The sequence below is a fragment of the Notamacropus eugenii genome, chromosome 1 (genome assembly GCF_028372415.1).
Source record: "Notamacropus eugenii isolate mMacEug1 chromosome 1, mMacEug1.pri_v2, whole genome shotgun sequence".
In the NCBI taxonomy this organism is placed as follows: Eukaryota; Metazoa; Chordata; class Mammalia; order Diprotodontia; family Macropodidae; genus Notamacropus; species Notamacropus eugenii.
In genome coordinates, this window is record NC_092872.1 from 280,336,774 (window position 1) to 280,404,303 (window position 67,530).

The 67,530-nt window shown below is 46.0% G+C and overlaps 2 protein-coding genes across 2 annotated transcripts in view; one reads left to right on the forward strand and one right to left on the reverse strand.

Moving 5' to 3' along the window:
• Positions 1 to 12,330: 12,330 nt before the first annotated feature.
• On the forward strand, positions 12,331 to 52,103 carry STAMBPL1 (STAM binding protein like 1). Its single transcript, XM_072628979.1, has 11 exons — positions 12,331 to 12,622; positions 31,889 to 31,974; positions 35,293 to 35,510; positions 37,108 to 37,183; positions 39,656 to 39,751; positions 42,756 to 43,113; positions 44,202 to 44,326; positions 45,821 to 45,958; positions 48,596 to 48,708; positions 50,167 to 50,266; positions 51,812 to 52,103. The coding sequence occupies exons 2-11, from the start codon at positions 31,945 to 31,947 to the stop codon at positions 51,866 to 51,868; spliced, it is 1,311 nt and encodes a 436-aa protein (XP_072485080.1). The 5' UTR covers positions 12,331 to 12,622; positions 31,889 to 31,944; the 3' UTR covers positions 51,869 to 52,103.
• An 11,115-nt stretch (positions 52,104 to 63,218) lies between these two features.
• The window catches only part of ACTA2 (actin alpha 2, smooth muscle), a 14,264-nt gene continuing 9,952 nt past the window's right edge, over positions 63,219 to 67,530 (reverse strand). The window contains exons 4-9 of the mRNA XM_072628980.1: positions 67,141 to 67,251; positions 66,140 to 66,224; positions 65,460 to 65,621; positions 64,810 to 65,001; positions 64,229 to 64,410; positions 63,219 to 63,472 (exon numbers count right to left, since the gene is read on the reverse strand). Coding sequence (XP_072485081.1) covers positions 63,329 to 63,472; positions 64,229 to 64,410; positions 64,810 to 65,001; positions 65,460 to 65,621; positions 66,140 to 66,224; positions 67,141 to 67,251 — 876 coding nt within the window. The 3' untranslated portion in view covers positions 63,219 to 63,328. The remainder of the gene's footprint in view (positions 63,473 to 64,228; positions 64,411 to 64,809; positions 65,002 to 65,459; positions 65,622 to 66,139; positions 66,225 to 67,140; positions 67,252 to 67,530) is intronic.

The window sequence follows — 67,530 nt, forward strand, 5'->3', positions numbered from 1 at the left end:
CTGACTAAAAAGAGTCATCTTCCAGAAAGCACTTTTGTTTGGTTCAGTTGTTTTCAGTTGTGTCTGACTCTCTGTGACCCCATCTGGGGTTTTCTTGGCAAAGATACTGGAACGGTTTGCCAGTTCATTCTCTGCTTCATTTTACAGATGAGGAAACCAAGGCAAAGAGGGTTAAGTGACTTGCCCAGGATCACTCAGTGTCTGAGTTTGGATTTGAACTTAGGAAGATGAGTCTTCCTGACACCAGGTCAGCACTCTACCCGCTGTCCCACCTAGCTGCCCAGAAAGCACTTTACAATTCCCCTCACAAATGCATGGCCTCATTGACTCCTCTCAATATCCCATGAAGTTGGGATTCCAGGCCTTATGATACCCATCTGACAGTTGAAGTAACTGAGATTTAAAGGATCTAGGCAACTGCTAAGCAATAAGCCACCAAGGCTGGATTCAAAGGCAGGTGAATCCTGGTTGGCGGTCAGCATTCCACCACTGCCCCATCTGAAGCTGTGCAGCGGCTGCTCTGTTCTGGGTAGGCCCAATGGCTTCAGATGTCTTTACCCTCCCTCTGCCCCAAACCCCACCCTGTGCCCCTAAATAATCTATCCTCATTGACACATTGATGGAATGCCTGTGAATCACTGGGAGTGGTCAGACAAAGTAGTGGCAGCAATAGCAGATTGGCTTCAGCTAAAGGAACAGGCCTGTGGAACAGGATGAGTGAAATGTGGTGCCTAGGGCCTGTATTGGATGCAACTGGGTCAACAAGCCTTTGCAAAGTACCTACTAAGTGCAAGACACTATGCTAAGCTCTGAAGAGACAAAGAAAGGCAAAATCTTCGAACCCTCAGTCTAAGCCTGAGGCAGCATCACATGAACAGGCAAATACAAGACACTAATTACACAGTAAATAAGGATTATCAGGGGTGAAGAGAATTGGAAGGTGGGCTGATGGGTGCTTGGAAGAGGGCTGGGGAGCCCCGGAGACAAAGGCAGGGAGGGCGAGGAGTCCGGTGATACACATCTCCAATGATCTTGCGTTGAGTCGCTGCTGATTATTTCACACAACATGGCCCAGAACAGTGTCAGTGAAGAAAATATTTGGAGGATGGAAATAGGACAAGAAAGAGAGGAGATGAGCATGAATCACTAAAAATGAAAGGACTGGGTTTTCCACAGCCATGTCAGGTCTCCCATCTCCAGCTGGGTCTCGTTCGCGATGAGAAATTATTCAACAATTTTTAAAAATCAGAGAATGACATTTCCAGGCAAACCATAGGATGTTTTCAGGAGGCCTCACACCAAGCATGGCAATAGAATTCTGTTTATTTAATTAGATAAACTCACCAGGTTTTTCTAATCCCAGCAAATAATGAACACAGCCAGTGCAGGAAAAGAAACAAAAACAAATACTAAAACAAAGCCGAATGCTGCATAATTGTGATGGCCATACTCTTCTGGAGAGAAGATTAGGAAATAGGCCTCTTTTTCTTGGAGAGGTGAGGCACTAGGGGTGTGGAATGGAGCATACTCTCCCAGCCATGGTTGGTATAGATTTGTTGTTTTCACTGTTACAAAGGAAGAAGGCTCATTGCGTGAGGGAGTGGGTTGACAGAGATGGGAGCAGGGATGGAGATGGAAGTATATCTGGGAATGATTGAGGGTTTAAAGCTTCCATAAAAATCTAATTTCAAAAATTATACTGATTCAATATAGTCCAACAAACATTTATTTAGCACCTTGTACAAGGCGCATGACACTATGTTAGATGTTGGGAATACCAATTGAGGGGAGGGGAAATTGAGAGTAAGATATAGTGCCTACTACAGTATTGTGCCAAGCATTTTTATAGATATCATCTCATTCGATCCTTACAACCACTCTAGAGGTAGGTGCTGCTATTGTCCCCTTTTTACAGTCGAGGAAACCAAGGCAAGTAGAGGCTAAGTCACTTGTCCGAGGTCACACAACTAATAAGTTTCTAAATTCGAACTCAGATCTTCCTGACTCCTGGCCCAGCACTCTCTCTACTGTGCCACCTAGTGGCCCCCAATGAAAGAACCCTTGCCCCCAATAAGCTCAATAATATACTAGTTGGGCAAAATGAAATGTGTAGTAATTCACATCTATTTTTACATAATAATTAGGGAAAGTCCTAATTTAGGGGAATCGAGAAAGTTTCCCTGTGGAAGGAAGCCCAAAATCTGGGCTTTGAAGGAAGTCTGGAATTCTCAGAGACAGAGGTGAGGGATGCACATGCCAGGTCAATGGATGAGACGGAACTCAGAGTTCAGAGACAGCCAGGTGGCTAGCGTGGCTGGCCCAGACGGTGCTGGAGTCAGGGGCAAGGTGCTCGGTCAGCTGGAGCCCAACAGGGATAGGTTTAAATGCCAAACCGAAGACTTGGTGTTTTAACCCGGAGGCAGAGGGGAGCCACTGGTGGTGCTTTTTTAAATGAATTTGCAGATATCTTTTATTTTCTCATCACGTAGATTTCCCACTCTAGCCCTTCCCGTACCCAGTCACATCAACACTTGTAAAACTCCTTACATAGAGAATCTTCTTGGCTCCTCACCACAACTCTGAGAGGTCGATGGTTCAAGTATTATTACTCCCAGTTCAGTATGTATAAGGTGGGGCCCAGAGAGCTTAAATGGCTTACCCAGAGTTAAATAGTTATTAAAATAAAAATGTAAAGAGTTAAATTGGGTCTGAAGTTCTCTCTCCTTTCTCTTAGTCAGAGCAGGTTGGGAGTCAGGAGATGAGGCAAGTCACAGGAGCTCAGATTTAGGGCTGGAAGGAACCTTAAAGGCCATCTATCAGGGGTGAGGAACCTGCAGCCTTCGACTGAGTGCAAGTTGTACAGACCAAATCCTTTTATTGAAGGGATTTGTTCTGTGAAGTTTGTATTCCAAGGGCTACCCTTGAGAACCTGGAGGGCCACACATGGCCTGGAGGCCACAGGTTCCCCACCCCTGATTCTCAGGGAAATCCCCCATTAGACAGGTGAGGAAACAAGAGTCTAAGGAAGGGAAAGGAGCTTTCCTAATCAATGCCTGCTGATTCAATATTTAAATTTCCAAAGTCTCATAGTTCATTTGATCCCAAATCTAGTGGGTGGTTACTTCTGACTGTCAGGCTGTCTCAGTCAATGGCAAAGTTCTTGAGCAGAAAAAAAAATCCTGGTGCCAATTCACTTCCCATAAATAGGGAAGACTCTGCAGTCTTTTACACTGAGGAGGGAGGGAGACCCTTCTTCTAGTCTTTGCAATGAGCTCTTTTGCTCCTAGTGCCATCAATCCATTCAGCACCTGATTCTTCCATATGGGAAGTGACCATGGGTCGCCACTCCATGGTAGAGGGTTCCTCATGCCCTCCTAAGCTAGAGCATCTCTCTGGTTCTTGAAGCCCCATTTGCTGAGATGGTGGCAATGTGCTACCTTCACCAGTCCAGAAATAGGGAACCAATGTGCAACCTCCCAAGAGAGACACCCCTACCCCTAACCCCTTCCTTTCCTCATTCTCCTTTCACAGTCAGAGAGAAAGGATGCGGATTTGGAGAGGCTTCTAGAGAGATAGCTTATTAGAAGGACCTGTGTCCATAAAGAAGCAAGCAATATTTGGGACTAATCTATCCATTAATCAACAAGCACTGATTAAGCACCCATGATGTACCCCACATTGTACTAGGCACTGTGAAGACAAAGAAGTGAATAGTTCCTGCCCTCAGGGAGCTTATAGTCTGGCAGGGGAGACATCATGCAGATATATGTGTATTCACAATAGAAATCAGTCAATTAACAAGCATTCATGAGGCACCCACTCCATTCCAGGCACTGTTCTAGCTTCTGGGAAGACAGGGACAGAAGTTGTAATCCCTGACCTGGAAAAGCTTTCTTCAGCCCACACCTACAGGGTCACCTCCCACACGGCCACAATCAAGGCACTGAAGTAATCCGTGGAGCCCAAGAATTCGCCATGTTTTTGGCCTTTCCTATTATCCTGTCAACTCTTACTGTGTCTGAGGTTTATTACAAGCCTGACTTCTTCACAGGAACCAGCCAGGGCATTCTCAGTCTGCATGTGGGCCCCTGATTTCTTAAACCTATGCGTAAGACTTTATATTTATAGCTATTAAATGCCATTTGATTACATTCACTCATTATTTACACAATCAAGCTCCTTGGGAATCCTGATTCTATTATTAAACATGTTAGCCACCCCTCCCAGCCTTGCATCATCTGCAAATTTAAGAAGCATGACAATGTTCCCTGCATCCAGGTCACCAATATAAGTGTTAAAGGACCTCCAGCCAAGCCCAGACTCCTGGGTCCTTCACCCAAGGCTGGTGTCTTGAACTCATTGACAGCATCTAGCAATCCTCTGCTTATCTTGTCACTTAATTTGCCTTTTGGTTCCCCATTTTTATTCTGACCTTCTTACTCAGTCATCTTTCAGGGCAGTAATTCTCTTTTTTTAAGTAAGTTAATGTATTTATTTTTAGTTTTCAACATTCATTTCCATAAGCTTTAAATTTCCTCCCCCCTTACTCCTCTTCCCCCTCCCCAACACAACATGCAATCCAATATAGGCTCTACAATACCTTCCTATTAAACATATTTTCACATTAGTCATGTTACATAGAAGAATTAGAATGAATGGGAGTAACCATGAGAAAGAAAAACAAAACAAAACAAAAAGAAGAAAATAGTCAGCTTTGATCTGCATTCAGACTCCATAGTTCTTTCTCTGTATGTGGATGGAATTGTCCCTCATGAGTCTTTTGGAATTGTTTTAGGTACCTGCATTGCTGAGAAGGGCTAAGTCTATCAAAATCAGTCACTGCATACTGTGGCTGTTACTGTGTACAATGTTCTCCTGGTTCTGCTCACTTCACTCAGCGTCAATTCATACAAGTCTTTCCAGGTTTTTCTGAGGTCTACCTGTTCATCATTTCTTATAGCACAATAGTATTCCATTACATTCATCTACCACAACTTGTTAGCCATTCCCCAAATGATGGGCATCCTCTCAATTTCCAGTTCTTATCCACCACAAAAAGAGCTGCTATAAATGTTTTTGTGGGTCCTTTTCCCATTTTTATCATCTCTTTGAAATACAGCCCTAGAAGTGGTATTGCTGGGCCAAAGGTTATGCACATTTTGATAACCCTTTGGGCATAGTTCCAAATAGCTCTCCAGCTCACAGCTCCACCAATAATGAATTAATGTTCCAATTTTCCCACATCTTCTCCAACATTTATCGTTTTCCTATTTTGTGATGTTAGTCAATCTGATAGTTTGTGTGGTGTGGTACCTCAGAGTTGTTTCAATTCGCATTCTTCTAATCAGAAGTGATTTAAAGCATTTTTTCATATGATTATAGATAGCTTTAATTTTTTCCTCTGAAAACAGCCTATTCATATCCTTTGAGCATTTGTCAATTGATAAAGGACTTGTATTCTTATAAATTTGGCTCAGTTCTCTATGTATTTTAGAAATTAGGCCTTTATCAGAGACACTGGTTGTAAAGATTTTTTCCCAGTTTTCTACTTCCCTCCTAATCTTGGTTGCAATGGCTTTGTGAAAAAAACTTTTCAATTTAATGTAATCAAAGTGATCCATTTAGCATTTCATAACGTTTTCTATCTCTTATTTGGTCATAAACTTCTCCATTCTCCATAAATTTGACTGATAAACTACTCCTTGCTCCCCTAATTTGCTTATAGTGTTAGCTTTTATATCTAAATTGTGTACCCATTTAGACTTCATTTTGGTATACAGTGTCAGATGTTGGTTTATGCCCAGTTTCTGCCATACTATTTTCCAGTTTTCCCAGCAGTTTTTGTCAAATAGTGAACTCTTATCTAGGGGAGCAATTCTTGTGGGAATGCAACCTGTAAATGGTCTCTGAAGGTGTAGCAGCCCACCCACTCCCCTACTCACTGTCCCCACCCCGGCAGTCACAGCTCCTGAAGACTCAGAAAACAGAAAGCTCCAGCCACCAAAGTCTGCCAAATGGCTCAACATCAGAAACCTCTAATATTTTATCAATAGAAATACCATGAAGGAAGAGGTCTGACATTCCACTTTGCTGCTGTTCCTAAAGGACCATGAGGACTTTCCCTCTGATAGGTAGCTGAAAAATCCCTTATATATGGAGTCTTTCTTTCCTTATTGGAATATGAGCTTCTTCAGAGCAGGGACTGTCTCCTGTTTGTATTTTTAGTTCCAGGGTTTAGAATGTTCCCTGGCATACAGTAATAAATACTTTTTCTTCCATTCATTCATTCATTCATTCATTCCCATCTGGAAGTTCCCTGTGCCATATCTCCACTTCTTTTCCCTATCCCTTCCCAGTCATTTTCCTTGATAGAGAATGTTAACTTGGACCAGGCCATCTTTCTGCCATCTCACTGCAGTCACTGATCTATTCCCTCATCCCCCACCCCCATTAGGATCCAACCATGAGCAGGCAGAGGTATTGTTGGGCAGGCCACAGTGCTCTGCCCTGGCGATGAACACTGGTTTGACATTCTCGGAGGGACATTCAGCTGTTAAGCCCCTCCCCCCCAGGATTGGTTGCTTGATTGAAACTAAATTAAAACTATGGAACAGATCAGGAATTTGGTGAAAGTAAGTATTATTTCAGGTTTTCTATTTGTTTTTGTTGTTGGGTTTTTTTGTTATTTTTATTTTTTTTTTAATTTATTCCCCCAGTGCTTGGCATGGTGACTATTCAATAAATGACTTTCCATTCTCTTCCCCAGGCCCCAGTTTCCTCCTCAGCAAAATAAAGGAATCGCCCTCTGAGGCCTCCTCTAGCTCTAGTCCTGATAGGAGAAATGGTGAGGCCTCCCCCCTATAAATCTCTGGTCTAGTGAAATGATTGGGGGAGAGGAGGAGTGGCTCTAGTGAAATGTTCCTGCTTAATTACTGGAGCTGATGGTAAATATGTCGAAAAGCCTGTGGGGCCAGGCCATTTTTGTTATTGTAAATGTCGAGAGAAAATGGGGATTTGAGGATTCAGCTTTCCTGCCATGGACTCCCCATTGAAGAATACTAAAAGAATGGCCATGTACCATTGGCCATAGGCATTGTCCATTAGGGCCACTTTGCCAATAGGAGCCAGAGCTCCCAGACAATTCAGAGAAACCATGTGATGAGGAGAAAGGAAAACCAAAATCTGGAGAGCAGCTTGTTTGGGCCAGGTGGTAAAAGCCATGGAGCCATGAACTGGTAATGGTCTTTCCCCCTCAGAACTAAAGGAGTACTCAGCTCTCACTTTTTGAATGCAACTATATAAAAAAAAACTTGCATTGTTATTGTGTGTGTGTGTGTGTGTGTCTGTGTGTGAGACCTCTCCCTAGCAGACTACAAGCACCGTGAGGTCAGAAATATTGTCTTAAATGTTGTGCTGCTCTAGGTGCTAAGCACTGGAAGGAAGAGGGGGGAGAGAAAGGATAGGAAGTCAATGAAAGGGCAATCTTTAAGCACTTACTATGTTCCAGGTACAATGCTGAAGAGGCCACAGAAGGCAAAAACCCACTCTCAAACACCTCTTGGTCTAGCAGGGAGGGAGTGGTCTCATCAGAGCAGAGGATTCTCAATGTGGAAAGTCCCTCTTCTGATGCACATGCAAATCAGCAACTCCACTGTGACCATCTTAGAAAGTGGCCTGTGCACTGAGACATGATGACGTACCCAGGGTCACAGAGCTGGTGTGTGCCATAGGCAGGTCTTCCTGACTCCAAAGACATCCCAGAAGCCCCTGGCAACAGCCAGATACCATCTGTGTTATTTGGAAGCCCCCTCAATTCTGGGTCTTCCTGACACTTTCAGGCCCGGGGGTTTAAGAGGAGAGAAGCCCATAGCTCTGGAGGGGGAAACAGAGGCCTGAAGGCAAGGTCAACTAGACTGGATGCTTATATCACTGGCTCAGTGGCTAGGACTCCAAGAAACTGTGGCCAGTCTCCACCTGAACAAGTAAGCATTATTAGTGAGTGGCTATCTGATTCTTCTGGCAGACTTCCATCGAGGAAGACCCCACTTCCTCCCAGAGCAGCCCATTTATCCTTATTAGGAGGTTTTCCCTGACATCCAACATAAGGCAGCTTGCTTGTAGCTTCCACCCTCTACTCGTAATTCCAAGCAGGGCAATCTCCCTTTCTTGTGGAATCCTTTGGAGTTTGCTGGTGTTTATCAGGTCTTATGATGATTTATCAGTCTTCTCTGATTTGCTATCTCCTTCACTGCAGCCCAGTCCAGCTGGCTGGTGGCTGAGCATGAGCAAACTGGCCTACTTTAGCCACTCTATCCACTGGCTGGTCCTGGACATCATGCCCACCTTCCCTCTATCTTCTCCACTACTCAATCATCCACTCAGGCCCTCTCACCATTTTGTGACATGGTACAAGTGCAGTGACTTCACTATCACTGATGGAGAAAATCATTTATTATAGAAACATAGATGGATCTTGTCCTTTTTTGTCTCTTTCTTCCAGCTTCATCCCACAAGATGACCTGGCTCCATTAACTGAGCTCCAAGCCAATCTTTCTGTAATGTCACTTTTCACTCACTCCTCTCCCTCGCTGTCTTGTGAGTCAAGATTTTTCCTAATTTTCCAATTGTTCCTCTGTAAGATTTTGCAAATCAATTTATACTCTAAATTGGTGTGGCCCTTTGCTGCTGTATCTCTCCACTTGGCAAGGGGATAAATTGTTGTGGTTTCTAGGTTCTTTTGGCCTCCTTGTTCTTGTAGTTACTCTACAATAATTAAACTTACTTAGTTTGGTGGTGGTCTCTATTATTATCTGTTGCTTTATCCATTTCCCATGTTTAGGATCAAAATCTCATTTGGGTCGGGACTGAGCTATTTTATAGGCTCCTACTTAGAGCCAGAGGAGAACTTAGAGGCCATCTGGGCCAGGTCCTTTATTTTACAAATGAGGAAACTGAGGTGTAAAGTTACTTAGTGACTTACTCAGTGTCATATGGATAGTAAAATGGCAAAGCTAAGATGAAAACCCAGACTTCTGACTCAAATCCACTATTTCCTCCATACTCTGCTACCTTCTTCTTCAAGATTATGCCAAATCTTAGCTTTATTCTTTTTCTACTGCAATGTTGATTTTGATTATTTTTTTCTCTAACGAATCAGTGGTCTAAGAGCTCACAACTACTGATCTCCAATTCATGAACTTGTTTCCTATTTCTTAAGATGTCATCAGTTTCTTTTTTTTCTGGGAGACAGGAGGTGCTGCCTTGTCCAAAACCTTCCAATTCCAATTTATTCTGGATGGCCTTTTTGAATTTTTTGTAGAATTTCTTTGCCCTTCAGCCTTGGCAGTAGATTTTGAGGCCTGAGCTACAATTATCTTCATTTAGAACATTCCACCTCCTATCTCAGTAACTTTACATAGACTACCCCCCTTCCCTGGTCAATGTCCAGGTTCAGAATGCATATACTCACCTCTGCCTCTTAGAATCCATCCCTATCTTTCTTCAGTGCTTAGACGCTGCCTCCTACATGCAGCCTTTTCTGATTCCCCCTGCTGCTAGCTCCAATCCCAAAATTACTTGGGATTTATTTTGTGGATAGTTCATACTCACATTTACTCACACATCTTTTTCCTCTTCCAAAGAACGTTGTAGGCAGGATCCATTTTGTTCTTATCTTTGCTTCTCTGGTGTCTAGATTTTTTTCTGGAAGGGAGAAAGTCACTTAATTGGGGCTGAGTGACTTGCCCAAAGTCACACTGTTAGTTTCAAATGTCTGAGGCCAGATTTGAACTCAGGGTCTCCTGACTCGAGGGCCACTGCTCTGTTCACTGCACCACCTAACTGCCCCTTAGAATTTCTGATAAATGAAACTTGATTTATCTTTTTAAATGATTCATTCAAAATTTAGTATTGGACATCAATACAAGTAATCCACCATCCTTAGTAAAGATTTACATTTATCTACATCCACGGAAAGAAATACAGAGTCTGAATACAGATCAAGGCATACTATTTGCTCTCTTTTTTGTCTTGCCTTTTTTCTTTCTCATGGTTCCTCCCATTCCTTCTAATTCTTCTATACAACATGACTAATTTGAAAATATGTTTAATAAGAATGCATAGGTACAGCCTTGCATGCTATCTTGCAGAGGGGGAGATCGGAGAGGCAGAAAAAATGTTAAACTTATAGCAGTGAATGTTGAAAACTGAAAATAAATAAATCTTCCTTTAAAGATTTATATTAATTTATTGTATTATGTGTTTATTATATTATATATTATATTATTATATTATATTAATTAATTTATATTACTTGCAATGAATTAAAAAGTAAACAAATCTTTCCCCTTAATCCCTCTAAGTCTATGGAAGGATTCTTTGTCTATTCATTCTCATTCACTTTTCCTGTCACCTCTGCGAGGCAGCTAGCTGCACATAGATAAATGGACTTCAATCAGGAAGAAAGACCTGAGTTCAAATTTGACCTCAGATACTTACTGGCTGTGTGACTCTGGATAGGTCTTCTAGCTTTTCTCAACAATTTCTTCATCTGTAAAATGTGAATAGCACCTCCTTCCCAGGGCTGCAGTGAGGATTAAATGAGTTGTGCAGCTCTTTACGAATCTTAAAGTATGATATAAGGGTACTGTATAAACAGTACTATATAATTGGCCTCCAATTTGCTACTACTACTACTCCTACTCCTACTCCTACTCCTACCACTACCACTACCACTACCACTACCACTACTTGGCTCAGTGCTTAGAGCCCTGGGCCTGGGCCTGGAGTCAGGAAGATGAATTTAAATCCAGCCTCCAACACCAACTAGCTTTGTGACCCTGGGCAACCCCCTTAACTCCTCTAAGCCTCAGTTCCCCCATCTGAAAAATGGAGATATCCTACTTCTCAAGTTTTTGTGAGATTCAAATGAGATGAAGTGACCATAGTAATATAAAAATATTATTATTATTGATGTCCCCCCCAAAAGATAAAAGAAAGAGGAAAAGAACCCATAAGAACAAAAATATTTTAGGAGCTCTTTTTGTGGCGCCAAAAGATTGCCAACTAAGAGAGGTGTCCATCACTTGGGAAATGGGTGGACAAATTATGTTCTAAGAATATAATGGGATACTATTTTGCTATATGCAACAGGACTAAGGTGAAAATGTGTTTAATGGGCATGCATGTATAGAGCCCATACAAGATTGCATGTAGACTTGGGGAGGGAGGGGGAAGGGAAGGGGAGAAAATTTAAAACTGATGGAGGTGAATGTTGAAAACTGAAAACAAATAAATTAATAAATTGGGAGGGGAATGAGAAAAGGGATGGTTTCAGAGAAGCACTGCAAGACTTGTATGAACCCATGCAAAGTGAAAAGAGGGGAACCAGGAGAACAATTAAGTATACAAGGACAAACATGGTGCAAAAATAAACTGTGAACTGCTTAAGGTCTCTTCTCGTGGCAGTGACCACTGGAGCATCCCCAAGGCCTCAGGAAGGAACCTGCTCTGCAGCTGCTGAGAGGGGAAGGAGCCCAGATGCAGAATGGACAGGGTGGGATTTTGTGTTTCCTTGGTTGTTTTACGTGTTACCTGGGTTGTGGTTTTGTTTTCTTCTTTTAAATTGGGGGGGGGGGGGGGCGGTGAATAGGGAGTGGGAATTAACTAAGGAGCGTGTATTAAGCACTAGTTGATCTCTTGCACGCTGGGGCCAAGACTGGGCAGGGAACAGGGACTGGCCCTGAGTTCACAAACGCAGGAAGCTGGCAGATCTCTCCCCCTATGCCCGCTAGCGCTCTTCTCTCTGCGGTGGGCAGTCTTGGAGAGTTGCCAGGAGCCCCGAGACATTAAGTCACTAGCCTAGGGTCACACGGTCAGTAAGCGTCGGAAGCAGGGCCAGGAACAGGGCAGGTCTCTGTGGCTGGGAAGCCAGCTCTCCAGCCCCGGCCACAAACGAGCTCGCATCCTCTGACAGCCAGCGAGATCGCTTCCTGTTTTCTGCCAGCACCGAGCTTTAATGCTTGGGAGCAGCCCTGGCGCTCACCTGGCTCTCACCTGGCTCTCGGAGCTCACCTCGGAGCCCATCTCAGGTGAGGCATCGTTTCGTAGAGGGGATCTTTCTCAGCTCCTCCACCCCGGCGGACGCCGCGGACCCTGACCCCTGTGCTCTTGGGAACAGGACTCCCTTTACCTGTCCGCGGCCTCTGGATGCTGCGGTGGCAGCGGCGGGAGGAGGAGGAAGAAGAGAGGCGGGGCGGGGGCGGGCCGAGGCGGCTCCGGGGCGGGGCCGGGCCGGGGGCCATTGAGTCCCGAGATCCTGGCCGGGAGGACGCTTCTGGCCGCGTTCTGCAGCAGGTAGCCTGGCCAGCGGCTGCCCGGGAGTGCCTGGGAGGGATACGGGAGCCACAGCAGCCTCGGGAGGAGCAGGAGGGGGCTGCGATCGGGGAGAGCCAGGGAGGAGGGAGCAGCAGCCCCTGGGGACCCTGCGGCTGGCTGCGGGCAGCGCCAGGCGGCCCGGCTCTTCCTGGGCTCTGCTTGCCCTCGGCTTGTCAGATGCCCGGCCGGGCGGCGGGACACTGGCTCACTGACCCAGACGAGGGATCCTGCGCATCCCAGGCTGCCGGTGAGCAGACGTGTGTGCGTGCCCGCGCTTGCGCGTGATTGTGTGTGCGTGTGTACGTGTGTCTGGGGGGCGCTTGTCTGCACTTGGGCACATGTGTCTTTGTCCTTGGGGGGAAGGGGTCGCTTGGCCCTCCGTGTCTCTGCGTGGCTGCGTCTGGATGCCTTTGTGCCCGCGGGGGCTGGTGCCGCCGTGCGCACCTGCCGGGGTCTCCTGTCCCGGACTTGGGGGGAAGGGGAGGGGGTGGCGGAAGTGTGCGCAATGCTGACAGCTCGCTCACTCCCTCTCTGTAACTGTGAGGTGCCCAGGTGCCCGGGGAGGACGCCCCTCCCGAGCCCCATATCCTCAGCACGCAGGAGCAACCTAGGGGACTTCCCCGGCCCACCACCTCCACTCACTTATGGGACAGGGGAGGAGGGCCAGGCAGTCAGAGGAAGGGAAAGGGACTTGCTCAAGGTCATCCACGCACGGAGTGAGGAACGTGGAAGCCAGGCCCTCGGACTCCCAAGGCCTCGCACAGCCGTGATCTGCCCCACCTGGGGATGGAAGGGAGCGAGCTTTGGCCCTTGGGGAAGTAGGGCGGAATTGACAGTGAGCTAGGAGTAGTAAACCAGCAGCTGTTTGTGGTGAAACTTCCTCTGTGTATGTGTGTGAGAGATCGAGTGTGTGTGTGTGTGTGTGTGTGTGTGTGTGTGTGTGTGTGTGTGTGAGAGAGAGAGAGAGAGAGACAGAGACAGAGACAGAGAGACAGACAGAGACAGAGAGACAGAGACAGAGAGAGACAGAGAGAGAGAGACAGAGAGACAGACAGAGAGAGAGAGACAGAGACAGAGACAGAGAGACAGACAGAGACAGAGAGACAGACAGAGACAGAGAGACAGACAGAGACAGAGAGAGAGAGACAGAGACAGAGAGACAGACAGAGACAGAGAGACAGACAGAGACAGAGAGACAGAGACAGAGAGAGACAGAGAGAGAGAGACAGAGAGAGAGAGACAGAGAGAGACAGAGAGACAGAGACAGAGAGACAGAGAGACAGAGAGAGAGAGAGAGAGAGAGAATGTTTGGTGGGGGAGTGATGAAAGAGGGAAGAAGAAATCCCTGGGCTCAGCTGTCCAAGCTGTTTCTGAGCCATTCTCCAAGGCTCCTCCTGCTCATGATAAATAATTTACACAATAAATGGGCGCCATCAGGGTTGGTCTACTCAGAAGCGCTGAAAGAGTTTTCACTCTGGGAGTTTCTAGAGGCACAGAAATTACCCTGACTGTTGTTGCCTTACATTCAAATTCCTCAACCCTAGGGGATTAAAAACCCAACTCTATGCTATTAATATTTTATTAGTACAGAATAACGGGGTGAGACTGCCTGACCTCCTAGGGTCATCATAGTTAAGAGCTGGAAGTACTGAAGTCCAAACTTTACAAATGGGCAAACAGAATTCCATAGAGGCTTGTGACTTGCCTAAGGTCACACAATCCAACATTCTGGGGAAATGTTGCAAGTTCCAGAGAAAGAAGGCAATGTGGAGAATGAGCTTATGTAGTCAACAAAACTGTTGTTTTGAAAAGTGAGCATTCTGATTGCCAAAGCCTGTCACTGACAGTGGAACTGAATGATGTCAGGGCAGGAGGGTTTTTTTCTAGATCTAACCCATCACTGATTGTTCCTGGTCACACTGGTCATAGTCCTGGGTCCAGGGCCTTCCTATTATGGGAGGAGAGTTCCCAGAAGAGCAAATAGATGGCCAGGAGTTTTGCTGTGCGTTTCTTCACAAAGTTTTGTGGGAAGTTTTTTGTTTTTTTTAAATACAACCTTTCTGCCTCCTTTACTTGTCTCTTTTTCTTGAATTTCTATTTCTTGTGCTCAAGTATATCTGCTTCTCTCTTGCTCTCATACTCCATTTCCTTTTTCCATCTTTCTCTTCTCCTCCCCTCCCTCCTCCTCCCTATCTGCTTTTTCCTTCACTCTCATGGTCCTGTTCTCTCCTCCTTCCCTCTTTTCTTCTCTCCTCTCCTTTTCTTTCTCCATCCTTTCTTATCTTTTCTTGGTCCTTGGAGTCACTTACCAATTGAATGTTCCCAGCCAGGATGCTAAATTTAGCTCCCACAGTTACACCCTGGGACCGTGGCATCATAGAATCTTGGAGTTGGCATTGACCTTAGCCATCATAGCCATCATTTAGCAAGTGAGAAACCCAAAGCCCAGAGATGGTGAAGGGGCTGAGAATCCAGGTCTCCTACCTCCTGGCGCAGGCCTTTATCCTCAGGATGATGGTGCCCATTCAAGGAAATCTTGTTTTCAGGTTTTGGGTCTTATTTTTCTTGGCATCCCCTCCTCTCCCTCCTTTATCCTCACAAGCTGGGGCATTAAAGCAATGACTTCAGACAGATTCTTTTCCAGACACGTCCCAGATTGAATGGGGAAATCTAAGTCACATACCTTTGCCCAGCAGATCATTTAACAGACAAGGTCACTGAGGTTCAGAGAGAAGGGGTGACCTACCTAAGGTCACACAGCCACAATGAAAGACCTGAAGGTCTGGAGCTAGAACACACCTTAGAGGTCTCCCAGTCCAAATGCCTTACACTGAGCCAACTGCTGGCCAGAGGTGAATCGGGGGTGGGGGTGGGGGTTGGGAGAGGGGTTCAGTGGCAGAATTGGAATTCAGCCCCAGAGCCTCTGCCTCCAAAATCAGTGCTCCTTCCTTCTAGTAGATGTCAGGACCAACACTAAACTAAGCCTTCTGAGATCTGCCCCAGATGCCTTTGCCATAGGCATTGCCATACAGTGCCTGGAACGTCATAGATGCCTGATTGACTGACTGTGCAATCCCAGGGATTAGGAATGGAGATTCTGGTGCATCTCTAGACCTGCCACAGGGAAGGGAGTGTGACTTTGGCCCTTGGGCTAGGTGCTGGCCTGGCTCTCTCCTTCCCAGGATACTGTAAGGAAGTCCACAGGAGGAGAGAGAAAGGCCTCGCTTTACAGATGAGGAAACTAAGGTCCAGGGAATTTAGGTGACTTGCCCAAGGTGATGGTGCGCTCACCAAGGCATGGGTCACCTAACACCAGAGTTGGCCCTCTCCACCGGAATGCACAGCTTTCTTTGTCCAAAGGAATTCTCCTTGGGGAGGGCAGCAAGATGAGCCTGGAACAGGCTCCATCCTCAGCTCCACCCCACCCACCTTGGTCCAGCCTCTTATCTGAGAGCCTATAGGCCAAGATGCAGATTGCCATTAACATTCTCTGCATAATTATTTCTAAAGTTAAAAATAACCAACTGAGCATCACTTTGGCCCATTGGTACAGGTTGCTTAGAGTCATGGGTTCAGGGTGAGTCTTGTGCTTCCCTAGTAACCTCTGTGTTTCTTGAGGAGCCCCTTGTGCTGGGCAGAAGCATCCTCGCCCCCCCAGGCTTCTGTGAGCCCCCCCCCAACTGTCACAAGACTCTGATAATACATGGAAAGAAGATGACCTGGGAATCCGGAGAGACGCAGGTTCAAATCCCGACTCTGAAGCTTCCTAGTTATATGACCTCTAAAGCCTCAGTTTCTTTATAGGGGAATATAATACTTTTAGACATAGTTGGAGAATCCTGGGCTTGCCATTGGCAAGGACCTCAGAGACCTTGGGGTCTGACCCCATCAGGTTAGAAAGCCGAGGCCCAGAGAAGGCCAGCAGCTTACCCAGGGCTGCTGTTCTAGTGAGGGGTAGATTGGAACTCAAGTCCTCTCCCTTCAAATCCAGCACACTTCCTGATGTAAGCTGCTTCCCCAAGATTCTTCAAAGAAGAGGAATTTGTCAAATTAAAAAGGCTGTAGAAAAGTGAGAAATTCACACTCAGCCCATTCCTTTGAAAAGTAGGGCATTGCTTGCTTGGAAACAGAGGCCATGGGCATATTCCTTCCTTTCCCCTCTGCCATTGCTGGCATCGACATGGAGCATTTGAGCTCCCCAAGATCCCTGCTTCCATTACCTCCTTGCTCAGATTTTTTTCTAACTAAATTTTTAAATTTATCCTTTGTTTCTCTATTCCCTTTATTTCTAAATACACCCTTTCTGCTCCCTTCCCGGGGGAGTCATCTCTTAAAACAAAGAATAAAAAGGAAAAGGCACAAATGATTCAGCCAACTAAACCAGTGTGCCAAACACATGTGCCATACCCATGATCCTCCAGTATTGCCAAGAAGAGATCCTCTTCAGATCTGAGATTTTAGCCAAGCATTTGACCAGATCTCTCATGCTCTTCTCATGGCAAGATGGTGGGGCATGCTGTCCATGTAGGTGGCTTTGGAACTGGTTGGATAACTGTAACCAAGGGGAATTTAACTAAGGGTTTACTGTCAGCTTGCAAAGAGGTCTCCAGGGGAGTGCTGCAGGGGTCTCTGCTTAACTCCCCAGTCATCAAAGGCATAAACATGGCAGGCTTGTTGAGTTTGCAGGTGTTGAAAAGGCAGTTAGGGGATGGGTGATATCTTGGGTAATAGAGTCAGTATCCAAAAAGACAAGTCACAATAATACTCAGAATCTAGGATGATGAAATTTAATAGAGATAAATGAGTTTTATACTGGGGTCCAAAAAAAATCAACTTACAAATCCCAGGATGGAGAAGGTGTGGTTTCACAGAGTTGGTCTGCAAAATAGCTGAGCATTGAAGCATAGGAAAATACGGAGTTAGGTTGTCCTCTGGTGAGTTGTTGTGGCAAGGAGGTAGTCAAGGGTTCTCAGAAGCTCTCCCAGGAGAGCTCACACAAACTGGCTGCTCCTGATGTTTCAGAGTATTTTAGAACAAGGGAGGTGACCATGCTGATGGCCTCTGGCCTGATCAGAACACATCTGACATGTTGTATTGAATTCTGGATGCCAACTTTTGGGAAAGGCATTGATAACCTGGTGTCCTCCAGAAGAATTCAGCCCTGACAGTGCCAAGATGGTGAAAAGCCCTGAGAGGTTGGCATGAAGTGCCTGGGCTGTTGCAGAGTGAAGGAAAGCTCTGCCCTGAAGTCTTTAGCCTGAATGTCCACATGTGATCTCCCTTCTCATTATACTGGCCTACTTCCTGTTCTATGTGTGGAAACTTTCAAAAACCTCTGGTTTTTAGGTTCTCTAGAATTAGAAAGATATTTCTTTGCTCCAAAATCCTTGGAAAAACCCCCAAGCAGGGTCTGTGGTAGGTGGAGGACCAGAAGGTCTTCCTTAGGGACATGGATTAAGAGTAAAAACCAAACCCTGAAGCAATTAGAACCTGGGCCACTCAAAAAAGTGCTCCTCTTCCATTGAAATGGAGGTAACTTCCTGCCTTTGTACTGCTCTTCCATTGATCCCTCTGAAGGAGGAACCAAATGGGGATGAAATGGTATCCTGGTTATTTAATTACTCTGGAATGTTAACCCAAACTATTTTTTACATTTTGTGATTTTTTTTCTTCTTCTTCAGAGTCCCTATAGATGTTACCTGAAAGAGGCATGTTTTAGGGAATTGGGCTCTATGCCAGTTTGAGCCTCTCTCTCTCTCTCTCTCTCTCTCTCTCTCTCTCTCTCTCTCTCTCTCTCTCTCTCTCTCTCTCTCTTCTCTCTCTCTCTCTCCTAGAAATACTTGGATGTTTGATTAATGTTAAATAAAGTCTGCCAGACTTGAGCCTAAAATGCAGTATGCAGTATTGTATCAATATCGGTATTAACATTTTTCTTCACCACCTGAATGCCACATTCCATCTCTGGGCTTGTGCCCAGGCTGTACCCCATACCAGATGCACACCTTCTTTTCCTCTGGCTCTTGGAATCCCAGCTGTCTTCAAACACGGCCCAGGAGCCTTATGGTAGGTAGAGCCTTTCTGGATCTTCTCAGGCATCATTATTTTCTCCCTCCTGAAAGCACTTTATTTGCATTTTTTATTTTTCTGTGTCCATATTTTAAAACCCCAGTAGGATGTAAGCATGTTGAGGACAAAGATGGCTTTGTTTTGGTTTTTGTATCTCCAGCACCAAGCATGCCTCACTTTGTGCATAGTAGGTGCTTAATAATGTATTTTGAATAAATGGAAGTAGTAGAGGAGGTTTCTGTTCTGGGACAGGTCAGAGTAGCAACCCTCTCAATCCTGAGGCAGGGGGGGTGACCTTGAGCAGAGCAACATCCAAAGCTGGGACTCCTCTGGAGCACTATTCTCATCTGTGCCTACTGTCCCTAGACAGGGAGGGAATATAGGGCCTCATGAGCCCCCTCACACTGCAACTCCCTGCATCCCTGATCAGACTGCTAAGAGGATGGATGGTGTGTGACAAGCATTGCTCACTGATATGGGTAGGAAGGAAGAGATGATAGGGAGAGTGACTGCTGGGAGCTGCCTCTCATTGAAGTGAGAGAGTGTGGGCAAGGAAAACCTCCAGTGAAAAGCATGACCTTTCAAGGCAGGGATGGTTTGATTTTTTTGTCTTTGGACCCTGAGCACCTGCCAATGTGCCTGCAATGTGGTAGGCACCTAAAACTTTTGCTGAATCGATTTGATTGGTTTGGGAGAAGACGGAGAGAGAAGAGAGCAGAGGGATAAATGGGTTTGAGTTTGAACATAGGGTCAGAGATTTGGAACTAGAAGAAACATCAAAGCTCATCTCATTTGACCCTTGAAGATCAAGTTGGGTCCCTCCTCACCGCAGCCCCTGAAAGGTTTCGAGCCAGTCAGCAGCCCCTTCCTGCCTTCTCTTCTTCAGCTAAGTTCCCCAGGCCCTGCCTTGGGCCTTCCCAGTGAAAGTGAAGAAACCATGTCCTTTGTAAGCTTAGACCCCCGGAGGGCCCCTACCTCACACACACTGCCTCCCAGCCAGCCCACAGGGAGTCAGTCGCACGCGCTTTCCATTAGCCCTGCTGGTTAATGTGCTAGACACCAGGCCCTCCTCGTTGTTTGATTGGACCATCTCCACTAATTCTGAAACAGGAAATCTGCCATTAGTCATTTTTCATTAACCTTTCTTAAGACTAGGCAGAGTGAGGCGGGGGAACTTCCTGTTTGTTCTGTCACCACGAGGGTCTGGAGAGAACCAGCACCCACTTTCTCTTGGGTCTCCAACTATCTGTCTCTCTTTTTCCTTTCCTTTTCTCTCTCTCCATCTCTCTCTCTCTCTCTCTCTCTCTCTCTCTCTCTCTCTCTCTCTCTCTCTCTCTCTCTCTCTCTCTCTCTCTCTCTCTCTTCTCTCTCTCTCCCTCCCTCCCTCTCCCTCTCCCTCTCCTTCTCCCTCCCTCCCTCTCCCTTTCCCTCTCCCTCTCCCCTCCTCCCTTTTTCTCTCCCCTTCCCCATCTCTCTATCTCTCCTCTTCCCCCATCTCTCCTCCATCCTGCCTCCCATCTCTGTCTCTCCCCCACCTCTCTTTCTTTCTCTCTCTCCCTCTCTATCTCTTTTCTCTTTCCCCCACCTTTCTTCCTCTCATCTCTATCTCTCCTCCTACCTCCCTTTTTCTTCTCTCCCCTTCATCTCTGTCTGCTTCTGTCTCCGCTCTCTCTCTCCTTCCCTCCCTCCTTCCTTCCCTTCCTCCCTCTATCTCTATCTCTCCCTCCTCCTCCATTGTGAGGGCTGTCATTCAGATGGCACAGAGCATCAATCCCTCCAGCTCACATGAAGGACCAAAGAAAGGAGGGACGGGCTTCTGGGTGGGATGGGCCAAACACATAGACTTGGATGGTTTCTGTGGTTTGATTCATCTTGCTAGAACGACCATTTCCTGTAACATTTCATCATCTTGTTGTTTTTGATGAGTGGGGAGTCAGGAGGCTTTCTCCTCAGCAGTGTGAGGGCCTAGAATCAGAAATGATCATGCTGTGACTAGCTCCTGTTGATGGGGGGCATGAGACTGACAAGATCCTACCTGTCCAATATCATTTAATCCCCTCGTTGGCCCTCTGAGGTAGGTGCTATGATTATTTCCCATTTTGCCAGTGGGGAAGCAGAGGGGAAGATCTTTTCCCAAGGTCATGCAGCCAGTGTCCAAAGTGAGATTTGAACCTGGGTCTTCCTGAGCCAGGGTGCTATACTGTAACTGTCATTTTTCTCAGGCACACACCTCTCTACTGGCATCCTTTAGGCTGTTTCTGCTGTACCCTGCTCATGCCCACCATGGTCCTCTCCATTGTCCTTTGGGTAACCCTCAATTCCCAGGCTGCCAGGTCTGGGGTGAGGGTGTTCTGTGACTGACAGTCACACATCCCAAGGTGGGCCTTTGCTTCAGAGAGAACTTGGATTTGTCGGGTTATGTATGTGCTAACCCAAACTTCCAGCGCCCGGAAGCTACACCCAGGAACACACATGCCAAGTGACTGAGGCTCAGTCTTCTGTCCTCCTTCTCCTCACACAGTATCTGCCACCTTGGCTACTCAGCGACACGTTTTGTTATGGGGTTTTCCTCCTACCTCTCATCCCTGGTTCCCCTCTTTTCCATTGTTCCTCACTTATCAGATCCTGCGGGGAGGGGGAAAGGGGCAAAGAGATCACCTTGTCCTCCCTCATTTTGTGTAGAAACTGAAGTTCAGTGTCCGAAGGGTCTTGTTCAAGGTCATTTGGAGGGTGAGAGGCCTGGACGTGAATGCAGGGCTCCAGGCTCTTCCTCTCTGGTGCGTCCTGCTCTCTCCCAGAGATGCATCGATTTAGAGCTGGAGGGGACCTCCATGGTTTTCTGGTCCAGCCTGCCCATTCTACAGATGGGGAACTGAGGCCCCACAAGTCACTCTAACCCTCGCCTTCCTTCCCACTATCAGACGTTTGTATGGAGAGGGCTGTTTGCATGTTGCCTCCTCCATGAGAAGGTGAGCTCCTCAAGGGCAGTCGCTGTGTTTTTGCCTCTCTTTGTATCTTTGAGGGCTTATCACAGTGCCTCACACAGAATAGGTGCTTAAAAAGGCTTGTTGATGGACTGGCTACAAATCCAGCTCTTCACTCATTTGGAAAGAACTTGGAAATAAAGTGAAAGGGGTAAAATGGGGCTTGATCCTGGGACTCTGGGGAAGTTTGATGGATGTGGGATGGCATCCGCAGGGCCCTTTGTTTATGACCCAGCTACATTTTCTCATGCCAGCCCTATTCTCATCCAGGACATTCCTAAATCACTCATAGAGATCAACTGAGATAACATTTTGTAAAGTGCTTCACAAATCTTAAAGTGCTATATGAATGCTAGCTGTTTTTTTGTTGCTCATGGAGGTGAAAGAGAATAAGCATTTACTAAGCTCCTACTATATGCTGGGTCCTAGGCTAAGTGCTTCACAAATATTATCTCATTTGATCCTCACAACAACCCTGAGAGGTAGGTGCTGTTGTCATAAAACCATTTTACTTTTGAGGAAACTAAGGCAAGCAGAGGTTAAGTGACTTGCCCAGGGTCACACATTCAGTAAGTGTCTGAGGCTGGATTTGAATTCAGGTCTTCCTGACTAAAAGACCCCCTGTCACTGGTGGTCTGGCAGGGGCTGGCTGGAACCTAACCCTGCTTGTCAGTTTTGATGTAATAAGTTCTTGCTAAGGTAGGGATTGAACTAGGTGGTCTCTGAGATCCCTTCCGCCCCTGGCAGTCTGAGATTAAAGGACCTTTAGTAAATCACAACAGGTCCCAGCTACACCCTCTTTATTCTCAGCCTAGTACCTGGCACTTAGTAAATGTTAGGTGAATCACTGTTCTGCTAAGGCAAATGGTTCAGAACTGAAAGCTTAAATTCCATTCCCCACTATTCAAAGTGCAACAGCTGAATTTCCAAAACGTGGGCACATTGTAGGCATTAGTACTTGGAGTAGGGTAGCTGAGGCTTGCTGTGATTGTAATAGAGATTCATCTTCACTATCTCAGACATACTCATTTCTTTTAATTTTGTAAGATATTCTTATTCCAGATTGTGGAGAGTAGTTGAAAGATAAATAAAATACATTTAATTTTTCCTAAAGCCTCAAGATTGATTATGCACATATTAGAACTCTGTGGGACTGGCAGCTGAAAGGTATTACTTTTTACTTAATTCAGGTCTCTCTGCTTCACTCAATCACATTTTGAATGTATTTCTAGCATTCCCTTATATTGAAAAACAATCAGTACATCAAAACATGTTGGTTTCTATAAAGTCTTTGAGCCACATTTTAAAATGGTGAGCCCTAACTGCCTTTTGGAGGTCCGCATGACTCAAAATACCAGCTAAGAGATAGGTTCAGTGAGCTGCCTTTTAGAATGGCAATTTCTCCTTTGGAATGAACCCCTGAAAGCCCAACATACCATTTTTAGTATCAAGAAAAAGAACTAGCTAGTGATCCTATGTGTCTACATGTGTGATTTACACAATTTGTACATCGTATGAGATCTTTCCTGACTTTCAAAGACTAAGTCCCCAAATGCAGCTTTTCTTATGAAAAGTTCAATTCTTGGAAAGGACTTTATAGACCACTGATTGGTCCTCCTTATTTTATAAAGGAGAAAACTGATGATACCCCCAAGAGGTGACTTGCCTCATGTCACACCGCTAAATAGAGCAAGAGAAGGTACTGGAAACTAGGTCTCCTGAGGACTCCTTAGGAAGGATGGATCCCAGAATCTCACATTTCTCAGGGACCTTGGAAGTCATTTCATCCATATTCAGACTGATAATTGCTCCTATAACACCCCCAACAAGTGAACATCCAACCTTAACACTATACTTATACTTAGCACTATATATATATATATATATATATATATATATATATATATATATATATATATATATATATATATATATACACATATGTATATGTTTGTATGTATGTTTGTATGTATATGGAGTACTTTTATATTTAGTTATAGAAATTATTTGTAATTAAAAGGATTGCCATAATCAAAAAAATTGATCCCCAGTGGTCAATGTCCTGGTGATAAGGGTGTCCATTCACAGTCTTGATCTGTTATCGGGACCCTACTTTAATCCTTTCCTTTTCAAGGCCTTAGAACATCACCTTCACTATGGGATGCCATGAGCCCAAGGGGCAAAAATAGAGAGATGTGTGGTAGACACCATGAAGCCACAACCTGTTTTCAGTGAAGAATGATTTTAAAGGAATGAGGCAGGGACAGTTTTTCATTCTTTTTTTTTTAATCCTCTAGAGCCAGCTCTGCCACAAAGGCCTTGAACATTGCAGGCACCAAGCGAATGCTTGTTGAATGAATTTTGAATTCTTGATGTAGTTCAAATCTAGGAATCACATGATTCTATAAGAAGGGTGACTGATTACATGGTAAGAGTGGAAAATCAAGGGCTGAGGTACCCCAGAAAGCACCCTCACCATGGTTGGGTGGGAGATCGATGGTGGAACGTGGGCTGGACTCACATACGGTGGAAGGGCCCAGATGGGTGGGGATATGCCCTTATGGGGAGAGGGCATCCACCCTGACAATGTGATGTAAGGACAGAGACCTTCAGATCTGAACCAAAGCCATGATTCAGTGCAGCCATCTTTCCCCTCCTCCTCAAAGCCTCTGGATCCCGTCTCAGGCTCCTATGTGACCTTGGCCAGGTCTCTAGCCTTCATTTTCCCCTTCTAGAAAATTGAAGCGGTTGAATGGGATTATTCCTGAGATCCCTTCCTGCTTCAAGTCCTGTGATCCTCATGACCCTGAGTCATCAGGCAGAGCTTAAATTGTGCTTGGCACATTCTGCCGGAGTAGGCAAGAACACGTGTGATGCTTTAGAAAGAGTTCTAGCTAAGCTGCTTAGAATGGAAGGTAGAAAGAAGAAGGTTCAGCACTTAAAACCTTCTAGAAAAGTTCTTTTGGAGTAACCAGTGTTCTGCTGAATTTTGCCAAGGGACCGCCAGTTTCCAAGAAGTGCTTCTCTGACTTCCTGGGAAGGATTTGTCCTTCCAGTTACATCAATCCCTCAGTCTGGCTCTGGTCAGTCTCTCTCCAGGTTGAAGGTGATCTGCTTCTTTCAGCTAGGGGATGAACTTGTAGTTGGAGGAACCATCAACCCTGTCCATTCAACCCAAGTCACAGGAGCCTTGACTCTAGAGCTCAAAGGGACATGACACATCCCCAAGTGCATCCCCTCCCTCCCCACCCACATTTTGTTATTGACAAAAAAAGCTGAGTCTCAGAGTGGGGCAGTGACTTGGCTGGGCTCACCCAGCTAGCTGGTGGCCACGCTGGGATTCCAACCCCAAACCTCTGACACTCCTTCAGGGCTCATTCCTCTGACCCAGAGGGCTCCTCTAGGTCTCTGCTCAGGTTTGTCTGCTTCCAGTAACCCACGGTGCACTACATGATGGAAATTTGGCATTTTGGGTGGCACCTCCATTGGTCCAGTCCTTTGAGTGGCCTCAAAGGATCTTGTATATGGATGAACAATGGGTCTGGCATCATGAGGATGGGGGGGCCATCTCTGGTGCACAGTATAGACTTGAGTTGGGCTCTTTCTAAGGATTCCCACTGGACAATCTTCTGTACAGCATGGTGATGGGACCAGCCCACCAAAGGAATGTGAATTGAGGGGAGAGATGTGGGGCCCCGTCCCTCATATCCCCCTTCCTTCCACAGCATGAAAGGGAGAAAGTGAACATTTCACAACTGTCTCCTTATCAATCATCAGCTCCACTCTCCACAATCTGACACATGTCAGATGGCAAGTGGTAAGAGATCTAGATTGGAATCAGAGTACTGCAGTTCCATGGTGTGTTGTAGCGGCACTGTCTCAAAGAATTCAGAGTCAGATCAGCTCTAAGCCAAGAATAGGCATTTAGTGAAGATTGACACCCCACAGAAGCAGGCTAGGTTCCAAGAAGAACCAGCAATTTAGTAAGACAACACAGGCAAATTTACAGGATAATGATGCTGATTACACAACAGAAATTATGAATATTAAAAAGACAAGAGGGGTTTGTTAAGGGAATTGGTCCTTTCTATGGTTCAGTGGTCAAACATTCTGGTCTTGCTGCTTCCTGACTGGCTAGTTATTGTAGTCCTGTGTGGTGGAGATGGACAGTTAGGTATTTTGGTCCTCTCTTGGGCTAAGTGGAGATGATGGGATTGAGTACAAGGACACACCTGTTCAAATATGCGAATTGAATCTGGGGGCAGGAGATGTATTGTGTCTGGAGGCAGCTTCATTAGGAGTCCATCAACAGGACCTAGATTCGAATCTCAACTTGGCCACTTCCTTGCTGTGTGATCCTGAGAAGATCATTTTAACTCTCAAGGATTCCATTTTCTCATCTGTAAAATCAGATACTGGACTGGGTGACCTCTCAATTCCCTCCTGGCTCTAAAAGTGGGATCCCATGACTCGACTCCCCTTGGCTTTTGTACCTCAGATCAGTATTTCCAAGTGAGTCATTTCCCAGAAGCATTCACAGAGTGTAGAATGACTTCCTGAGGAAGTAACAAGCCCCATTCTTCAGGCAGGAATGAAACTCTGCTGGCAGTCCTGGGAAGTGAGCTTTCTGATTAGCACTCTCCTTGTTCTGTGTCCATCTGCCTTTTCTTGTTTTAACTTTTAAGTGTTAAATCTTCTAATTCTGACCTATTTTCTTGTTAAAGAAACTCTATTTTCCTATAATCAGGATGCTAATGAGAAGGAACCTGGAGCTTTTAATTAGTGATAATAATACCTCCTTCCATTTCTATGGGGCTGTAATCAGAAAGTCTTCTTTGGGGCTCTGACACTTCCCAGCTTCATGACATTGGGCAAGCCATTGTGCTTCAGTTTCCCAATCTGTAAAATAAGGAGGTTGAACTCAATGGCCTTGAAAATTCCTTCCCCCTCAAAGTCCATGACAAAGTGAATGGTAGGATGGGACAGTGAAGACAGTACTGATGTAGGAGTCAAAAGACCTGGATTCAAATGCTGGCTCTAGGATTCACCAGTTGAGCAATTGGTTTAATGCTCCCTGAGTCTCAATTTTCTCATCGAAACCTGAGAGATTGGATTGAAAGGCTTCTCCCCTTCTAGTTTTCTATTAATGATCCCATGAATCCTGTCTCCTTCCCTGCCTCCATCACACATACACACACACACACACACACACACACACACACACACACGGAAATCAGGAAATCATTTAATTAACTAATTGTGAAATTGAGGAAAGACAAGTGACTATCTTGCTCCCCTTCTTCTCCATACCATTTATACCATTTTACTTTGGAAATGCTCGGATAGCAGGTAATATTGCCTCCCTGCAATCTCTAAATCCTCCAGGGTCAAAACCTGTGACAACTTTTTCCAGCCCTGATGGCTCAGCCTTTGGAGAAGTCTGCTAGCACTCAGGTTTGCCACCCCAATCTCTGCATTTGCCCCCAGAAACCCATCCCCATGATGGGGTACAGAGCTGGGGAATCTGAGGCTAGGTGCACTGGTGTGACAAGGTGGGCAGGTGAGGTCACCCACACCTCTCCCTTTCCCAGAAGCCACATCTCCAGGGCACCCTGGCCACTAGAGCTCAAGCCCTCTCTCCAGGCAGCAAACCCAGAATGTGACCAGCTCAGGACCCACAGAAGCCTAATAGGCTGCTGGATACCCTGGTTATTCAGGTTGCTAGAGATACAGGCGAGTACAGGTGAACCCCAGGAAGGTGGGAGCAGGAAAAACCTTGAACTCATAACTCACAAAGCCAGAAGTAAGGCCGTCACTCTCCAACTCCTGAAGATTTAGGAGAAGCTGCAAGAAGAGAAATCTGTGTCTAAGCTGATGATTGAGCTGGGACTGAGAGAGTGTGAGCAGATGTGGATCAGGGAGGAGCTTTGCAGACCAAGTCTAACTCCCTCATTTTACAAAGGAGGAAATGGAGAGCCACAGATGTTTTTATTATAATTAATTATTAATACCAGTACATATTTAGATAGTGTTTTCAAGCTTGCAAAGCACTTTACAATTATTATCTCATTTTATGCTCCCAACAGTCCTGTGAGGTAGGTGCCATTTTAGCTTTATTTTACAGATGAGGAAACTGAGGCAGGCAACGGTGAAATGATTTATCTGAGTCACACAGCTAGTAAGTGTCTGGTGCCAGATTTGGGCTCAACTATTCCTGAACCCATGCCTGATACTCTAGCCACATTACCTCCTCCCTGTTCTGTGTCCAAGTGGCAGGAAGTAACAAAGGTAAGATTTGAACCCAACTTCCTGTGCAGCCTCTTTCTGCTTGACATATTGCTAGTTTTATTTTGTTTGTGATTTTTGTTTTATACAAATCAGGAAGCTCCTACTTGTACTAATTACTTAGAGCTCTCTGATGTAGCTGTTAGAGCTTGGGATTAGAGACGGTAAGAGCTGAGTTCAAATTTTGCCTTAGATTCCTACCAACTCTATGACCCTGCACAAGTGACTTAACCTCTCTCCACCCATTCATGAAGTGGGGAGGATGATGATATTAACACCTGGACCCCTAGGTGCTCACGGTTAAAGGATAACTCCTGGAAAGGGTTTTGCAAATCTTACAGTTCCAAGGAAATACTAGCTTTTGTCATGGGAGCAGCTAGGTGGTGCAGTGGATAGAGCACCAGTACAGGAGTCAGGAGGACTCAAATCTCACCTCAGACCCTTGACACTCAGTAGCTGTGTGACCTTGGGCAATCACTTAACCCCAATTGCCTTATCCTGGGTCATCTCCAGTCATCCTGATGAATATCTGGTCACTGGATTCAAATGGCTCTGGAGGAGAAGGGAGGCTGGTGAACTTGCACAGCACTTCCTCACTCAAAGCAACGTCAAGTGCAAGTCATGTCATTATTTCTCTGATGGTATGGTGTTCTTTGGCAATGAAGGATGAACATACAACTTTCATCATCATAAAATCTTTTGCAAAACTTAAAATACTATTGCTTTCCCCCTCGTTCTTCTCATCTTAAATTTGGAGGTGATTTGACCACCAACCCTACAGAAATGAGATGGGAAATGTGCTGGGAGGAAAGCCTGGAGAAAATCTTTTCTCTCCATTACTTTACTTGCAATAAGCATTTCTTGGGATGTTTCCGAAGCTTCCGCAGACTCAGCCTCTGGCCTGAACTTGCCAATGAGCCCTTGAGCATCATCTTTTTTCCATGAAATCATGACCTAACTCCAGAGCAGAAAGTTTTCTTTGCCCAAGATCCGGACCTTGGAGCTTGGGGTTTTATTCCTGTAGAAGTGTGGGAAATATCCAAGTTCCTGCACCATTGTCTTGGCATCTTGCTTGTGGGGGTTTCTGAACCACAGCCATGTAGCATGTATCTTCATGCGAGTATTTGGCAAAGTCTTCAACCAGTAATCCTTGAGTATTTGGTGGAGTGTAAAGAATTGGTGTAGACACCCCTCCCCGGCTCAGCGCTGGCATTCCAGCAAGAGGATGGCTTGCATGGGTCACTTCCTCTCAAGGGTTCTCTTTTATGGGGAGCAGGGTACCTCAAAGCATTAGCCTTTGTCCCTGTTGGACATTGACTCCATGGGAACAGATACCTTTAATGGGCTGGATGCCCACAGCAGGTGCCAGAAGGTGGACTGAGAGGATCACTGGTGAAATATACCTAGAAACCTGTCTCTGTCTTTTGTAGGTACCTATACATGGAGGGTTTTCCTCCTTATTAGGACATATATTCATTGAGGGCAAGGAATATTTCACTTTTTTCTTGATGTTTCCAGGCACAATATGCTTTGACTCATAATCAGTGCTTAATATTGATCAATAAGCATTCATTGAGCACCTGATATATGCCAGGCACTGTGCTAGGCACTGGGGGTACCAATACAAAAATCTAAACAATCTTGACTCTCAGAGAGCTTATCAAGGACAATAACCCATTCATTTATAAGTTTGTAGGAGTAACCACATACAGAATCATTACTAGTTAAATGCAGAGGAAGGCATGGGCATCACCCAGAAAAAAAGAGAAGAGGCCTAGGGTGGAGGCTACAGGAACATGAAGACCCGCAATTCAAAACAAGGAGTAATCAGTGGTGTCAGAGTCATGGAGAAACAGGGGCCACTCTTCTAGAAGAGTCCTTATGGGCTGCATATTGACTTAGTTCTAAAATGCTATATTATCTATGTTTTGTTCATTTTTATTTATTTCGTTGTCTATGGTATTTCCCACTTACATTTTAATCTGGTTTGGCTCACACTTGGTAGTGTTGGGGACCACCAGAGGCTCATGGTCACCTGTTTGATGTGTCTGATGTGGATGATGAACCCACAAAGGAGACTGAGAAGGAATGATCCCACAGGGAGGAAGAGAACTGAGAGAGAATGTGGTGTCATGAATGCACAGAGAGAAGAGAGCATTCAGGAGGAAAGAGTGGTCAATGGTGTCAGCCACTGCAGACAGACAGAAATGAGAATGAGAGATGAGAAAAGAATGTCCAGTTTGGCAAGGGAGAGATTGTTGGTAGCCTTGGCAAGAGCTCTGAGTGATGAGGTCAACAGACAGATTGCAAAGGGTTGACAAGTGGGAAGGAAGGAGGGAAAGAAGGAAGGAAGGAAGAAGAGAGAGAAGGAAGGAAGGAGGGAGAGAGGGAAGGAAGGAGGGAGAGAAGAAGGAGGGAAGGAAGGAGGGAGAGAAGAAGGAGGGAGAGAAGGCAGTGCAGGAGGGGAGGAGAGAGGAGAGAGAAGGTAACTCCACTTATGCTTTTCCCATAGAGTGCCCATGTGCATCCACTCCCAGGGACTTGCCTGCTGGGTCTCCTGCTATTTAACCTTTTCCCTCTTTCTTTCCTTCCTCTCTCTGAGAAGTCTTACTTCCCCAAACCTGTCTGTCTGCATTCAGTGAGACTGGACAGATTAGCAGTTTTTCAGCTACAGAGGCCTCTCCATGGTCAGGTTTCCTGGGCTTGAAGACCTGAGTCAGCTTTGCTTGAGGCCCAAAGGTTATTTTTAGTTTGCACAAGCCAGTTGAGCTGAAGGGTACAGATAGGAATCCCTCACACTGGCAGTTCCAGCCTCCCAGCCCTTTCTCAGACTGTACCTCTCTCCTGTAGTGACATCCCTCCTCCTGTCCTTCCCTATGTCAAGCCATGTCTCCCCTTCCTTTGAGGCCTAGCTCAAATCCAGCCCTCCTGCTCCCCACCTTCAAGAAATCTTCTCAGACTAGCCCAGGCTGAGGTGGTCGGTCTCTCCTTCCAGTAAGCATCCACTGTTGTTTGACCTCATCAGAAAGAATATTCAAATTCTATTCTGTTGTCTGTTACCTTTGAACCCAGCATTGACCTCTCCTGGCTTCTGTGTCCTTATCTGTAAGAAAAGGAGAAGATGGACTCAAAATGAGGAGGAAAGATGAATAAGCTGGAGATTGGTCAGGGGAGAGCATCTAGGAAAGTGAAAAGCCTCTTCTGGGTGTAATCGGAGAACTGAATGAAGGAACTGGGAGTGTTTCATCTGGAAAAGCCTCAGGAAGTATTGGATACTGTCATGGAAAGGAGAGATCTGACTTGTTGGCTTGGTCCCAGAGTGCACCGCCCCTGACACATATGCAACCCTTTTCAAATGCTTATAGACTGACTAACTAACTAACTGGGGACAATTGTGGCGGGGGGGGGGGGGGGAGGGAGTTACAGACATAAAATGAGACTGTATGTAAGGAAAACCACAATGTGGTGGGCTGACATGGAGGGAGAGAGTTCCTTGCTCCCTGGAAGGATCTCCAGGCAGAAACCTTTATTGATGGTCTGAGCTAGTGGGCTTCCACAGTCTGGTTCATTCCAAATCAGACATTCTGTGAGCATCATTATGATAACCAGTCTCTCCAGTCCCTTCCACTGCTGACATGCCACTATTCTCTAGTGATGCCATTGTAAATACAGTACATGGAATCCGCATGCATTTTTCAGGATTTTTTAAAGATCAGATCCATCATTTAATTGATGGAGGAAACTCCCTTTCCCAGTGAAAGGCTGGCGCCTGATCTGCCCCTAACAGTTTTAGAGAGTTCTCTAGGATAGAGAGAAGTTAAATGACTTGGCTAGGGACACACAGCCAGTGTGTTTCAGGCAGAACATGAGGCTCAGGATTCTTGACTCTCAGACCTGTTCTCTGTCCATTGTACCAGACTGCATCAGATGATTGCTCACATTAATTTATAAATGTCAGGGAAGTCCATGGGAATAGAAATAAATTGACTGACAACATAACTTCATACTAACTGATCACTGTTCTAGATGAGAATGAAGCTCACTGAAGCCAGGGGCTGGTTCGTTTTGCCTTTTCTGTCCCCAGGACACAGCATGGAGCAGACCTTTCCTTTGGAAATGTCAGCTGAGTTCAGTTCACGCCAAATCTTGGACTGATTTCCTCCTGCTTTTGTCAACAGATGCAGAGACTGAAGAGGAACATTGAAGATCTTCATTTGCAAACAGCCAGACCACCATGGATCAGCCTTTGACTGTGAATTCTCTGGTATGTCACCAGCTGGTCGCTGTTATGTCCTTTTAAAAAAGTTGACCATGCACACACTCATAAACACATTCACATACATATACTCACATACTGTCACACATACACATATATGCACTCACATGCTCACAAACACACTTATACACACACACACTCTCTCTCTGTCTCTGTCTCTGTCTTTCTCTCTCTCTCTCTCTCTCTCTCTCACACACACACACACACACACACACACACACACACACACACACACACACACGCACACACACCATACAAAAGCCCAGACTGTGGCCATGGACCACACTTGTTTTGGGGCTGCCTAACAGAGGACCCTCTGCAGCCAACAGCACCCTCCTCATCTCCTTTAAGGAAGTGATGAATAGCACTGCCATCTCACCAGTCTAAAAATAACTGGGCTGCTCTGCATGAGCACACACTCTGCATGAGTCTGGCTCATCATGGGAGGATGGCCTTTTGGGGACACTTTGGGCAGAATAGGCTTCCCTCTGACAGAGAGTGAGTGTTGGGCATTCATGTCATTGGGTCCAATGGGACAAGGTGATTCAGGTGTAGAAAGTTAGGACTGCCTGGAGGCATCCCCCCAAATGGTCCAGTCATCCCAGGACCATTTTGGCTGTTCCTCAGTCCACAATGGGGCCTGGAACCGTTCAGTTCAAAGCACCATATCAGAAACGTAACAAAGCATCATCATGGTGCCTGCCCAAGACAAACCTGTGTTCACTCAGTTTTGTTTCTCCTCTTATAAAATGCCCCAGTTTTCACTGAATTTCCAGTTTCTCTTTAAAGGATGGCTGACTTCCTGTCATTCCCAGCCTGCAAGCTTAGATGGGGATGTTGTGGGGAGGGAAAGCTTTTTAATTTAGAGCTTGTCAAGAGACAGAGCTGCTTAACAGGAAGATTGAGCCATTTGGAGTCAGGAGAAACCTGGGTTTGAATCTCACCTCTGGTTCTTGATAGCTGTATATCCCTAGGTAAGCCACCTTCACCATGAACCTCAATTTCCTCTTCTGTAAAATGGGAATCGTAATATCTGCATTACTTTTTTGTCAGGGTTACGGCAATGCTCAAATGATAACGAATTTCTACTTAGGACTTTGATTCCACTCAAAAATAACCTTTTTGAGGACAGGGGCTAGTGGGTCTTTTAAATTTAATTTTATTCTTTTCAATGATCAAAAATCTATGTTCTATCACTTCCTCTTCTCCTTGACCCACTAGATAAAGAAAAACTTAAACTTGCAACAAATATGCCTAGTCAAGCAAAATGCCACATGGCCCACGTCCAAAAAGCCAATGGCGCCTTCTGCCCCCTGAGTCCGTCCCCCGTCTGCCAGGAGGTAGACAGCAGACACACCTTCACTTTTGTTTCTGCATCTTCTGGCACATAGTAGGCATTTAGTAAATGCTCATTGACCTCAATTAAATTGGGTTTTATATTTGGAAACCAATGTGGGAGAAAAGAGGATGAAAAAGCAGACTACAAAAGTGTTTTTCTCTTAATGTCCCATATAAATATGAGGGAAAGGTTCTGGTGCAATAGGAAGGCTTGTTTCAGCAGGGTTTACAACTCCTTAAGCAGGAAGGATGGTGGGATGCTGACAGCTAAGGTTGGAGGTCACAGAGAACAGAGAGAAAGGAAGGAAACTGCACTTATCACATACTGGCTACCTCTGCTCTAAGCATTATAGAAATAACTTCACAACAACTTGTGATGTAGATGCTCTTATTATCCCCATTTTATAGATGAAAAAACTGAGGCAGACAGAAGTAAAGTGACTTGCCCAGGGTCACACAGCTCTAGGAAATGCCTGAGGCTAGATTTTATCTCAGAGCTTCCTAATTGTAGGTCCAGTGCTCTCTCCACTGAGCCATCTGGGTGCCCAGGTAAGGGCAATAGGGTTTCTAGAAAAAGCAATAAGTTTGGGGACAGAGGACGCATGTTCAAATCCTGGCTCAACCAGTCACTAGGACTTTGGGCAAGTCCCAACCTCTCTGGGACAGTTACCTAATCTCTGAACAGGGAGAATTTCTGAGGCCCCTCCCTTCTCTCTTTAGCTCTCTGGTCCCAGGATCCTCTGCCAAGGCTCATGTGGGTGTGTAGACAGCAACACTCCCAGGAATAACAAGCACCTAGAACAACTGGCTTTGGTCCCTGAAAGCTTAGAGAGTGTTTTACACATATGTCTTAATCTCATTTTAGCCTCACAACACCCCATGAGATAAGTGCCCCATTTTGTAGATAAGGAAACTGATCCTCAGAGAGATTAAATACCTTGACCTTGGTCACACAGAATTAGGAAATAACAGAAGTGAGATTTGAACCCAGGACTTTCTAGTTCCATGTCACAATACTTGGTGACTCAGTAAGCTGAGGGATTTAGGTCAAAGGAATGGTTCCAAGTAAAGAGCCCTCCCTGGATCCCCACTTAGTAAGACTCCTAAGAAGTATTTCATAATTATTGGGTGAATCCTCTGAAGTTCTTAGGAATTGTGTTTACCTTCTACTGGGATAGATTTTTGGACGAGCCAGTCAGGTTTAACCAGGGTTGGCCACTGGGGCTTTGTAACAGAGAATTAACATTGAGGAATGGCACTTCCTCCCCACACTACCTACTCCTTATCTCTCATCTGGCCCCTGGCTACCAGTCCCTAGGTCCTTTGCCACAGAGCTCCCTCGTCCAGTAATTACCTTTTCACACTTCTGGAATCCCCCACCTACCTCTCCCTCCTGCTGAGGATTGAAAGGTTGGGGACTGTTGGCTGGGCTAGACAGTGGAGGAATGCCCAGAGCCCTGCAGTTTTATTGTGATAATTCCTGGTTATGATTTTGATTCCATTGGAAAGGAAGCTTCCTGAGAACAGGGGCTGTCTCACTTTTGTCTTTGAATCTTTGGGGCCAGACAATGTCTTTCTTATTCAAAGTGAGTTCTTAGTAAAGGCTTATTGGATTGGACTGGGTTGGGTCATGCATCTGAACACCTAGCTGTCACATAGAAAGCAACGGGATTTTTAAAATAGGGCACATACATTTTTCCCTTTAGCCATCACCATCAGCGCTCCTTTGGTAGAGATATTGGCCCAGTGCAAAGTTCGCTAGGTTTGGAGTCAGAGAACCAGGGTTCAGATCCTGGCTTTCTACTTCATACCTGCATGATGTTGAGCTGGGGATCTCTGGTCCTTTGTTGGAGCCCAGTAAGCTGACCTCCAAGTCCCTCATCCTGCCAATCCTGCCTCACCAGGGAAAAGGCCCAGAGGGCGTCATTCCTGTAATGCTTCTGATAAGGGATCTCTGTTGCTTTGTAGAAAAAGTTAGCTGCCGAGCCAGACCACACAGATGTGTCCCTGAGTCCCGAGGAACGTGTTCGGGCATTGAGTAAGCTAGGGTGCAACATCACCATCAGTGAAGACATCACTCCCCGCCGCTATTTCCGATCTGGGGTGGAGATGGAGCGGATGGCATCTGTGTACCTGGAGGAAGGAAACTTGGAAAATGCCTTTGTCCTCTATAACAAATTTATCACGTAAGTCTTTTGTGCTTATCCCTTAACACAATGGGCTGCGAGTCGGGACACAGAGGAGGTGGGTGGGGTCTAGCCCTGCATCTGGCCCCAGCTAACTGTATAATGTTGAGAAGACCCCTGAATGGGTCTGGGACCTCCATCCATCCTTTCATGGTTAAGAGTGGCCGGGGTGCCATGGGACAGCAGGTGGATTAAATGATTAGATGATTTCTTCCCTGGATTAAATTCCAGGGAAGGAACAGCTTCATTTTGTCTGTGTCTCTGGTACACATCAAAGCTTCATAAATGTTGGTTGATGGATTTGTTGATATCCCGGAGGCCAGTCCTGCCTCTGATCCTCACTAGCTCTGTGACAAATGACTTATGCTGTCTGAGATCATAGATAAAAATGAACATCAGCATGTTGATGATAATGATAATAGCTAACATTGCTACTGCACTTTGAGGTTTATAAAGTGCCTTTCATATCATCTCCTTACAACAGCCCTGGGAGGTAGGTGCAATTATTATCTCCATTTTACTGATGAGGAAACTGAGGCAAACAAGGGACAAGTGACTTGCTCAGAGTCACACAGCTAGTAGACGAGATTTTAGAAGGCTGGGTGATGTAGCCAGGGGATGGGAGCTAGTGGGTGGCATAGCAGATGGGCTTGTGTCCAGGAAGGTGAGTGCAGAACCTGCCTCCGCCATTGCTATGTGACTGGGGGCAAATCCCTCAACATCTCTGAGTCTGTTTCCCCTGGATACATGTCTCCGTTGCCCAAGTTATGTTGATGATAATATGTTCTGTTGATATATTGGGCTAACATGTCGTCTTGGGGACATTCCAAGGACCGCCTGGGTCCCTACCATTGCTGGGAGGAAGCCTCCTTACAGGCTGTGACTTTTCCACTGTCTCTGGAGCCTGGGCTCATCTGCTGCTTCAGAGTTCTATTTTCTGCCAGTCTTCTGGGAGCCCACAGCCTAGGAAGGAGACTGGAGAAAGGGGCTAGGTGAATCAGGTAGCAACAGCAAGAAAGCAAGCAGCCTCATTCCCAGCTCCTGCCAAGGGGGAAATTAGAGGGGCTAGTTCCCCTCTTGCTCCCCTCCAGCCTCAGCTACTAAAGGAGTTTTTCTGAGAGTTAGGCTGCCTGTGTTCCTTCACTGAGGTTGGGTTTTTTACTTTCACATTCTAAATGTGAAAAGAGAAGGCATTCCCACCCCCTGCCTCAGCATGACCCCTTTTCCAACCCTGTAGGGTTTCTGAGGCAGAAATCACACATTGATAAAATCTTGTTGACTTCTCAATTCTATGAATTCCTGAGGAAGTGGGAAAGATAGAGCCTCGGCCTAGGGGTGAGAGTAACTATGGAAAGCCCCCCAGACTTGAGCTCTATCCACTGAACTACACCACCTCTGGCTTGTGCCAGAGCCCAGTCCCTGACCTCAGCCTGGAGCTGACTAGTCTAATGCCTCAGCAAACCCAGTAGAGGAAAACCAGGTGGGAGCAGGCATGAATTAAGCAATTCATGTATGAAAAGCACACTTCCTTTCTTCACTGATACCATCCATCTTCCATTGCCACTTAGAGCAAAAGATCTTTTCTTTCCTCTTCCAGCCTGTTTGTAGAGAAACTGCCCAACCACCGAGACTATCAGCAGTGTTCGATCCCAGAGAAGCAGGACATCATGAAGGTAACTCCGGGAGGCTGCTCCTGCCAGGCATCAGGCTCCCCTTCCCCCACCCTCACCCTCACCTCCCAGCCTTTTAGTCATTTAGATTTCTACTTGACCACTTAATCACCATCACCTGGTCACTGGTGGGGAGGGGACTTCCCTGACACTAACCACACCAGGGCAGTGGGCAGGGGGGCCACCTAGTCAGTCACTTGATGGTGGGAAAGCCATCCTTCCGCTCATTTCTTCTCAGAGAGAATGAGCCTGAGGCACACTCCATAAGCAAGGGACCGAGCCCGGTCCTCTTGGATCACAGCTGTGGCTCCATCCCTTGTGAGGGTGGGGTGGGTGCCATTCGAATTGTTAAGACAGCAGTAAAAATTCAGCATATGTGCCCAAGTCAAGTCATTTTCACTCCTGTGAACCTGACTTTAGAGATGGAAAGAGAAGGGGGAAAGAGGGATCTTCAGATGGAGAGGAAGAGGAGGGCAGTGGGTCTAGAAATTTACTTCTTCTAATGGCTCATCATGGTGCATGGCTGACCCCATATAAGGGCCCTGCCTGGGAACCCAAGCTCTGGAGGGTCTCTGGGGGACTTTGAGGGTGAGCTCAGTGATGGACCTTACCCGGAATGCACTTAGGAGCAGATCTCTAGGCCCCTAGAGGCTCATCACCACAACAGTGGCCACCAGGGGATCCATGTTTTTCAGCAACAATTCAAAAAGCCTGACTTGGAAGGTTTGGAGGATTTGTGGTATGGGTTCCAAGGGATGAAGTCCTTGTTCATTTTATTGTGAAAATCACTGGATACCTTACAATCCCTTTAGTACATAGGTCAGCATGTCAAGCACATGTGATCCCATCAGTGTCCCAACTTCCTCCACCATGCCTGCAAGGCCAGGAAATAAGTCTCCATGTGCTGTCCCAGGCTCAGGTGTGCACTGATCTGCTCAGGGCCATAAAAGGGTCCGAGGTGGGATTGGACCCAGGTCTTCTTGACTCCAGGTCCAGTGCTCTATTTATTAGGCCTTGCTCACACTAGAAGAACCAGAAAGGAAACATTTATTAATTAAACCCAGACTTACTATGTGCTAAGCACTGGGTTAAGTACTGGGGATACAGACACAAAGAAGAAAAATAGTCCCATGTGTCAATCACAAAGTGCAGACAAGAAGTAGACAGGGCATATCTGAGGGAAGAATCTGGGGGTGGTGGCTGGGAACAGACCTGGAAAGGCCTCCTGCAGAAGTGGGAGTGAATCTGATGAGAGCGGGTGGGAGGACAGGGACAGACCTGGAAACAGCTTCTGCAGAAGGCCAGAGTGGAGTCTTCAAGGAATCCAGAAGCCAGTTAAGGAAGGTAGAGCCTGGGCTTGTCATTGGTATTCAGAGCACCCAAAAGAGGAAACTCTTCTAACTTTTCGTGCAGTTTATAGTCTTAGAGAGTGACTCTGGGACACTGAGATGTGGGCTGACTTGCCCGGTACCACACGGCCCGTGTGTGTCAGATGCAGGACTCGAACCCAAGACTTCTACGTTCCTGGCCAGATCTAACCAGTCTGGTCCTAAATGTAAATATTAAATAGCTTTGCCTGGTTTATTTTTGCTCTTCCCTTAAATTCTTTCTAGGTTGTTTCTTTTTGAAAGAAGTGGAAGTCCTATATCTGAGCCAGGTGCTAAAACTTTACTTAGAATAAGTGTCATGTTTTCCTTCCATATCAGAAAGTCCAACTGATGGCTGCTCCTCAGTTCAGCCCTGCTGGTCTTTCTCCAGAAGCCATTGGAAATTATCTACTCTGGAGAGAAGCAGTGTGGCCTAGTGGGTAAAGAGCTGGCCTGGGTTTTGAGTCCTGCCTTCAACACGGCTTATAGGCTTTGTGACCCCGGACAGCACATTTCAGTATACCCAGGAATTTGCTGACCTCCATCAGTGAAAGGAGTTTCCTCATCAGTTCCTGAAAACAATGAAAACTTGAGTTGAGACACTTCAACCCCCCACCCCCAAGTTCCCTTGTCTGAACATTTTCAGATAGAGTCAAGAGTCTTATATTCAGAACCAAACACCCCAGGCCTGAATCTTTTCTCTGCCATTCACTACCTGTTGGAGGCTGAGTAGTGCTATGGAGAGCACCTGTCAAACTTGGAGTGCAAGGTCCTGTGTTCAGATCCTAACTCTGACACATAATTGACTTGTGACCTTGCAGACATCTCTCAATCCTTCTGAAACTTTAAAATGATCTCTGTGATCCTTCTGTAAATCTGCGATGCTAGGTCATCTGAACTGCTGGGCCTCCATTTCCTCCTCTGTACAATACGGGATTTGGACTCAGGGCTCTCTTCTAGCTCTCAGTTTATGATCCTTAAGAAAGACGGATTTATTTTGCATTTTTCCATTGTTTTGCTATTCCTTGACTCACTATGCTTCCCAGCTGTTGATCTGAAAGTGTCTTCCTGACATCCCACTAATCAATATGTATATATGTTTTTAAAGAAACTGAAGGAGATTGCCTTTCCGAGGACAGATGAACTGAAAAAGGATCTTTTAAAGAAATATAACATAGAATACCAAGAATGCTTGCAAAGCAAAGTAAGTCAGACAACTCTGTCGTTCATTGTCTTTTTCTGTGCTGAACACTTCTGTCAATCTCATTTCTGTGTGATACATCTCCCAAATGTCCTAGGCATTCCAATGAAAAATTAACACCATGATGATGTCAAAAGTCAATGAAAAATTCATGCCACCTAATTCTCAAGGCAGAGCATTTCCACTAGGCTGTGGTCTCCACTTCTCTGCTGCAGCTAATAAAACAAAGTGTTAGAAAATGGATTTCTGGCCATGGTTTAAAGTGGGCTCTTTGCCTTGAATCTGCTCACTTGGCAGTGGGCACAGATGAAAGCTCTTGGCCAGTTAAGTAGAGACAGTTCAAGAGTCAATGAAGAGGAGGGAACAGTTCCTGGGGCCACAGTATATTGTGTCAGAGGATGAGTTTCAGAATCTTGGCTTGGGTCATTCGTGGGTCAGGACTCAACGAGGGAGGCCCCAAAGGTTGGGCATTGTGCCAGCATCTCTTTTATCACTTTGAATCTGGGGTCTTGTGGCTGTGCTCCAAGTCCTGCTGAAAATCATCCCTTCCAGCAGGGAGGTGAGACCTCTTGCAACGTCTCTAGGAAGAAGCTTGGCCCTAAACAGAGAAGGAAAGTCCATACCCCAAACCCCAGACTTCAGAGCATGAATCCACCTCGCTTCCTCTCCCATTTTTTCCAAAGGCATGTTCTGTTTAGTCTTTTTGGCTTTATCATGGCTCCTGAATGCCATTAGTGCATGGTAGCCCATTGGTATTGACTTGGAAATGGTTGTCCAACCCTTCCTGGACACAGTTAACCAATTAACAAACATTTATTAAGCACCTACTATGTGCAATGTGGTTTACTTAAAAGTACAAAAGCAAAATAATCCCTGACTTCAGAGGGCTTACATTCTGTCAGGAAGGCAAATATATACATATGCATCCACACATAAAATTGAATATATAAGCTAGGGGAGGGGGAGGGGAGAAGGCACTAGTAATAGGCAAGACTTCATGAAGTGGCCCTAGAGTGGAGTACTGAAGGAAGCTGGGATTCTGAGAGGTGGAGAAAGGAAAAACTACATTCCAGGAGAGATCCTAAACAAAGATATGGAGGTGAAGGTGAAGATGAAATGTCACATGGTGATCAGCAAAGTAGGCCAGTATGGCAGGACCAGAGTGTGTGTGAGTCATGGGTAGCATGGTTGGGAAGGTCAAGCTAGGCTTTGAATGGTACTGCAGAGTTTTGAATGCCATAAGGACAAGTTTAAATCTGATCCTGTAGGTAATGGGGAGCCATGGGAGTTTATTGAGGTGGAGGGGATGGAAGAAATGGCATGATCAGACCTGCACTTGGACAATCATTTTGGTAGGTGTGGGGAGGAGAAGCAGGGGTGAGGAAGAACCAGAGATATGAGACCAATTAGGAGACTAATGGTCCAAGAAAAGAATGATGGGGCCTGAACTGTGGAGGGGAGAGAAGCCAGAAGTGGAGGAGAGGGCATGGGGCAGCCCCAAGAGACACCAGCAGGAAGATCACTGAGGTCACAGAGGATATTGAGAGAAGGCTTGGCTTTGAGTCAGAGGGTCCAGGTGCATTTCCTGCCCTTGTCTGAGCAAGTCCCCTCTCGAGGCTCCTCAGGCTCTCATCTGGAAAAGGAGAAGGTCAAGCCAGATGTCCTCCAGGGCCATTCTAGCTCAAAAGTTAAAGGCAATTTTAAAAATTGGTTATTGTGTGCCAGGCACTGTGCTAAGCACCTTAGCAATAATACCTCACCTGATGTTCAGAACAACCCTGGAAGACAGGTGTTATAATTTCTTCCCATTTTGCAGTTGAGGAAACTGAGACAGGCTAAGTGCCTTGCCCCAAGTTATGAAGTATTTGAGGCAGTATTTGAACCCAGACCTTCTTGATCCCAAAGCCAGTGTCTCCTGGCTGTTCCACAAACAAGATACCATCTCTAGGCTCTGGACATTTTTTTTCTGGCTGTCCCCCATGTCTAGAATACTATCTCTTCCACTCTGACTACTAACTTTCCTGGCTTCCTTTAAGCCCCAACTAAAATCCCTCCTCCTACAGAAGGTAGAAGCCTTCCCTGATCCCTCTTGCCTTCTTTCTGTTAACTTTTTCCTATTTATTTTATATGTCACTTGATATGTATATATTATATATATATATGTGTGTGTGTATGTATGTATGTTTGCATGTTTTCTCCCCCGTTAAGTTGTAAGCTTCTTGAAGGTAGAGAATGTCTTTTGCCTCTTTTTGCATCCCTGTCACTTAGCACAGTGCCTGGCAGGTAGTAGGCACTCCACAAATCTTTATTAATTCATTGACTTCAAGGTCATATTCACTGTGCCATCAAGCTGTCTCTAAATCTCTGCTCTAGTGCTTCCTCATATGACTTCCATTATGCTTGGGAGAGTAATAAAGCCAAGAAAAGTCAATCAATCAAAAAACATTTATTAAATGCTTACTGCATGCCTGCCTCTGTTCTGAGTGCCAAGCATACAAAGAAAAGTCAGTAACAATCCCTGCCCTCCAGGGAGCTTGTATTGTAAAGGGTGACATGTACCTGACTGAGTCCCTACCAGATCCATAGAGTCAACCCAAGATGGCCTTAGAGGAGAAGTCTGGCAAAGGGATGTGCTGGGAAGAGGGAGAGCCCTATGTCCTCAAACCTCACTGTCCAAGCGACCCTCCCCAGATTGGTCCTTTTGTGGAGAAATCTGCATCGAACTCAGGGCCTGGCTACTCAAGTCCTTTGTGAATCTGGGCAGAGCACTTTCCCATTCTCTCCCTCAGTTTCCTCATCTGTAAAATGAAGCAGAGTTAGACTTGTGCCTTTCAGATCTAGACGCATATTACTGATAACATGAGGGTTTGAAGATGCTTTGCCGCCTGTTTCTGCGGAGGTCTGTGGCCACTCGGAAGGGCCAGCTTTGCCCACCTTGCACCAAAGAACTTTGAGTGCCCCGGGACACTTTCTCGAGAAAGCGTTCTCTTACATGCTTTTGTTTCAGAATAAATACAAAGCGGACGTCCTCAGGAAGCTGGAGCACCAGCGCTTGATAGAGGCCGAGAAGCAGCGGATCGCGCAGATGAGGCGGCAGCAGCTGGAGACGGAGCAATTCCAGTTCTTTGAAGATCAGCTCAGGAAGCAGGAGCTGGCCAGAGACCAGCTGCGCAGCCAGGAGGCCCCGGCGCTGTGCGAGCAGATCGATGGTAGTGCCCTGTGTCGCTTCTCCCCTCCCCAGAACAGCCCCTCCCTCGGTGTCTTCTCCAATCAAGCTCCTAGAGGTGACGCTCCCGCCTATACTGGCCAGTCTCCACCGGTGACTAGGGCGCTTAAGCCAGCCGCCACTCTGAGCGCTGTCCAGAGTAAGTAATGGGACATCCCTGGCCTGACATCAAGCTTGGCCATTGGTGCCATATTTATGAGTCTTTGTGCGAGGGAGAGGGTGACTGGCAGATAAACTCAGCCAAACTCTTCTGGCAGAGTTTGCTGGAGCTTTCAAATGTAATCTTACCTTCCATGGTGTACACTGAGGTGTCAAACAACGTCCTGATTCAAATGTGATGGAGAGGTGTTTAACAAAAGAAATAAAAATAAGATAGGACACAAATAATGTTAATATGTGGTTTTCTAAGTTGCTATGTGATGGCAGGGATCCTTACATATGGTTTAATAGCTCCCATGTTTATTTGAGTTTGACACCATCGGGATAAGCTGACCGTTTAATAAGAAGCAGTTATTCTATATGGTAGTGATGCTTCAAGGATTATTATTTATCACATTATGGATTGAAATATCCATAATTTGGTTGGCATTTTAAATTTAAATACTTTTAAATTAAATACTTTTTACTTGAACCTTGTCCTGGGCACCTTTTTAGTCTTGTTTTCCCTTATTTCTCTCCAAATTCTAGCCCAAGGGGCCCATTTTCTGGTCCCTAAACTGGGAATTCTATTCCCCTCTGAGTATCTCAAATGCACCCTCTCTTCATCTCTGTCCTTAGAACCCTTCACTCTCTTTAAGACTCAGCTCATGGACCACTTGCTACAGGAAGACTTTCCTGATGCCCCAACCCATCAGTACCCACTCCCTCTCCAAATGACCTCAGTTTCTTAGCTACTTAACTGTTGCATCCCCCTCCAGTAGAAAATAAATTCCTTGAGGGAAGGGACTGTTTTTCAGCTTTTCAGTGCTTGGCATCATGAGCTAGAGACAGTGAATACTCATGTGCTTCTTTGAATCAGAATGATCTGAGTACCAGCAAGGCTCTTGCTTTAACAGCATCCTTGGTCTTAACTCTTAGTTCTTAACTCTTAACACAAAGTGAGCTCCAGCAGGAGAGGGGATTGGGCTTTGCTTTGGATGCTCACTCTGTGTGTTCTGCTCCCAAGAAAGTTGCAGGACAAAGAGTGGGCCTGGTTTTAAGCTCCTTGTCTCTCCCTGTCTCTTTCAGATCTGGTAGTGGAGGGTCTGCGATGTGTCGTGCTGCCTAAGGATCTTTGTCACAGATTCCTGCTCTTGGCTGAGTCAAACACAGTGAGGGGCATCGAAACCTGTGGAATTCTCTGTGGAAAACTGGTATGTGGGCTTCAGACTTTACTCTGCAGTCAGGGTCTTGAGCTTCACTGTAGCCAAGTGTGCTGCCACCACCAAGGACAAAAATGAACACTGGCTTCTCAATAATCCTCAAAGGCTGGCAAAGCACTACTAGAGGATTTCCTGATCTAATTGTGCTCCTGATCATTCTCCAAACCCTCCAAAGGGTCTAGGTTCACTCCAATTCACATGCTCCCTCCCAGCACCCAGATCACTCTCCATCTGTGTCTCTCCCTAATGCAGGTTCCCCACTCCTGGTCTGCTCATTGGCCATTAGTCAAGGATCTCAGACTATGAGTGCCAACAACCAAGTTAAAGTTTATTGATTACCTAAAAACTGTAATTATTAGCATCCTCTTCCATGCTTTCTGCCACCATCCCTACAGAAACAGAAGGGAATCACATGGGACTGAGAGTGATGATAAATTTTTCTTTGTTCCATGGGTTACTGTGGCTGAAGATTTCTTCCTAAAGTGGCTAGCCACCTGGTGAAGGGCTTCTGTGCCAGCCTCAGCTGGTCCCTAGAAAGCAGGTGCAGATTGTTGTTTGCTACCTGGTCCTATCAAGGAAGTATCAGAAGCAAATTCTAACCCAAAGTCATCCTACCTCCAAGTCCCATTCTCTGTCCAGTGCACCAGGAAGAAAAAGCACATGTGAATGCTGGCTGTATTCAACCAGCAATCATCAAATAAATCTATCGGCCAATTGTTAGAGACCATAGACTTCATCTTCTGGACAATTTCTGACCAGAACTTTAGGTCACATCCTGCCAGACATACAGATTGCTCTAGAATCCTTTGTTAGGGTATAGGCTGCAAAAGTCATATCCCATCATTATTGATATGATAAATAAAATATTTTCATAAGGAAAGTAGATGTTTGGAAATGCTAGAAATCTATAATGAACATCTTTAGCTTTCAAAACCAATCTCATAGAATAAAATAGCCCTGAGGGTAGGAAAGAAAGAAAGACAGAGGGAGAGAGGGAGGAAGGGAAGGAGGGAGAGAGAGAAAGAGAGGAAGGAAGGAAGGAAGGAAGGAAGAAAAGAAGGAAGAAAAGAAGGAAGGGAATGAGGGAGAGGGAGAGAAAGAAGGAATGGAAGAAAGAGGGAAGGAAGGAAGGAAAGGAGGGAAGGAGAAAGGAAAAAGGGGAGGGAGGGAGGAAAGGAAGTGGGAAGGAAAGGAGGAAAGAAGGAGGGAAGAAAAGAAAGAATGGAGGGAGGGAGGTGTTGCTGCCTGCCTATGAGTTAAACAGGAGGCTTACCCCTCGAATGGCAAGGCTTGCCTGGGGCCTCGGGCATGAGTCTCTCTGACCCTTGGCGCCCACTCTGCCTGGCCCTTGGGCACTTCCTGGGCTGGGACCTAACCTTGGCAGGGTTCAGGATTCTTTCCCTGTTCCCCAGGAAGACAGTGCTCCTTTGTTTCCTGGTGTGAGGATGCTTGCTGATGAGTGCCTTCTTACTGACCTTCTCCCAGACACATAATGAGTTTACAATTACGCACGTCATTGTGCCAAAGCAGTCAACTGGCCCAGACTACTGTGACGTGGCCAACGTGGAGGAGCTGTTCTGTGTTCAGGACCAGCACAACCTTCTCACCCTGGGATGGATCCATGTAAGTTTCACCCCTCCCTCCCCCCAAATTACAGAGTCTTGTCTTCCCTTGTCTGTTTTGTGCAAGGGGCTGTGATGACAAGATACAGCAAACTTCTTTTGGGTTCTCTTGCCAATTACTTCAATATAAATACTGAGAGGCAGAGTCCCATAGATGTAAGAGCCCTGACGTCAAGAAAGGTCTGGGTTTGAATTCCACATGTTCAATTTATTAGCTAAATGACCACAGGCAAGTCCCACTTCTCACAACCCCTTTCTCTGTAAGACGGGAATAATACCAGCACAGTGCCTTTCCCTCAGGCATGGTGCAGAACTCCAGAATCTCAGGGTTGGGAGGAACCTCAGAGACTAGTCTCTATCCTGAACCCTCTCTGACACGTGCCTGACAAACGGTAATCCATTGCCTGAAGACCTGCTCCTCTTTCATTTATTCAGTCCATGGGAGATGGCCAGTTAGGTTGAGACTGGCCTCCATGTCGATTTTTCAGTGACAACCAGAAAAATTAGTTTGGTAAATGAAAACATTTGCTAAAAATGAGCTCTTCCCAATGCCATGGACTCTTCATGAAGTAGTGAGTTCTCCCTTATTAGAGATCTTCTCACTTTTTGAAAGTGGGTTATTGAATAGCTATGCTGAAGCGGGGATTTTTTTATTCAGGTCCAGTTCAGCCTAATTGACCTCTGAAGCACTTTCCATCTTACAGATTCTGGGATGCTATCTGACCTTTGTCCTGCCATAGGACCAGAGGACCTTCGATCTAATGTTTGAAAGAACCTTAGGGCCCATCTAGCACAACCTCATTTTACAGGGCAGAAAACTGAGGCACAGGGCAGTTAAGTGGTCTACCCAAGATCATGAAGGCAAAAAGCATCAGACAAAGAACTTAAATAAACTAGGTGCCTGAAGTCTCCGTAAAATATTCCTCTAGTGCACTGGAAGCCTTCTTCTGTGTGGCATGAACAAATGGCCAGCCTGTTTTCCGAGAATTATGTCTTACTGAGGCAAAGTCCTTGAGGGTGGTGGTTCCTAAAGAAAGTCGACTCTGAGCTGCAATCAGGTGCTTCTCCTCATCTGAGTACTGAAGGTTGTGGGTTCCTAAAATTGGGCCTGCTCCACCCTTACTTTACTCCAGCACATTTCCGATGCAGACACTTCTCCTTGCAGAGCACTATTCTGCTATCCTCAAAGATAAGCTGGCTTTGCCCTTCATCCGCTGGGTGAAAGATAAAGCTGTTTGAAAATCCTTGGTGACTTCTTCAAGGAACAATCAACAGAGACCTTGGCTGGCCTTGACCCTCAAAGACAAATGACCTGCCACGGACATCCCAGTCCAAGTGGCCGTGCTGCCCATGTTGAAGAGAATGTGTGTGTAAAGAGCAGCTGTAGAGCTAAGGGGCCTCATTGCCTGAAATCCTGAGCCAAATGGCATGTTATTACGTAGTTTTATAAATTTCACAGAAAAGATCTCGATGCATTTTCCACCATAAAACAGAGAAGGTCATGGTTTTTTTTTGCATACTGTGATTTTTCTTCTTCAGGATTCCTATAAATGTTACCCCAAATCATCTTGGGGTAAGGACATGTACAAAGGAATAGGGCAACAGGAGGGATCTGCTCATTTGGACATCTCTCTAATACTAATAATCTCTAATAAATACTTGACTATTAGATTTAATATTAAATTAAATAGACTAGAAATTAAATAGAATACAGCAAAGGGGGTTATTGCATGAACATCTAAGGGCCTAGCTCAGCTAGTCTTCATTAATTGCAAGATTTTCACCTGAATTCATTAAAGCAGCTTCTTGACCAGGGTTGGAGAACTTGAGGCCTCAAACCCCACCGCCACCCCCTAGCCCCGACATTTTGGATTAATTTAGCCACGCTAACATTGCACTGCGTGAATATTGGTGAGAAGATGTTTCCCTTCCTATCTCCCCGTATACTCCTGCACCTCAAAGTGAAAAATCTCTAAGGAGGCATTCCCAGTGGAGATTCGACCTAGAAAGGTGTTGGTGCTTGTTTTTCAGCCAGTCTGGGTGTATAAAAGAGCCTCAGGGGCCTGGGAGAGAGTTTCTAAAGTGAATAAGGAATGGCATTTGCCTTTAGGGTGTCGGGTCCCTGTGATCCAGCTAAAGCAGGACGAGGTAGCCGATGAAGCCCCAGCTCTCTGCCCAGGGCTTCCCAAGCTCCTGGGCCCCCCAGACACCCTCATCCCCTGGCTTGACCCCTTTTGTGACCATTTCTGACTTTACTCATGGCCAATGGGCCAGCGATAGCTGCACAGCCCCAGCCTACAGGATGTGGGGGAAAGATCGAGGCAAAAAGGAAGCAATAAAGGCGGTTGAGAGGGGTATAGGGGAGCATTGAGCAGCCCCTCTGTGCAGTGGCTGCATCTGGAAACCACTGTGTGTGCCCCGGCCCTGGTGAAGTCTATTGCACAGGTGCACCCTGCAGCCACTGAGCCCTAGTTAGAAGCTCGGACTTGTCTCTCAGAGGGCAGGGCAGGGAAGAATCCTGGTGGGAAGCTCTCCTTTCTTTTCCCATTGGGAAGGACAGAGATGCAGAGCGCAAAGGGCCCTACAGGAGAAGGACGCTGGCTCTCCTCTAGGCACAGCTCTCCTGGTCTCTCCCCAGACGCACCCGACGCAGACAGCCTTCTTGTCCAGCGTTGACCTGCATACGCACTGCTCCTACCAACTCATGTTGCCAGAGGCCATCGCCATCGTCTGCTCGCCCAAGCATAAAGAGTGAGTCTGGGAGTGAGAGGCCCAGGGGGACATCATGGAGGCGGCTCCCCACCTCCAAACCTGCTCCAAGGCCTGGCCATAGGTTGCAGGAGGCAGGAAAGGGCCCTCCCCTCCACTGTGTGCGGTACCTGAGACAGCACTGATAGAACTGGAGTAGGGAAGCCCCAGATTCAAAACTGGCCTCTGACACCTTCTCCCTGGGTGACTTTAGACAAGGGGGAAAGAGGGAAAGGAACAAGCAATTATTAAGTGCTTACTGCCTGCTAGGAGCTGGGCTATGTGCTTTACAGTTATTCTCATGTGATCCTACAATAATCCTGAGAGGCAGGTGCTGGTTTTGTGCCCATTTTACAGATCAGGAAACTGAGGCAAACAGAAGTTAAGAGACTTCCCCATGGCCACACAGCTACTAAGTTTCCGAGTTCAGACTGGAACTCAGGTCTCCTGACTCCAGGCCCAGAACTCTTCCCACTGTGTCCAACCTCAGTTTCTCTTTCTATAAAATGAGGCAGTCAGTCTAGGCTATCTCTCCCATTCCTTCCAGCTCTAAATCTGTGATCCTGGGGGCCAGCAGCCTTTCCTTGTCTCTCTTTTGCCCAGGCTTATTGAGGTCACATTGCCTCCCTTCACACCTTACGTCCCAGCCAAAATTTATCACCTTGCTGTCCCTCAGACTTGCCGTTCTATCTCCAGGCTCCCTGCCTGTGCCCAGGCCACTCCCCCATACCTGCACTCCTTACAACCCCAAGTTTCCTTCAAGGAAGGAACTCAGATGCCACCTCCTACAAAAAGCCTTCCCTGATTTCCCTATCTCAAAATAATCACATGCATCTTTCCTTTCTGTGCATATTAATTCCCACCATAGAATGGGAGCCCCTTGGGGAACAGGGCAATTTTTCATGTTGTCTTTGTACTCCCCATACCCAGCCCAGAGCCTTGCTCAAGTCAGTGCTTGCTGACTTGGACTGGATCAGATAATCGTGGCAGTAGCCCCTGGAGGACTTAGGGCAAACATTGCCACTGCAAGTGGTGGATGGTTGTGGCCATAGTTGGTGCTCTCTTCTGAGCTGATGTCTTTGAAAAGAGATGAACTGGGAGTTTCCTTGACCCTTCCCCCCCAGAGTACCCTGTGCCCCTGAAATCACCTTCCATGTTGCAGCGTCTCCCTGAAGGCAGGCACTTGGTCTTTGCCTTTTTTTGTCTCTCCAGGGCTCGGACAAATGCTTGTTGTCTTACAGAAAAGAGCCAGTCCCTGCCTTCAGGTAGCTTCCAATCCACTGGAAACATACACCACACGAAACCTCTTAGTAAATGTAGCATGTAGCCCTCAGTCACTTACTAAGTGCTCTCTCTGTGTCGGAACTGAGGATAAAAAGACCAAAGAAAATTGCCTTCCCGGGGTTCACTTTTTCGAGGGCAGCAGGCTGTGCCTGGCTAAGTCTGTTTCTCTCGTTCCAGTACTGGCATCTTCCGACTCACCAGTGCAGGGATGCTCGAAGTTTCAGCTTGTAAAAAGAAGGGCTTTCATCCTCACACTAAGGACCCCAGGTTATTCAGTGTAAGTAGAGAATCAGTTCATTTCTGGAGAAATAGAAGTTAGAGTTCTGGGAAGACCTGGGTTCAAATTCCACCCATGACACTTTCATACTGTACCCTTGGTCAAGGGACTTTCCCTCTCTCTGAGTCTCAAGCAACTCCCTGTAGAATGCAGTCACTAAACCACAGACAATTTGCAATCTGTTTTAGTAGAGGACATGCTCATACTGGGAGTTCTCTATCAGCAATTCAATATGACACCATTGTTTGTTGGATGGGAATGACTCTCATCATTCACAGTTTATCCAGTGAAAAAAATCATTTATTTCTTGCCTAGAGGCCTCCAATTAGAGGTCCACCCTTTCTCCATTCTGACATGGTGTTAGTAGTTGACTTCATGGAAACACAACACTAGGCAATATAACATTATGGAGGAGAGTTCATTCCTTGGTTAAACTATTTGACTTGCATCTTGGGGCCAAAGATAATATAATATAACATAATGAGGTATATTACAATGAACTGCATGATACTATGGGAGGGAGAGGGAAGTATATATTAATAATGTTAAAAATTTGTCATGAAGATAAAAACAGGCAGTTCCTTGACCACATTTCCCCCCTTTTATGCTTGCTTTGGTGTTGTCTTGGTCAGCCTTTCCATTTCTATGTTTAGAGAGTCTGAGAACTATTTACCTATCAGATTACTTGAGGTCCATGATGTCATCACTGTAGATATTACCCCCAGCCCAGCCCACCCACACCATCTGAACAATGCCTTCCTCAGGTCACAGAATAACAGAGTTAGATCCAATCCAAAGTATGTCATGGTGAGTAGAGGGTTGGCCTCAAAGTCACGAAGGCTTAGCTTAAGTCACTGCCTCTGATTCACTGGCTGCATGACCCTGGGCGCATCAATGCTCTGGGCCACTCCCTAAGACACAGAGAGGGTGCTGGCCTGCACTGGTAGAGGGAGTATCCTCACCTGGGAGTTACTTATACGAATAAAATCACAAGTCCAGAATCTGCCCCAGACCAGTGGTCTGTAGAGATCTTTTGGGATCCTGACTTTGTCTTCTATAATGTCCATCCCAGCTTGGCATCATCTGTAAATGAGAGCGTGCAGTCTATGCTTTTCTTCAACTTTTCATGGTCCCTCTGCTTCTCTGTGATCTGGGCTAATCCTGGGGCACATAGAGGTGGCCCTCTGCTATGGGATTCTATTTGGTCAGTGAAGACACATCTGCTAACACTGCTCAGATAACCTTCACCCAATCCATTAAAAAAGACTCTTTCTTCCACATCATACTTTGTCACTTTGTTTTACCCCTGCCCCCTTTCTTGGTAGAAATAAGTGAAATAGCTTTTATTTCCAAGGGTTGTAAGGAGAATGCCCATGTACTCACTCCCCTTCCATCTTTACCCCTCAAATGAAAACCAGTCTGTTGAGGAGTCATTCTTGGGTCTAAACTCATGGTTCTGTGTGGATAAAATCAGGTGATAAATATTCAAAGAATAGTCACCTAATCAGATCTTTTCAACCTCTAACAAATTGCTTTCTCTCCTAGACATGCAAGCATGTAGTGGGCCAAGATATAAGCATCACAGTGCTGGACCTGAGATGATGAAGCCCAAAGACAGATGGTGTCCTCGGATATGCAGCTGCCAGATTTTCTTACGATGTTTTCAGAACTGATGTTTTATATTTATACATTTTAGATCTGATGGTTTGATATTTATTGCTTTCACACATGTTGCTGTTTTCTTTTGGGAATGTTCCAACTTGAGATGGAGCTCATGGTGACAGTAAACTAGATTCTCCTTGTGTACCAAGAACAATAAATCGAGTTGCCAACAGCAGCATGGCGATTGGGGTTTCCATGTGCGTGGTCAGAGCTTTGTACTGAGTACTTTGTACTCAGTTTGTACTGAGGTCTTGGACTCAGCCACCTTTCCCTGGTAAAGTGTTTAACCAAACAGTAAATGAGATTTCTGAGTAAGTATTCTGACCAGACCTCCCATTGGATGGGGGTGGTGGAGCCCTGTATTAACAGCCTTCTGGTACCATTTTACTCAATCTCAGCCTTTGATGTGTCCAAATTGGAGCACAGCTCATAATACCTAAAGGCTGACCCCTAAAAAGAGACAGTCCATTTTTATGGACACCAGAAAGCACATATTTAGTGGGAGAACTGCAAACCTCATCAAGAAGTGGACTTTAAACAGAAATGAGGAGGATAAGAGAGAATGGTTGGGTGAAACTTCTGTCGAACCACAAAATTGGCATTTAAGGGGAAAGATAATGGAGAAAGTGTCACTCCTCAGGAACAGACTGAGACAAATGCTCAGATGTCTGAATAACCATACAAAGAGTATGGTTAGTAAGCCATTTCTCCATCTTTCAGTAAGCAATGATTAAGCACATACTACGTTCCAGACACTGTGCTGGACACTACAGCTATACCTTCCACATCCAGACTTTCCCCATCGTGGTTATGATATGTTGTGGGTCAGCTCAAGAACTTAAATGAGCATTTGGGGGGAATTTTGCAGAAGCTGCAGACAACATGACAAGACCAGCAGGCAACATAGAAAAAGTCTGACAACTCTGAAATGCATAAACTATATGATAGTGTTGTATAATATCAATATGTTTTATCTTTTAAGACCATAATAATTCAGACTTCTTCTCTGGTACAAAGGAGGGGCCAAAAATTTTTATGTAGATTTTCCAGACCACAGGTGTTCCAGATCCCTAACCCTCAAGATGTACGAGAACCGTAATAAGCAAAGTCACCTTGAAATTTTAAAACAATCAGCTAAATGTGAGCTGACAGCTATTACCCACCAAAACCTAGTGAAATGGGACTTGTGAATAGAATATGATAATGGAAGGGTATCCCATGTTCTGAAAAACAACAACAGTTTTAACGAAAAGGGTGGAGGAGCAGGGCTGCATTGAAGATGGACTGCAGTGGAAGCCAGGAACTAGAGCTGGGAGGACAATGGGGAGTGTTTGGGTGAGGACCAGAGCGCTTCCTTCTCCTACAAGAAGAGGGAGGAGGGGACAAATGTCGGTAAGAGGACACTTTGACCTTCTGGGATAGCCGACTTCCAAGCCTTTGATGGACCATCATGCAGCAGAGGGAAGAGGCTCATTCTGCTTAGTCTCGATGGGACAACTAGAACTCGGCAGATGCTGCAAAGATGATAGTATAGAGCCACTTTAAAGGAAAAGTTCCTAGTGATTAGAGCTGACCCAAGTGGGATGGCTGCCTCTAGCTGTGGCAAGGAAGTGGGATAGATGGGTGCCTCCAAAGATGATGGGGCCCTTATCACCTGAAATCTTTGAGCAGAGGCTGGACAGCACTGGTAGAAGAGGGGACAGATGGGACCCATGCTCAGGGACAGAGTAGCCCAGGTCTGAGGTTCTTTCACATAGAAGAATGTCAAGAGCCCCAGACCTAGAATCAGAAGACCTGAGTTCAGATCCTGACTGCTATTTCCTGCCTTTGTGCCCTTAATCCCTCCCCCTCTGTGGGACTGTTTCTTCGTCTATATAATGGGAGCAGTGGGAAGCCCTACTGAGTAGCTCTCTTCTCCCTACTGACCTCCCAGGTGATTTCGAAGGCTGGCCTGGAGCACGGGCTGGAAAGCTCAGGAAGTGAAGACGGCTGGGAGCCCCATGCTGCAAGAGCTGTTTGGAATGCTGCTTCTTTGGCTTTCACGGCCCCTCAAGGCTCTCCAGTGTCTTCCTGGAGGGATCTCAGCACACGAGTCTGGCTGAATTCCCTGATGTCTTGATTATATTTTGAGGAGAAAGGTTTTCCATCGTAAGTTGAGCCAAGAAATACCACCTAAGTTGGATGAGATGGTTATCGAAATCCAATTCTTCTAACTCTCCAACTCTCAAAGCAGATTGTGTAACATTGTTACCAGAACCAAAATCTGCTATCACCAGAAAGGTTAGCAGCTGAGAGCAGGCCAACAGCCAGTGAGAGGCCAGAGCAAGAGGTCTGATGCAAACTGTTTGAAAAGCAAGAACATTTTGCCATGGTTTTCAGAGAGACCCAAAAGGGAGCCACAAGGAGGCAGTTGGACAAAGCCACCAGTATCCCTCTGGAAGAACTAGTTAGGAACAAGCGAACTGCCCCTCAGTAGAGCCATTATCTTTCCTGAAGGGAGTGAACACCCTGGGGCCCCTGACAACTCCAGTTTTCTTCTTTTGAAAATGTTCTTCTTGTCCCTGGGGCAAAAGTCTCCCTGCCTGATGTCTACCACAAAAAAGAAGATAGTTTTTGGCTTTGTCCCTCAGCATCTGAGAGCTGGTAAGGTATTCCGAGCCTTATATCAGCTGTTTTGGGGTTCTTTATTCTAGTGTATTTATGTTGGGAGAGAGCTAGAAGTAGATCCTGGTGGTGGGAGGTGTGGGAGAAGGGACCTGCTGCCATGACCTAAATTATTTCCTTCTTTGGAGAATCTCCCTGGGCTTCAGTTTTCCTACCTGGGGAGTGTGAGCATTGGACTAGATGACCACACCCTCCAACTTCCTTCTAGCTTTAGAACCTACACTTTTATGTTTAAAAAAATATATAGCAGTTTCAAACATAGCAAGTGTCAAAAAGAAACTGAAAAGTAAGAGATAAGATGAGAGAGAGGTCATTTCTAAGTGGACAGATCATGGAATGCCTTATAGAGGAAGCAGCCATGGAGGTGAAGCTTGAAGGAACAGAAGGATTTGGAAGGGCAGAGATGAGGAGAGTGTGCTCCAAGAGCAGGGAATGAGAACGCACAGAGGCAGGAGATGGCAGGAGATGTGAAGGAGGGAGAGGTAGCATTCAATCATGATAGCCAGCATATGGTTACAATGGCTGAAAAGTTGTGGTTACTGTGGCTGACAAATCATCATGATAGCCGACAAATTGTTACAATAGCTGGCAAGTTGTCATGAGAGCTGGTACAGTGCAAAAGAGCTGGCACGTTGTCATGATGATGTTTTGCTAGCGAACAAATTGCCACAATAGCTGACACTCTGTCACGAGAGCTGATGTGTTATCATGATGGCCAGTGCATCATCATTCTAGAATACGCATTATAACGATAGCCTACACGTCACCATGATGGATGTCCCACTCATAACAGGCAGCACATTGTCAATAACTGGATCCACCAAGGTGGGATGTTGGCCAAATCTACTAACTTGAAATCACCTTCCAAAGTACAAAATGAGGCAGATGTAACTGGATAACAATTCATCTGAAAAAGATCTGGGGAAACAAGTGGACCACAAACTCAATATATATCAGTGGTGAGATACACAGCAAAAACTCTAACTCGCTTTCAGTTCCACAAGCATTGATTGAGTATCTGTGTGTCAAGCCCTGCTGTAGGTGCCAGAGTCACAGACAAAAATGAAACAATCCCTCCCTTCAAGAAGTTTGCACTTTGTGAGGTAAAACATTTTCCCAGAGAAGTCGACGTATTAACTAGAAACACCTGCTGGTGTGGGTGGGGGACACTGCCTGCTGCAAGGAGCAGGAAATGCGCCTGAGCAAAGCCTGGTGTTACCAGGCTGAGGGGAGAAGGGAGCAAGCATCTTCCGGTTCTGAGGGACAGGAGCCTGGCCTACAAAGGTGGCAGAGAGAAGGCTGGAGTCAGGCAGCGAGCAGAAAGCAGTCCAGCTTGGCCAGAACAGGGACAGAATGAGGGCCACCAATATGGAGTCAACCTGGATTGAGCAGCTGGAGCCAGTCGACAAAGGCCTTGGAATGCTGATGTGCATTTTACCCATGAGGCCAGAGGGAGCGAGAAGAGACATCAGACCCGAGTTTTAGGAAATCTTCTTCAAATCTGTGCTAACTTAGCTTGCATTGAAAGAAGCATGCCATCCAAAGGGGGTGGGGAGTAGGAGAGACGGGATCATACCCAATGCTCTCTGCCCTAGTCTTTCCATAGCTGGAGTGCCATGTTCGGTTCTGTGGGCCACATTGGGAGGGAACTCATCGATATTTAGAGCACCCAAAGAAGGACAGCCAGAATAGTGAAAGGCCTCCAGACAGGGATGTGCAGGATTCAGTTTAAACAGTACCAACTGTTAAATTTTCAAAGTGAGTATTTACACCCCAGAAATCAAGTGCTACAAATCAGGGCTTGGTTTCTTGCTTTGTTGGTTATCTAGACTTAATACAGTGATGGAAAAAAATGTTAATAATGGAGACTAAATTTAAAGGGGGGATTATGTCTACTTTCTTTAAGAGAGTTGATTGTTAAACATTTACCAAAACACCCCTGCCTTCAGATCATGTCGTGAGTGTTGGTGATAGGAAATGGGCATGTTTAGCCTTAAGAAGAAAACCTATAGGAGACAAGATAGCTCTAGAAAGGTCTCTTCAGGATCATCTTGTGGAATAGGGAACAGACATGTGTCTAGGCTTGAAGGGCAGACCCAGGCGTCCTGGGTGGGAATTGACCAGAAGCTGGTTTCAACTCAGTGTCAAGGAGAACACTCTATAATGAGAGTCATCCCCAGGTAGAAGGGGCCACAGGGGGCTCCCCCTGCCAAAGGTCTCCCAGCACAGGCTGCCAACCTCTTAGTGAGGAGGTTCAATGGAGGTCAGGCAACTGTGCAGAGAGTCAGTCAAAGATTTATCTGGCAGAGAGCCCCACTGAGGCTTCATCATGGGCATTGGTCATGGCCTCTGTCTGGGGGACTGTGTGCTTTAGAGCAACATGAAAGCTGCTCGGGAGAAGGAACAGAAGAGGGGAAGGATGGGAGCAGCCCAGGGTGGAAATCAGCAGGGCAGGAACAGGGGACCAAAAGGAAGTTTGGGAATTCCAGAGTGGAGAACAATTCTCTGCTAATAGGCCTAATTATACAGTCTGTAAATTGTTTAGGGCAGAGGGGGAGGCCAGAACATGGATTTGGACAGGCAGAACAGAAAGGGACTTGGGGATCAGAGATCATATCTTATCTATATCTACCTATTTATATGATATTTATCAGATCAATGAGATCGGGTCCTAAAAAGGATCAATGGATTGAGGGTTATGGGATCTGGATTCAAATCCTGATCCTATTTCTCGTTATTTAGGGGACCATGATCAAGACCATCCCCCTAATGAGGTTTCAGTTTCCTCAGCTGTGAAAGGAGGGGTTTAGACCAGTGGGCCAGTAAGTCCCCTTCTGTCCTGAAATTCTGTGGTTAATGAAAAATAAAATTCATATTTATTAAGGCCATATAGGTTGGGTATTTTTAAACAATGGGTTTATGGGATTTTTAAAAAATGATCCACATATTTAAGAATGACTAATAAAAAGCTAGTGACATTCAGTAAATTGCCTGGTTTCCTGGGGTGAGAGCGGTAGCAGAGTCCTGAGGAAGTAGGTTATGAAGGGGCAATAATGTGCAGTGAAGATATTTGAACTGGAGCTGAAGGACTCAGGTTATCTATCTGACCATGTCAGAGAGGAAGAAAGAAAGAGAGAGAGAGAAGGAAGGGTGGAGGGAGAAAGAGACAGAGAGAGAGATACAGAGAAAGAGAGAGAGAAAGACAAAGAGAGAGACAGAGAAAGAAGGAGGAAGAGGGAGAAAGGGAGGCAGGAAGGGAGGGAGGGAGAGAGAGAGAGAGAGAGAGAGAGAGAGAGAGAGAGAGAGAGAGAGAGAGAGAGAGAGAGAGAGAAAGGGAGGGAGACAGAGAGAGAGAGAAGGAGGGAGAGACAGATACAGAGTTAAGTACTGAGGACACTGGGCCTTCCAGGTGCCCCCAAGAACAATGAGACTGATTCCATCAGGGAGGGAACTTGATCTTAACCTCTGTCTAAGCTAGAGGAATGGGATGTCTAAAAAGTGATCCAGACAAAGTCTGCCTGTTACAGTCATCCTTGCCTCAGCTCAGAGATGCCCGTCAGGACCTGGATTCAAATTTCTATTTCCATATGTGACCTTGGACAAGTCACCATTCCTCTCTGGGCCTCAGTTTTCTCATCTGTAAAAGGGTATTTATTCCAACAGAGCCTCTCCCCAGCTCTGACTCTGTGACCTTATCTTGTGCCATCTGCACCAAATGGAGTGTTTCTCTTGTGAATCATTTCAGGGAAGAAAATGCTCTTGTGCTGAGAGGACCAGAATTCTTCTTGTCTCCTGGTTTAAGGCTTGCAAAGATCTTTAGAAGTGTTATCTCCTCTGAGCCTGTATGACCAGGAATGTTGCTGTCATGATTATTCTCATATTACAGATGAGGAGACTGTGGGTCAGAAAGTTCAAGTGATTCAGGGTCCCATGAATGTCCTGCACTGTGCCAATGTGGGACATCCTGGGGGAGGGGGGTGTTAAATATTTAACAACCGACTCTAACTCAAGACAGACCTTTCTCCTTAATATGCATTATTAACATTTTTTCCACCACTTTCTTAAGTCTCTAGACAATCACTAGGACCACAAACCAAACCCTGATACAGAGCATTTGCTATTTACAGGTTGTAAATGCTCACACTGAACATTTAACAATCGGCTCTCAGGACGAGCTGACTCCAGCACACTCCTGCATCAGGGCTCTGCCCTAAGCCTGAGGAGCTCCACTAGACAGAGAAACTGCCCAGCCCATATGAGGGGCCTGTTCTTGCCTTTACTCTCACCATCCTCACCACCAGCTCCTCCTTCCCACCACTCTGTCCCCATCCCACTGCCAGGTCCCACTGAACCCCTTCCTTACCACGGGATACATTTCCTCAGCTCAGAAGCCACCTCCATCTTCCTATTTTTTTCTACCCTCCCCTTCTGCTGTCCTTCGCCAAACTACCTTAGATTGATTTGATGTACATTATATATGCATGACGCTGCCTCCTTCATATGGAGACAGAAAGGGACATTGATGCAAGGAACACTGAGACAGTGCAGTAAAATTCTAAGAGCCCTGGATTCAAAAGACCTGGATTCTAATCCTGCTTTTATCACCTCCACCTATCTGGCCTTCGGCAATCACTTAACTACTCTTGGGGCAGTTAGGTGGCATGAGGGTTAAGACACTGGACTTGGAGCCAAGAAGATCTGAGTTCAAATCCAGCTTCAGACATTTATTAGCTGTGTGACCCTAGGCAAGTCACTTTACCTCTCTGTGCCTTAGTTTCCTTATCTGTAATTTTTCACAGTGTCTGGCACTTAGTAGGTGCTATATAAATGCTTATTCCCTTCCCCCTCCCCTCAAAGCCTTGGTTTCTCTATATGTAAAATTGGGGGGAGGGGAAACAGATGACCTCTGAAATCCCTTCCCATTCTAGATCTCTGGACCTCAGATTCTATAAAAGTAGCACACGGAGAATAAGTCAAATACTCACGTTTGACTAGAACTAGACTTTAAAAGGGCCTAACTTGAAAACATGATCCCTGTGAACCACAAGTATTGACTGAAGGTGAGATGGATAACTGCAGTGTACTTTTCCCCATTAAACTCATTCAAATATGACTGTTTTTAGAGTTTTAAAGGTTGTGGCTAAAAAACTACAAATCAAAGAATTATTTGGGGTCAATGAAAAAAATCAGTCTTGTCTATGTCAGACTAGTCAGAATTGTGGCTTTGGAATTTCTCCCAAGTTACTGGTTGATGGATGTGAAGAGGGTCTGATTTGAGGTCAGATCAGAAAAATAAGCTGAGTTGAGAAGGAGCTAAAAGAAGAGTGCTTGAAAAAAGCAGAGAAAAGGGGGGTGAGAAGATCTTCAGCGCAGCTGCTCTGGGCTGAGCGAGCTGCAAGCACTGTCTAACACCGGACAGACTCAGCAGCAGCTGCTGGGAGCTCACTGGATAGGAGCTCTGGAACTGCTGAAAGCTGTTTGGAGGAAAGCAGAATCATCTGCTGGTGAAAGAGCCGCCTGGGATTGTCAGCATTACTCTCCAGTGCCCTCTGCAGTTTGAGATTGGGGAAATGTCTCAAGGGCTTGACGGCATTGCCCTTGACTGCTCTCTGGTTTGAAAGGGGATGAGTCCACTGAGCTGGGAGAAGAGAGATCTCTGCAGTACTTTGCCTGAAGAGAACTGCTTCTCCCTGATACAATGTAACATTATTTCAGCAACTTCTGGCCGAGGGAGCTTCCCCGAAAAGCTGTAGGCTTCGTGCCTAGAACTGTCTCACCAAAAGAGTATAATGCTGCTCTTTTACTAAGATAATAGTAATAATAATTAATAAGAATAAGAATACTAAGATAATGTGGCTTTGGAGACACTGGAGGAGCAGAGAAAAGGTTTCATCATTTAGTGAGAGAGGAGAGGCTCATCCCAAAGGCACAATGCCCACCGGATGATGGAACTGAGGGACTGCTGTGCCCCCAGTGCCCAGTACAGTGCCAGGTGCATAGTAGGCACTTAGTAAATGTTGGTTGATTGGTTCCCTTGGGCCTGGGACAGAGCTCTGGTTGCCCCATCCTGGCTTCTGCTCTGCTGATTCTTAGGTTTTATCTGTTTTAAACAGGAAAATGAAGTGGTCTTTAATAGAAACCGGAGCAACTTAGAGATGGTTCTACCTGGAGGAGGGGTCAGAGAAACCCTTCTCTCCTAGGTGAGGCCCATCTTCCTCCCCAGCAGCCAGGGGTGGAATGAGCTCAGTGATCAACTAAGCTCTGTCTGATTAGAGGAGGTTAAGGTTAAAGAAGGGCTTAGAACTCTACAGTCTGATTCACCCAGGCTCCCTTCATGTCCTTTGGACACTCCCGGCTGCATTAGTCATCCTTTGAAGGAGACTGATTCAGATATAAACAATCTGATGACTTGCAGACATGGATGGCAGCCAGTTCTTTCTCCTCTAGGAAAAGGTAGTGTGGTAGAATGGTTTCACCAGCAACAGAACTCAAATTCCAGTACTAAGAGGGTGTGATTGTCCTGTGCAACAGAACTCAGAGCTGACCTTACCCTGGCGCTTTCATGTTTGCAGAGTGATTTCCACTGTCATCATCATCATCGACACTGATGCAGCACTTAATGATTATTGATCTCATTTCATCTTCATGGCAGTTGTGTGAGATCCGAAGAGAAAGCACCGTCATCAGAGCCTACCCTGCTATTGCTGGTAGCATGACCTTAGACAAGCCACTCCTCTGCTCAATGTGGGCTTGGCCATCTCCTCCTGATCAAAATCCCAAAGTCCCTTTCATATAGCCCACAGCTGACATGTCTGTATGTGGTTATTTACATGTTGTCTCCCCTCTTAGACTGAACTCTTTGAGAATAGGAACTCTCTTTTGTCTTTCTTATCTGGATCATAGTAGGTGTGCAAAAATGCTCATTGACTGACAAAAAAGCATTGGTTTAAAACAAAGTGAGACCTTCGACCAGACCATTTTACAAATAGGGAAACTAAGTTACTTGTCCAAAGTCACCCAGCTAGTCAATGGCTGAGCCAGGATTTAAATTCAGGCCTTCCTGATTCCAGGTCTAAGAGCCTTATCTATTATCCCACAGTTCATCTCTAAACCTATGTCCTTTCCTCAATCATAAAATGAGGTGGTTGGACTAAGTGTTAATGATCAAATAATTCTCTATGATTCCTTTGGGGTCTAAAATCCCATGACCCTTTATCCTTTCATGGTAGGAGCTGCTGTGGGTTCCTCCCACTATATGTTACCCTGGGACAGACTCCAATCCAACCCTGCCAATGCTGAACTTGTTGGTTTTGTTTTAACCAGACGTATGGTTTCATTTGGTGAGGAAATTCCCTTTACCTACTCATCTAAGCACCAGTTCTGCAACTTGTTCTTGTTCTTGTTCTTAGAGAATTGTTTGGGGGCCCAAGAGGTTAAGTGACCTGTCCAACACTACACAGCCAGTTAGTGTCAGAAGCAGGGCTTGAAGACACATCTTCCTGACCCAGAGGTCAAAGGTCTCTAAACACTGCACCACCCCGCATTTTGATACTCAACTTCAATTCAAGAATTCTGTACACATACCCCTACTGCACCCCATTAAACTCGGGTTATTTTCAGATTCTTTCTCCTATCCCTGCCCATGTAACCAAGAAACCTAATGCGATGGGAAGAACACTTTCTCATGTGATTTCTGTTAATAACATGCCTTCCATATATGCTCCAAAGAGGATCCAGTCAAAGGACCAGAAGTCTTCCTCTGAGCCTCGGAATGTTCTGTGGGCCCTAGCGCAGCATCACCCCCATAGAGTGGCCCTGGGAGGCAGGATCCCTATCCCCTCCATTAAATTTGCTGTGGGATCTTGGGCAGATTTCCCAATGTCTCCAAAGCTCAGAGTCTTCATGAATAAAAAGACAGGGGAAGGGGTAGAGAAAGAGCTCAGCATATGTGAAGTATGGTGTCATCGAAAGAGCTGAAGATCAGACTGAAGTCTCCAGCCCTGCTTAATTGATGTGATGGATAGAGTACTAGACTGGAGTCAGGCAGACTTGAGTTCAAATCCAATCTTACAGTTACAGGCTGCAGGACTCAGGGCAAGGGACTTCACCTCTTGTCTTCTCCAGTTTCCCCATCTGTAAAATTAGGGGTTTGGACTCAGTGACCTTTAAGGACTCTTCCAATTCTAAATCTATGATCCTATGAACCTTGTGACCTTGGGCAACTCCCTTTCCTGCTCCCCCTAAGCCTCACTTTCATGATTCATAAAGGGAGAGGGTGGGACCAGATGACTCCCAGCTTTAAAGCAATGGAGCCAAAGAATGAATATTGAGAAAAACTCTTTTCTGGGTCATGATGGGCGTTTCTACCCCTGAATTCCACGGAGGCAGTGTCGGACCCCAGAAAGCCCAAGGAATCCAGCATCAGAAACCTGAAGCTTAACTCTCTACTGAAGAGTGATTGATCCTGGCTCGGTCAGTAAGGAGAGGAAACCTAGACACCTGCTGGTGTCATACCCTGCTCTCCCAAAACAGGGGGAGCTGGCAGCAGTGGCCGAAGCCAGGGCTGGTAGGGAGACATGACCATTGCTAGCCTCACGGTTGAGATTTACTTAAGAAGCAGGCAGCATCCAGTGAGAGCCTTTATTCAGAACATTTGGGAATGGAGCTGCAAGCGGGGATTCCTGACTACATTCACAGTTGTGTGCAGAGGACTGACAGGCGGAGAAAGGGATGCTTTTAAAAGCATTTGCGGTGAACAATGGAGGGGCCGGCCTCATCATACTCCTGCTTGCTGATCCACATCTGCTGGAAGGTGGACAAAGACGCCAGGATGGAGCCGCCAATCCACACTGAGTACTTGCGCTCTGGAGGAGCAATGATCTGGGAGGAACAGAAAGACGGAGCTAGGGATGGACATACAGGACCCGTCCAGTGACTACGCAACTGGAGCCACGACCTTCAGGCTCGGCTGCCAACTCTGGGACTGGCACCCTCGGCGACTCTGGGTCAGAGGGAACCACACCTTCCTCATCTTTAAAAATAAGATCCGGGACCAGATGGTCTCCAAGTCCCTTGTAATTCTAGATCAATCACTCATCCAACCAGGCACTTGTTTTACAGATGAGGAAACTGAGACCTGAGGAAGCTGAGATGAGGAAACTGACTTCCTTGAGTCAGGCAGGCAGCCAGTGGAGAAGTGGGACTGAACCACCAGCCCGCAACTCCAAACCCAGCATTCCTTCCACTAGACCAAGCTGCAGCTGCAGCTCTTTACTAAGGACCAGGCAAAGCAAAACCCTCCTTCAGAAGTCTCTGGGTCACCCACTGACCCCTTGTGGACTAAATTGTTCAGAACAGACCTGAACATTGCCCAAAGAATCATTTAAACTCTCTGTGCCTCGGTTCCTCTGTATAACAATGTCCCTTGTATACTGGACTCAGAAAGTAGATGACCTCTAAGTTCCTGCCCCGCTCTCCATATGATGCTGCCAAGGCTTCTGGGAATTTTCTTCCCATTCTGGCATTAGGACAAACCATTCAGGTTCACCTTGGTAGTCCTCATTTTCTACTCAGGGTCAGACTACAGAATTGGGGCTCTGTAAACAGGGGACTATGGGACAAGGCATCTTCCCTTACCTTGATCTTCATGGTACTGGGTGCCAGAGCAGTGATCTCCTTCTGCATCCGGTCAGCGATGCCCGGGTACATGGTGGTGCCCCCTGACAGGACATTGTTGGCATAGAGGTCCTTCCTGATGTCGATATCACACTTCATGATGCTGTTGTAGGTCGTCTCATGAATTCCTGCAGACTCCATTCCTGGGAGAAGGAAGCCACAGGGTCCACATCATTGAAGGGACCACATGAGAAACCACAGAATGTAGCAATGAACATCACAACCAGAGGTGGGTAATGGTTCTCTCTGAGTCCCAGAATCCTCTGAAAAGTGAGGATGGTAGTCTTTGCATGGCTTAACCCACAAGGAAAGACTGTGCAAATCATAAAGCCCTCCAGAAATGGGAGTCCTGGTTAATCAGCCTCCTAGAGGACCAAAGGGTGGAGACTTCTCACATCATCATCATTAAAAATGATAATGTTAGAGAAGAATGGAGAATAATAGCTAGCATTTATATTTCGCTTACCATGTGCCAAGAACTGTGCTAAGGACCAGAAAGCAAAAGATCTTGTTGTTGCCCAAGAAAGACCCCAGGCTCTTACCGATGAAGGAGGGCTGGAAGAGGGTTTCTGGGCAACGGAAACGTTCATTTCCAATGGTGATCACTTGGCCATCAGGCAGCTCATAGCTCTTCTCAAGGGAGGAGGAGGATGCAGCTGTGGCCATCTCGTTTTCAAAGTCCAGAGCCACATAACAAAGCTTCTCCTTGATGTCACGCACAATTTCCCGCTCAGCTGTCAACAAGAGTCAACCTTCAGCATTCCAGAGAGAAGGGAATCCAGACTAAGGTGCCTAAGATTGTTCTCTCTCTCCCATCCTTTCATGACACTTTGAAGCCAAGTATATGGGGTGGGGGGGACAGAAGGTTCCCTTCCTTCACACAAAGAAGATGAATCTTGAAAGGGGAAGCGAAATGATAATGGCCAAGCTGGGCGCCTTCTTTGAAGAGGTAGGGGATGGTGGGTGAAGACACTGCATAGACTATCGGACTTAATTCACGTATAGATGAGTTTTTCTCATTGTTTTTTCCTCCCCTTTCCTGATCCTCTTTTGTTATTTAAAAAGGGTGGGCTAGAAGGGAGGGCAGTGCACAGACATATTGGTAGATGAGGTGGATGCAAGAATAAAACATATCAATCAACACTGAATTCTTGTTTTAAAGTGGGGACAGAGAAGATGCAGCATCACATACCGGTAGTCACAAAGGAGTAGCCCCGCTCAGTCAGGATCTTCATGAGGTAGTCAGTGAGATCTCGGCCAGCCAGATCCAGACGCATGATGGCGTGGGGCAGAGCGTAACCCTCGTAGATGGGTACGTTGTGGGTGACGCCGTCCCCAGAGTCCAGCACGATACCTGAGGGCACAGCCACAGGGTGGGGCATCATTGGGGGCAGGTCCCTTCTGTGCGAGGTTAATGGAAAAACACCAGCCCAAGCCCATCATGGGTCAGGCTAGTATTTTCCAGATGAATATGAAGTCAGGGGTCAAGCTTTTCACCCACTGTGAACAACTTACCCAATTTTTCCTTACTTTAATTCTTCAAGGATTTCTGATCTGTCAGTGGGAACAACTTATTCACTAATGCAGATTGCAACCCCTCTATGACTTTGTAGTCTGTCTTTCTGAATTGCTTTGGCCAAAAATATTCATCTGCTGGTCCTTGAATGACACACCTAGAGTTGGTGTCTGGGACTAGTGGGACACAGCTGACCTCTTTTGGTTAAGCCTTCAAAGAGTCCAGCCTCCCCTCTAGGAAACAATGGACCTTTGGACAGGTACGTTATAGGACCACCCCATGTGTGACTGTAGCCAAAATAATGATAACTGTCCCTTCCCTCAAGGTGGAGTGTCTGATGCCTCTGGGCCACCTACCAGTTGTACGTCCAGAGGCATAGAGGGACAGGACAGCTTGGATGGCAACATACATGGCTGGCACGTTGAAAGTCTCAAACATAATCTGTAAAAAGAGGGCAAACCTTAATATTACAGCCAGTTCCATTAAAAATGTGTTTTTCTCTCCCCTTTCCCCACCTCCCACCCTCCTGGGAATAAAATGAAAACTCTGGGGAAGGTGGGCTGTTTAAACTTTTTGCGTTATATGAAGTGCCTCATAAATGCTTCTTGAATTAATTCAAGAAGCATTTATTAAATGTCCACCATATTCCAAGCACTATGCTGGGTGCTGGAGTGAATTGCAGCATCATTTAAAAAATTCCATCACTGTCATTCTTAGTTTTGCAGCCAATCAAAGAAGGTAGGGGAAAGAGAACACATTCCCTGCCCAGCTATCCCAGCCTGGGAGAATACAGTGGTGTGGAATTGGAATGAGTACTCTTAAGCCAAAGGTCAAGTGGCTGGAATGTGGATGATTTCAACCTGGGGCAGCAAACCACCCCATGATGGTCAATAAGCATCCTTCTACCTGTTCTTGGAACTAGAAGTGCCCACCAGTACTGGCAGTAGATGAGCACCTCCTTCTCTGCCCTGTCATAAGCCCCAGTTTACAAGATCTGCACACTCACACACACACTTACATACACATACACTATACACATTCCTATACACACACACATGCATGCACATTCACACACACTCACATATACACACACATACATGCACACATACACACACAGGTACACACACACTCACATATACACATTTACACACATACACACTCACATGCACACATATACACACATGCGCACACACATTCACACACTCACATATACACACTCTCACACACATACACATGCACACACTAACATACACACATGTACACACTCACATATACACATACTCACACACATGCGCGCACACACTCACACATGGGGACGAATGAGGAGCCCCTCGCACAGGGTCCCACGCTAGTGTACCTGAGTCATTTTCTCTCGGTTGGCTTTGGGGTTCAGGGGGGCCTCAGTGAGCAGAGTAGGATGCTCTTCTGGGGCCACACGCAGCTCATTGTAGAAGGAGTGGTGCCATATCTGCGAGAAATGAAGGAGTAGTTGTCACCCCGTGGCATTACCATGGGGCTTCAAGGCTTCCATGCAACAACTCCATGAAGAAAGCAGATAGTGGAAATATTAACCCCATTTTGTAAGTGATATTTGTGCCTTATTTTCTCTATTAGGTTCTAGGGTCTGTCTCCTATTTCTTGTTACAAGGTGGTAGGCTATGGGTGCAGAAAAAGGCACACACTGTTAGACATGGTCAATGGGTTGATTGGATAGGGTGGAGTCATCCTCTAGGAGGGTGATGTGTGT

Coding starts and splice junctions, on each gene's coding strand:
- STAMBPL1 (XM_072628979.1), top strand. CDS start 31,945: ATGGATCAGCCTTTGACTGTGAATTCTCTG. Junction 37,184..39,655: donor AGAAGCAGGACATCATGAAG/GTAACTCCGGGA, acceptor ATGTTTTTAAAG/AAACTGAAGGAGATTGCCTT. Junction 48,709..50,166: donor TGCTCGCCCAAGCATAAAGA/GTGAGTCTGGGA, acceptor CTCTCGTTCCAG/TACTGGCATCTTCCGACTCA.